The sequence below is a fragment of the Triticum aestivum genome, chromosome 3A, assembly GCF_018294505.1.
Source record: "Triticum aestivum cultivar Chinese Spring chromosome 3A, IWGSC CS RefSeq v2.1, whole genome shotgun sequence".
In the NCBI taxonomy this organism is placed as follows: Eukaryota; Viridiplantae; Streptophyta; class Magnoliopsida; order Poales; family Poaceae; genus Triticum; species Triticum aestivum.
Genome location: NC_057800.1, coordinates 219972287 through 220044375, shown reverse-complemented (window position 1 = coordinate 220044375; position 72089 = coordinate 219972287).

The following is a 72089-nucleotide window of genomic DNA, read 5'->3' as shown; positions in this document are numbered from 1 at the left end:
AGTTTTACTTTCCTCCCACTCACTTCTTTCGAGAGAAACTCCTTCTCTAGAAAGGATCCATTCTGTAACATCTCAAATTTTCAATTTGGAATGTTATACATTAGGACATCATGCATATCATATTTTATTTTGCTTTTGATTTTGATCCTAGAAAATCCTAAGCAACTCAAGGACCCACGGAGAGAGTTGGGGATTTCGTTATTTACATATTTGAGTTTTCTCAAATTTTGTAAACAGGATCATTTGATTTTATTTATTTTATCATCAATTATTTCTATTACAAAAATATGAGAGAGGGAATAAAATGACTTTCCCAAAATATAGAAATATTGAGGATTTAATAAAAAAATCAAATAAGATTTATTTCAGAGTTTTTCGGTATTTTATTTGAATTTAGGAAAATGCGCGTTTTTCAAAGTTGTAGTTTGGGCCCAGGTAAATGTTCAATTTATCGGGCTTGATTTTAGGAACCCGGCAAAATTTATTTCGTGATTTTTGGACCGTTTAGTATTTCTTTTATTTTTCTTCCGAGGGGATTTATTAAAAAAACGCGGAACCGACTTCGGGCTGTACTCGGCCTGGACTCCGCCGGCCGAGCCTTTATAAGGCGCCGCCCCGGCCCGAGGAGAGCCCAGCCGCCAGCGCCCGACCTAACCCTAGCTAGCCGCCGCCGCCCCAGCCGCCGCCGCCGCCGTCCGCCGCCGACTCGCCGGAGTGCGCGCCGCCCGAGGTTCGCCGCCGACTCGCCGGAGTGCGCGCCACCCGAGGTTCGCCGCCGCCTTGTTTTCCGTGCTGTTTAAAAAATAAATTCTGTTCGTCATTTTTCTTTTTCGTCGGATTTTCCGCGGTTATTTTCTGATCGCGATTTCTGATCCGATTTTCGTTTTAGTTTAACTTTTTGCTCGTTTATTGGAATCAGGCGATTCAAGCGCCTGGAGTTTCGTCTCGAAACCCTCTTTCCGAATAATCAACTTAAACAAGTTTTTCTACTGTAAAATTTGCCCTAGATCCAGATTACTAGAACGAAGTTGTTTTCTTTCGCCGTTTGATTTCTTTTGCTTCGTTCGATTTGATTTTTTTGCCAACCGGAGTTCTTAAGTTGAACTTTCTGGTTAGATCTCTTATTTGAGTTTTACCTGTGCATTAGATGAGTACTTATTGTATGCTTGTTTGATTGTCTGCGATAGAATACCCGGAGTGCGCCGCCTGTTACTTTGAATCTCTAGGTTTCGCGGATCATCAGCAAGGCAAGTAACACTTTGATCATACCTTTTTCTACAACCCAGTTTTATTGCATTAGATCAATCCTCACACATTGCATGATTAGGATCTAATTAAATTGTGGGATGGGAAGTAGATGAGGTAGTACCTATTACCTGTTTTCTTATCAAACCTTTGGGAGTTACTTCTACGTTTGCCTATTATGTCATGCTATGCTAGTAGACGTGGATTGGGTGAGTGATATCCATGACAGATGTGAGATTTATAATTAAGGGTTTATCTAAGGTGGCAACCTAACACACATCTGGGTGGATTGAGGCACCTGGGGTTACCAGGACTTGCCTGTTTTTCTTTGGACCGCCACCCAGGCTCAAAGGGATCATGAGATTATTCATACTAGAAACTTCTGTGTGCAGCCACAAGCCATTATGGGCTCTCGCATAGTTGACTAAGTTGTGCGAACTCTTACAGTGGTAGACTAGCAGATGTAGGGGAAAGTAGGTGTACCGGTCTACCCGTCGTAAGGTGCTAGCGCTTCTGAAAGACTGTGTCTCAGTCATCCGTCTTCTCAAACACCTGTAGTGCGAGAAACCAAACGGAGGCGATCGAGTCTTATGGGGAAAAGTGCGCAAACCTCTGCAGAGTGTATAAACTAATCATGGTTAGCAGTGTCCCCGGTTATGGACATCTTGAGTATCTAGTACCTGGATTATCATGTGAATCTCAACATGTTACTCTAAATTAATTTTGATGGGTTTTAATGATGTTACTTAATTGGGATTGAGGATGCTGTCAACCATTCTCAATGTTTCAAAACCACCATGATAGTAATTAAATTTATTCCTTTGAAGTAGGGAAAATTGGCTTTACGCAAAAACTGTAACCATAGAGCTTTCCACCAGCCAAATATGCATATAGTATAGTTGTTGCATTCCATTAGTCTCTATGTGTTATCTTGCCAGCATATTCCATGTGCTGACCCGTTTTCGGGCTGCAACGTTAATGTTGCAGACTTTTCAGACGACGATTAAGGAGTTTTTAGGTCGTGGTTCTATACTCAGTGATGCCGTTGGAGTTGATGGACTCACTTATCTTCCAAGCCTTCCGTTGTTATCGTTATTAGATGGCCTTAAGCCATATTTATTGTAATAAGTTCTCTCTTGAGACACTCGATGTAATAAGTGTGTGATTGCTACTCTGCTATAAATCCTCCGAGTACTGTGTGGTGTCAGCATTACTGATCCAGGGATGACACCGGAGCACAGAGATCAGACTGTTTGAGGTCTGGTCGCTACACATTCTTAGCAACAAATATCTTGCCTTCGGATCTGTAATAGAAAGTGTACCCAACAGTTTCTTTTGGGTATCCTATGAAGACGCACTTCTCCGATTTAGGTTCGAGCTTATCAGGCTGAAGCTTTTTCACATAAGCATAGCAACCCCAAACTTTAAGAAACGACAACTTCGGTTTCTTGCCAAACCAAAGTTCATCTGGTGTCGTCTTAACGGATTTAGATGGTGCCCTATCTAACGTGAATGCAGCTGTCTCTAATTCAGAACCCCAAAATTATAGTGGTAAATCGGTAAGAGACATCATAGATCGCACCATATCTAATAAAGTACGGTTACTATATTCGGACACACCATTACGCTGTGGTGTTCTGGGTGACGTGAGTTGCGAAACTATTCCACATTGTTTTAAATGAAGACCAAACTCGTAACTCAAATATTCGCCTCCGCGATCACATCGTAGAAACTTTATTTTCTTGTTACGATGATTTTCCACTTCACTCTGGAATTCTTTGAACTTTTCAAATGTTTCAGACTTATGTTTCATCAAGTAGATATACCCATATCTTCTCAAATCATCTGTGAAGGTCAGAAAATAACGATACCCGCCGCGAGCCTCAACACTCATCGGACCGCATCCATCAGTATGTATTATTTCCAATAAGTCGGTGGCTCGCTCTATTGTTCCGGAGAACGGAGTCTTAGTCATCTTGCCCATGAGGCATGGTTCGCAAGCATCAAGTGATTCCAAAAGCCCATCTGCATGGAGTTTCTTCATGCGCTTTACACCAATATGACCTAAACGAAAGTGCCACAAATAAGTTGCACTATCATTATTAACTTTGCATCTTTTGGCATCAATATTATGAATATGTATATCACCACAATCAAGATTCAACAAAATAGACCACTCATCAAGGGTGCACGACCATAAAAGATATTACTCATATAAATAGAACAACCATTATTCTCTGATTTAAATGAATAACCATATCATATTAAACAAGATCCAGATATAATGTTCATGCTCAACGCTGGAACCAAATAACAATTATTCAGGTATAAAACTAATCCCGAAGGTAGATGTAGAGGTAGCGTGCCGACGGCGATCACATCGACCTTGGAACCATTTCCGACGCGCATCGTCGCCTTCTCCTTAGCCAATCTTCGTTTAATCCGTAGCCCATGTTTCGAGTTGCAAATATAAGCAACAGAACCAGTATCAAATACCCAGGTGCTACTATGAGCATTAGTAAGGTACACATCAATAACATGTATATCCAATATACCTTTGTTCACTTTGCCATCATTCTTATCCACCAAATACTTGGGGCAGTTCCGCTTCTAGTGTCTAGTCCCTTTGAAGTAGAAGCACTCTGTTTTAGGCTTAGGTCCAGACCTGGGCTTTTACCCGGGAGTAGCAACTTGCTTGACATTCTTCTTGAAATTCCCCTTCTTTCCTTTGCCCTTTTTCTTGAAACTAGTGGTCTTGTTAACCATCAACACTTGATGCTCCTTCTTGATTTCTACCTCCGCAGCTTTGAGCATTGCGAAGAGCTCGGGAATAGTCTTTTCCATCCCTTGCATATTTTAGTTCATCATGAAGCCTTTGTAGCTTGGTGGCAGTGATTGAAGAACTCTGTCAATAACACCATCATACGGAAGATTAACTTCCAGCTGTGTCAAGTGGTTATGGCACCCAGACATTCTGAGTATGTGTTCACTGACAGAACTGTTCTCCTCCATGTTGCAGCTATAGAACTTGTTGGAGACTTCATATCTCTCAACTCGGGCATTTTCTTGAAATATTAACTTCAACTCCTGGAACATCCCATATGGTCCATGATGAAGTCCCAATTCTAAGCCACAAAGCATGGCACACTGAACTATCGAGTAGTCATCAGATCGAGCTTGCCAGGCATTCATAACATCAACAGTTGCTCTTGCAGCAGGCCTTTCACCTAGCGGTGCATCAAGGACATAATTCTTCTGTGCAGCAATGAGGATAATCCTCAAGTTACGGACCCAGTCCGTGTAGTTGCTACCATCATCTTTCAACTTAGCTTTCTCTAGGAACGCATTAAAATTCAAGGGAACGGTAGCACGGGCCATTGATCGACAACATATATATGCAAAAAACTATTAGGACTAAGTTCATGATAAATTTAAGTTCAATTAATCATATTACTTAAGAACTCCCACTTAGATAGACATCCCTCGAGTCATCTAAATGATCACGTGATCCATATCAACTAAACCATGTCCGATCATCACGTGAGATGGAGTAGTTTTCAATGGTGAACATCTCTATGTTGATCATATCTACTATATGATTCACGTTCGACCTTTAGGTCTCAGTGTTCCGAGGCCATGTTTTTACATGCTAGGCTCGTCAAGTTTAACCCGAGTATTCTTCACGTGCAAAACTATCTTGCACCAGTTGTATGTGAATGTAGAGCTTATCACACCCGATCATCACGTGGTGTCTCGGCACGACGAACTGTCGCAACGGTGCATACTCAGGGAGAACACTTATTCCATGAAATTTTAGTGAGGGATCATCTTATAGTGGTACGGCCGTACTAAGCAAAATAAGATGCATAAAAAGACAAACATCACATGCAATCATAATATGTGACATGATATGGCCATCATCATCTTGTGCCTTTGATCTCCATCTCCAAAGCACCGTCATGATGTCCATCGTCACCGACTTGACACCTTGATCTCCATCGTAGCATCGTTGTCGTCTCGCCAACTATTGCTTCTACAACTATCGCTAACACATAGTGATAAAGTAAAGCAATTACATGGCGTTTGCATTTCGTACAATAAAGCGACAACCATAAGGCTCCTGCCAGTTGTCGATAACTTTTACAAAACATGATCATGTCATACAATAACGTATATCACATCATGAATTGACCATATCACATCACAACATGCCCTGCAAAAACAAGTTAGACGTCCTCTACTTTGTTGTTGCAAGTTTTACGTGGCTGCTACGGGCTTCTAGTAAGAACCGTTCTTACCTACGCATCAAAACCACAATGATTTTTCGTCCAGTGTGATGTTTTAACCTTCAACAAGGACTGGCCATAGTCAAATTCGATTCAACTAAAGTTGGAGAAATAGACACCCGCCAGCCACCTTTATGCAAAACAAGTTACATGTCTGTCAGTGGAACCGGTCTCATGAACGTTGTCATGTAAGGTTGGTCCGCGCCGCTTCATCCAACAATACCGCCAAATCAAAATAAGACGCTGGTGGTAAGCAGTATGACTATGATCACCCACAACTCTTTGTGTTCTACTCGTGCATATCATCTACGCATAGACCTGGCTCAGATGCCACTGTTGGGGAGCGTAGCATGCAATTTCAAAAAGTTTCCTACGATCACGCAAGATCTATCTAGGAGATGCATAGCAACGAGAGGGGGAGAGTGTGTCCACGTATCCTCATAGACCGAAAGCGGAAGCGTTAGCTTAACGCGGTTGATGTAGTTGAACGTCTTCATGATCCAACCGATCAAGCACTGAACGTATGACACCTCCAAGTTCTACACACGTTCAGCTCGATGACGTCCCTCGAACTCTTGATCCAGCAAAGTGTCGAGGGAGAGTTTCGTCAGCACGACATCGTGGTGACAGTGATGGTGATGTGATCCGCGCAGGGCTTTGCCTAAGCACTACGACAATATGACCGGAGGAGTAAACTGTGGAGGGGGCACCGCACACGACTAAGAGAACAATTGATGTGCTTTGGGGTGCCCTCCTGCCCCCGTATATAAAGGAGGAGAGAGGAGGAGGCCGGACCTAGGGGCGCGCCAAGTGGGGGGCAGAACCGACTTGGACTCCTAGTCCTAGTCGCCCCCTTCCTTCTTTCGGAGGGGGAAAGGGGGAAGGAGAGGGAGAAGCAAAGGGGGGCCGTGCCCCCTCCCCTTGTCCAATTCAGACTGCCTAGGGGGGAAGCCACCCCTTGTGGGCTGCCCTCTCTCTCCCCTATGGCCCATGTTGGCCCATTACTTTCCCCGGGGGGTTCCGGTAACCCCTCGGTACTCCGATAATATCTGAAACACTCCGAAATCATTCCGGTGTCTGAATACTATCATCCAATATATCAATCTTTACCTCTCAACCATTTCAAGACTACTCGTCATGTCCGTGATCTCATCCTAGACTCCGAACAATCTTCGGTCACCAAAACACATAACTCATAATACAAATTGTCATCGAACGTTAAGCGTGCGGACCCTGCGGGTTCAAGAACTATGTAGACATGGCCGAGACACATCTCTGATCAATAACCAACAGCGGAACCTGGATGCTCATATTGGTTCCTACATATTCTATGAAGATCTTTATCGGTCAAACCGCAATGACATCATACGTCATTCCCTTTGTCATCGGTATGTTACTTGCCCGAGATTCGATCATCGGTATCCTCATACCTAGTTCAATCTCGTTACAGGCAAGTCTCTTTACTCGTTCCGTAATGCATCATCCCGTAACTAACTCATTAGTCACATTGCTTGTAAGGCTTATCATGATGTGCATTACCGAGAGGGCCCAGAGATACCTCTCCGATACTCGGAGTGACAAATCCTAATCTCGATCTATGCCAACCCAACAAACACCTTCGGAGACACCTGTAGAGCATCTTTATAAGCACAAAGTTATGTTGTGACGTTTGATAGCACACAAGGTGTTCCTCCGGTATCCGGGAGTTGCATAATCTCATAGTCAAAGGAATATGTATAAGTCATGAAGAAAGTAATAGCAATAAAACTTAACGATCATTACGCTAAGCTAACGGATGGGTCTTGTCCATCACATCATTCTCCTAATGATGTGACCTCGTTCATCAAATGACAACACATGTCTATGGTCAGGAAACTTAACCATCTTTGATTAACGAGCTAGTCAAGTAGAGGCATACTAGGGACACTTTGTTTTGTCTATGTATTCACACATGTGTCAAGTTTCCGGTTAATACAATTATAGCATGAATAATAAACATTTATCATGATATAAGGAAATATAAATAACAACTTTATTATTGCCTCTAGGGCATATTTCCTTCACTACCAACCAGGTATGACACAGCGTAGCTCCTGTCGGCCATGCATGACTTCACATCTTCACCGAAGCTCTGTGCAAGATGAAGCCGCTCCACCTCCTGCCTTTGTCTTCCAATGCCGCTCCACGAATGATGCTCCCAAGAGAGAAATGACATCGCAGTACCGCCATCGTCCGATCTAGAACACCAGATCCTAGGGTTTCTCCCGGAGCAGCACGAGTGGGTTGACAGTAGTTACACGATGATGCCTCATCAAGATAACGGCACAGAATGCCACCATCGGCTCGGTTTTCACCAGTAATTATGTCTCCCTGACTCGCAGCCGGGACTAGATGACAGATCTCAAGATCCGACCACCCAGCCTCAAGCCGACCACCTCTGACGGAGGAGATGGCCACCACCGCTGTCGGGGGTTTGGTGCGACATATGCCAACGGATGGCTTATCGTGGTGGGGGCGAGTAGAACGTCGCCGGTGCCTGGAAACGGGATGAGGCGAAGACATGCACGCCGGCGAATCTTACCCAGCTTCGGGGCTCTCTGGGGAGATAATACCCCTACTGCTGCTCTGCGGGGTCTCCGCATGATCACTATGGTCAAGTGTTTATACGGTTGCTCCTTGAGCTGTGTCTGGTGGTAGGAGAGGGCAAGGCTAGCTCTCTCCCTCTATCTGGTGTGGTATAGAACTACTGGGATCCAACCCTTTGCATGGGTGCCCTGGGGGTTTATATAGGCCTACCCCCAGGGGTACAACGGTAATTCGACTGGGTGCGGGCCCAGCTGTCAGTGCCTCCGACCTCCGACTTCTCCGCCGACTGCTGGGGCCCGCCGACTGGTGGGCCCCGCCGACTGGTCTGGTATGGAGCCGACAGGCCACGTCCGCCATGGGCGGGTCTTGCCGGCTGCTGATTACTGTAGCCGTGCTCCTGATGACGCAGGCCTGGTCATGGGGTTGTGGCAACAGCCCCGTCGCCTGGCAGGCGATCACTGTGGCCACTCCCCATCTCTTCTTGATTAATGGCGCGTGGGCCCCGGGGGAGGGCTCGGCCGACTCCCCCAGGCCGACTCCCGACGGGTCCAACTAGCGGTTCTCCCGCCGCCTCCCAAAGTCTCGCTGGCTTGTGGGCCCCGCTGCCTCCAGGCCATATAGACAAGCCGTTGTGGGCAAAGGACCAGGTACAGTGGTGCTGATGTCAGGGCCGGCTGGGCAACAGTGCCACGCCGCAGGGAGATCTTCCCAAGTACGACACGCTGTAGCCATGCCTGCCATTGGTAAGGGGCGGGGAGTGGGCTTCATTGTAGCCACGCCCCCGCCCCGTCCCCCTCGATGAGGTCACGGTTTGTTGGAGTCGCCGGCCGACTCCCCAAAGTCGGCTTCTCTGGAAGTCGCCCCTGGGACTCGGCCGTGTGTGGGCAGTCGGCCGCCTTGTCGTAGACTCCCCAGGAGGCGGCTCTTCGCCCTGTGGTCTTGAGGGGCGCGGCCTGCCCCGATGTCTTGAAAGGTTATGGGCCTCGGGTTGGCCTACCAGTGGCCCATTACTCCGACAGTAGTCCCCGAAGCTGGTGAGGTGTCGCGGACGATCGGCCGAGAAGCCTCAGCAGTTTCTCTTTCCGGGTGCTCAACACACGGTCTTGATCGACTTCTGTCGGGCTTACTAGAAGGAGTCGGACTCGCCCAACTCGGTCTCACTCAATTCCGACTTGCTCAGTAGTTCGAACGTCGCGGCGGGATTTCAAGTGGCGTGCTAGCTAAGCTTGCAGGCCGCCGCCCGTTCTTGGCCTGTCACGCAAGGGCATGTGGCCAGGACATCCTACCAGCCCACGCGTGCGATGGGCAGGCCCGTAGGCGGGGCCCGCCACTACCGCGCCTCGGCGCCCGAGCGGATCCGCTGTGGCCCCGGTGGACGGTTAGGATTCCTGTGGAGTTACTGCGCGCAGTAACTTTGCAGGGATCGTGGGGGTCATGGGGTTGTGGGCATAGTAAATCCCCACGTCCGCCCCCTCGGCTTCGCAGCCCCGAGGGCTATAAGTAGGGGGAAGAGGGGAGCACGCGCGCCCCTCCTTCCCACTACCCCTTGCTTTCTTCCTCCTCGCAGCTCCTCGCTCTCCTGCTTCCTCTTCTCCTCTTTGCTGCGCCGCACGCCCAAGCTCCGGCGATCACCGCAGCAACAACTCACGATGAGTTCCTCCTCCGCTGCCGCGCCTCCCCTGGTGCGCTCCGGCACCTGGGACGGTTCCGAAGTCCACGAGGACCATATCGAGTTCCTCCGCCGGACTCGTCGGCTTCCCGGCGAGGACCGCGTGCAGGTGTGCCTCGCGCCGGAGGGGGAGATTTCCCCCGCCCCGCAGGAGGGCGAGCGGGTCATCTTCCGCTCGCACTGCCTGCGCGGGCTGGGGCTGCCGGCGAGCAGCTTCTTCCGGTCTTTCATGGAGTTCTGCGGACTCTAGTCGCACCACCTCACCCCCAGCACAGTGGTGCTGTTGTCCGCCTTTGTGGCTCTCTGCGAAGGCTTCCTCGGAGTCCTCCCCACCCTCGAGCTCTGGGGGGAGTTCTTCTTCTCCAAGCTCGGCACCCAGGCCGCGGGCGTGCCGGCTCAGTGCGGCGCCTTCATCGCCGTGCGAAGGACAGGTGCCGACAATCACTTCCCCTCCATCGCACTGTTGAAGTCGGTGAAGATGTGGCAGCGGTCCTACTTCTACGTCAGGAACGTCGCCACGAGGGGCGACTGGGTCAATCTGCCGGCTGGCAAACTGCCCAACTGGTCGTACCGGGCCAGGTCGCTGACGCCTACGGGAGCCGGCGCCATCACGCGACTCCGAGTGCTGACGCAGTCGAAGGGTGTGACTGGCCCAGACCTGCTGGCCGCCTTCGTCTCGCGTCGGGTTCTCCCACTCCAAGGCCGCCCTCACCTGATATGCCAGATGAGCGGGGGCCGCGACCTGAGTCGGATGTGCACCAAGGACATGCCTCACGAAGAGGTGGCCCTGATGGTGAACTACCTCTCAGACAGCAGGCTCCCGAAGGACTGGCGATTCGGCAAGGAGCCATACTCCCGTGCCAACCCCCCGCCCGTGGTGAGCCGCCTTTCTTTTCTTTCTTTGGATTGTCTTCTTCTTGCCGAGTTTTGTTCTGATCAGTCAGCTTTGGTTAGAATCCCCTTCTTCACCCACCAGCCGGCACCTCGGGGCCGGCCCGTGAGTTCGCCGCCGACCGGGCGGAGAGCGACGTCGACAACCCCGATCTAGGGGCGGCGGCTCTGGAAGACGACGCTGAGGGAGGAGGAGGGACAACAGGTGACTTCAGGCCCTCGGCTACCTTTGCCGACTGGCCTGAAGACGACGTCGAGGGAGGAGTCGCCCCTCGCCATCGGCCAGGAGCCAGCCAGCCGGGCGCGGGCTCTTCCGCTGCGTCGGGCGCTCCAGGCGGCACGAAGAAGTGCCGGGCTGCGCCGACTTTGTTCGGCAGCCGGCCGAAGAAGCCCAAGGGCTCGGCTGCGGCGACCCGGCAGGACGAGGCAGCCGCGAAGGCCATCCGCTTCCGTAAGGAAGTGAAGAAGCCGCCGTTGGTCTCTGCGTAAGTATTCTGACTTCAAAGTTTATTCTTTCTTCGTGTCTTTTCTGAGTCTCTGCTCGCCCCTCTTTCTTCAGGGCTCCCCTCTCTCTTGAGCGGGTCGCCGCCACCTCCGTCATGGGGTCGGCAAAGACGCCCGCCACCACTTGGCAGATAGACTCCGTTGCCGACCTCTGGGAGGCGACGGAGCGGAATGCGCAGGAGAAGCACAATGAAGAAGAAGCCCTCCGCCTGGAGAAAGCGGAAGCCGACAGGGCGGAGGCCTCCGCCAAGAAAAAACTAGCGGAGGCCGAAGCCGCCACTGCGGCGAAGCAGCAGGCTGAGGAAGCCGCATGCCGCCAGGCGGCCTTGTTTGTTACCCCGCTGAACTCTGTGCCGCCGCCGCCGGAGTTCACGGGGCAGACTGGAGGAGCCGGCGGGGAGAACCTCGTCGAGGAGAGGGAAGGCGGCGAGCCCTCTACTTCGGGCGCGAATGTTCCGCCGCCGCCTCCGCCGCCGTTTGAAGGCGTGCAAGGCGAGAAGCCAGCGGACCCTCCGGTGCCGCCAACCGAAGATGAGGCCGTGGCGAGGCTACTCCTCCAGGTCGGCTCGCCAGCGCGCCGTTGTCTGGAGAAGGCGACTTCGGCACCCCACCCTCTGGAAGCCGGCACCGCCAGCTCGGCGGCTCCAGACGCCGAGGCGACGAGCGCCGCACCTGTTGGATGGGTGCGGGGAGGCGGCACAGGGCCGCTGAACCGGGCGCTCCTGGACGTCCATGCGAAGCTCCACGCTGAGGGCGACGCCCTCCAGAGCTGCACCAAGGCGTTGCTGGCGTCGCGGGCGGCCGGCCGAGTATGTCTTTTCTTTGGGCCTTTGTTTTTCTTGTTCCTCTCTGTGGGGGCGCGCCAGCGCACCCACTGGGTGTAGTCCCCGAGTTTCGAGCCGGCTGCTGAGCAGGCGGCCCGGAGCTCCAAGTGGTGAACTTCTGGGCACTAACTTTGTCTGAGATGCTTGTTGCAGGATTACCACAACCTCCGCGTCACTGCCTTCAACCGCAATGTTGAAGAGCTGGGCAAGCGGACCGCCGACTTGGCGGAGAGCCGGAGTAAGTCCTTCCCTCTTTTTTCTTCTCTGTGGGGGCGCGCTAGTGCACCCGCAGGCTGTAGTCCCCGAGATTCGGGCCGACTGCTGAGTAGTCGGGCCGGATCTTCCCGGCGACTTACTTTATTGACGACTATTGTCTTTCTTTCTTTCCTTCAGGAGCCAACACTGCTCTTCAACAGCAGCTGAGCGAAGCCAACTCCGCCCTGCTCGCCAAAGGGGAGGAGTGCAGCAGGCCCTCCACAGAGCGCGATCTCCTGGCCACTCAGTTGGCAGAGCAGAAGGAGCTGCTCGTGAAGTCGCGGAGGGAGGCGGAGGAGACGGAAACCGCCCTCTTGGCCGAGCTCGCGAGCGAGCGCTCCTCCTGGTCTGACAAGGAGGCGCTGCTATCCTCCGGCTTCCACGAGATTGAAGACATCATTGATGGTGAGTCTCTTTATTTTCTTTCTTCGAGCTGCCGACTTAGATCGTGCCGACTCCTGGTTTTTAACTTGCTTTTTCGTTCTTCATGTCTTTTGTAGACTTCTTCCCTGGACAGTCGTAGGCCGCTATCCAAGCCATCGAGGCCGATCGTGAAAGTCGGAGGGCGGAGGGCGCGAAGATCGCCGCCGATGCCCCCCCGAACTCTCGATGAGCACATCTTGAGCATCGAGGCTCGCCTCCGGCCGGCTCACCAGATGCTGCGCCGGCTTCAGTGCGTCGGCGCCCAGGAGATTTCCGCCCTTTGGCTGGATATGTAGGCTCCGCGCACCCCCAGCCTGACGGCCAACTGGTTGGAGGTCGCGGTTGGTCGCCTCGAGGCCTGGAAGGGCTCTTCGGCCCGGGCTGGAGCGCCGGGCCTTGGAGTTCGTCAAGGCGTGGTACCCGGGGCTGGATCTAGACCGGTTGGCCATGCTTCGGTCGGAGGCCCAGCCAGAGCTGGCGGCTGCGGAAGACGCCCTCGTCAAGCGTGCTGCGGCGATCGCCGAGTACACCGACACGAGCATCTTCGTCCCCGAGCGGTCTGAAGACGGCGAGGAGGTACCACCGGAGTGGTTTGGGATGAACCCAGACTACGGCGAAGACTCGGCGGAGGTGATTGGCTCCAGCGTCGAGGAGGAGGACGAGGCAGAGGATGAGGGTGAGGCGGAGGCACCAGAAGACGGAGCAGACGGCCAGCCTCAGCCCGACCGTGCCTCCAGCAACGAGCCATGTGCGACCGACCCGACTGCTGCCGGAGGCGATCAAGCCGAGACTAGCCGGCCGACCGCCCCGACGCCTGACGCTGGCGCCTCCTCCGACCCCCCGAATCCGTCTGCCGCCTCCTAAGCCACCGATGTGTCTTTTGTTTTATCTGCCTCAGTAGTCTTTTGAATAACTTGTTAACTCGCACAATTCCACCCGCGGGGTGTATTTTGAACCTCTATTCGACAATTCGGCCAAGGGCCTATGTTATATGTATATATCTATCTTTTCTTGCTCATTGTTCTTCTGGCTGTTTTTCTTTGCGGCTTTCTCCTAGTTGCCTGCCTTGCCAATCGGACAGCCGCTCTGCGGACTGTTGCTGGATCAAGTGCTAGGCTACTTTGGGAAAGCAAGTACTTAGCCAATTTCAAGATTGTTTGAGCAAGTTGGATAGAAAACGACAATCCGACTGTCCGAGAGTCGGTTTGCGACAAAGGCTGGAAGTCGTCTTGAGCTATATTTTATGCTTTGAGTCCTTAGCTATTTTTTGTGCGAGCACCCATTCTACCTTACCTCTGCCCACCGTACAGTCGCTCTGCGAGCTGCGGCTTCTGGCAGAAGACGGCTTAGGTGCTACTGACTACTTGTCCGGCTGCAGGAAGCATTTCATAGTGCAAGGCGGCAAGTCCCCGGGCCGACTTGTCGAGCCCGGTGCCAAGCGGCATGTCAAAGAGTAACATACTTGTAGGCATAATTTTTATCATACAGACAAAAGAGGGCAGTCCCGAGCTCGTCTCGGGGGCCCCGAAGTCTTGGTACTTTAATACAAAGGGTAGCGTGGTACATACTGCATCAACTGTAAAATCTTCAGAGAAGATTTGCATTCCATGGCCGCTCTGTCTCCTTGCCGGAGTCGTCCCTCTTGCGTGCTCGGGGCTTCTGAGCGTCGATCAGGTAGTAGGAGTCATTGCCTAGTACTTTGCTGATGATAAAAGGGCCTTCCCAAGGCGGCGATAGCTTGTGCTGGCCGGCTGTTCGCTGGATCAGCCGGAGCACAAGGTCGCCTTCTTGGAAAGATCTTGGCCTGACCTTCCTGTTGTGGTATCGGCGCAGGCTCTGCTGGTAGATGCTGGACCGGCTGAGTGCCAACAGCCGGCCCTCTTCCAGCAAATCGACGCCGTCTTGTCATGCTTCTTCTGCCTCCTCCTCGGTGTACATGGTGACTCGTGGGGAGTCGAACTCTATGTTCATTGGGATGATGGCTTTGGCACCGTAGACGAGGAAGAAGGGCGTGAAGCTGGTTGACTTGTTTGGAGTCGTGCGCAGACTCCAGAGGATGGCTGGCAGCTCGTCGAGCCAGCAGCCAGCCGAGCGCTCTAGAGGCTCGGTCAACCGAGGCTTGATGCCGGACAGGATGAGGCCGTTTGCTCGCTCCACTTGGCCGTTTGACTGCGGGTGGGCGACGGACGCTAGGTCCAGTTGGATGCCCTGTGTTGCGCTGAAACGGGCCAAGGCGCCTTTAGAAAAATTTGTGCCGTTGTCGGTGATGATGCTGTATGGTATGCCGTACCGAATTGTGATATCGGTGATGAAGGTCACGGCAGTCGGACCGTTCAGTTTCTTAATTGGCTTTACTTCCACCCACTTGGTGAACTTGTCCACTCCGACAAGTAGGTGAGTTAGGCCACCTCGTGCTGTCTTGAAGGGTCCCACCATGTCTAGACCCCAAACTGCGAAAGGCCAAGCAATGGGGATGGTCTTGAGCGCGGAAGCCGGCTGGTGCGGCTTGGAGCTGAACTTCTGGCACCCTTTGCATTTTTGGACCAACTCCTTGGCCTCTTCCAAGGCAGTCGGCCAAAAGAAACCGTGCCGAAAAGCTTTGGCGACGAGTGCTCTTGAAGCCGCATGGTGGCCGCATTCGCCTTGATGGATGTCTTCGAGGATCGCCTGGCCTTGCTCTGGCTCTACGTAGCGCTGGTAGACACCAGTGACGCTGCGCCTGACCAGCAATCTGTTGATTATGGTATAGGCTGCCGCCCGGTGTTGTACTTGCCGAGCTGAGGTCTCATCAGTTGGTAGCTCTTTGTTCACTAGGAATTTGAGGATGGGCTGGGCCCATGAGGGTGCTGCTATTTCGTCGACTATCAAAACTGCGACTTGGACGAGGGTGGCTGGGCTGGGAGGCGGCGGGCTGGAGTCAACAACCGCTTGCTGGGCTGATGAAGTCCCCAGGCTGACTGGCGCGGCCCTTGGGCCGAGTTCTGGAATCTTCGAGTCCGTTGCCGCAGTCCCCGGGCCAGGCTCGACTGTGGCAGCTTTGGAGTCGCCCGCCAAAGTCCCCGTTCCGACTGCCGGAGCTCTGGAGTCGGATCCGCTGTCTTCGGGAGGAGCCGGTACGAAGATGGAGTCTGATTCTGGTGAAGTCTTGACAGACGGCTTGAGGAGGCGTTGAAGGGCAACGCCAGATGGTATTGCTTGGCGGGTAGAGCCGATTCGTGCCAAGGCGTCTGCTTGGTCGTTGTCGTTTCTGGGCACATGGAGGAACTCGCACCCTTCGAAATACCCGCTGAGTTGCTGCACGAGGAAACGGTAGCTCGTCATGTTTGCGTCTTTTGCGTCCCAGTCGCCAGACGACTGCTGTACCACTAAGTCCGAGTCGCCATAACACAAGATCCGGCGGATGCCAAGTTCTTTGGCAAGCCAGAGCCCGTGAATGAGCGCCTCCTACTCGGCCACGTTGTTGGAGGCGACAAAATGGATTTGCAGTGCATATTTGAGCTTGTCGCCTTTGGGAGAGATGAGGACGACACCGGCTCCCAAGCCGGTGCGCATCTTGGAACCGTCGAAGTGCATCCGCCAATGGGTGGAGTTAGGCGCTGGAGGCAGGTACTGGGTCTCGGCCCAGTCGACGAGGAAGTCGGCCAGTGCTGGTGATTTGATAGCGGTGCGGGGCTGGTAGTAGATGGTGTAAGGAGCCAGCTCTATGGCCCACTTGGCCACTCGACCAGAGGCATCTCGGCTACCGATGATCTCGGCAAGTGGAGCCGTGCAGACCACCGTGATTGGATGTTCTTGAAAGTAAGGCTTCAATTTCTTGGCAGCAAAGTGCATGCCATAGCACATCTTCTGGTAGTGGGGGTAGTTCTGCTTGGAGGTCGATAGTACCTCGCTCAGATAATATACTGGTCTCTGGACAGGTAGTGCCTTGCCTTCCTCCTTGCGGTCTACTACAATGACTGTGCTGACTACTCGGCTGGTGGCGGCGATGTACAGGAGCATAGGTTCCTTGGGAGTCGGAGCCGCCAGGACGGGTGGAGTAGTCAGCATCTTCTTCAACTGGTGGAAAGCTTCGTCCGCCTTATGGTTCCACTTGAAAAAAATGGTCTTCTTCATGAGTTGGTATAAGGGGAGAGCTTTCTCGCCCAACCAACTGATGAATCGGCTGACGGACGCCAAGCACCCGGTGAACTTCTGCACATCCAGCAGTCGGCTAGGTACCTCCATTCTATCGATGGCCTTGATTTTTACTGGGTTGCATTCTATGCCGCGTTCAGAGACCAGGAAACCTAGCAGCTGGCTGGCTGGTACTCCGAAGACACACTTCTCGGGGTTGAGCTTGATCTGGAACCGGCGCAGGTTCTCAAAGGTCTCCTTGAGGTCTTCCAGCAATGTTCCTCGCTTTTCCGTCTTCATCACTACGTCGTCCACGTAAACGTGGGCATTCCTGCTGAGCTGCTTGAGGAGGCACTTCTACATGCAACGCTGAAAGGTGGCGCCGGCATTCCTCAAGCCGAACATCATGGTGAGGTAGCAGAATGCTCCAAACGGCGTGATGAAGGCGGTCTTCAATCTGTCAGCTGGGTTCAGCTTGATCTGGTGATATCCTGAGTACGCATCCAAGAAACTCAACAGCTCACATCCGGCTGTGGAGTCTATCACCTGATCAATTCTCGGCAGAGCAAACGGGTCCTTGGGGCAGGCCTTGTTGAGGCTCGTGTAGTCAATACACATTCACCATTGCTTGTTCTTCTTTAGCACCAGGACCGGATTTGCCAGCCACTCTGGGAAGAAAACTTCCATAATGAAGCCGGCTGCTAGGAGTCGGGCTATCTCTTCTCCGACAACTTTTCTCTTATCTTCTGATAAGCGGCGCAGGGGCTGCCTGACCGGCTTTGCATCAGATCGGACGTGTAACTTGTGCTCAGCAAAATCCATCGGTACACCTGGCATGTCCTTGGGAGACCATGTGAAGATGTCCCGATTCTCACGGAGGAAATCGATGAGCTCGCCTTCCTATTTGCTGTCGAGGTTTGCACCTACGACGGCATACCTCTCTGGGTGCTCTGGATCCAAGGGTATCTTCTTTGTCTCTTTGGCCGGCTTGAACGAACCTTCGGCTTCCGACTCCTTTGGGTCGGGCGATATCTCCGGCTGCTTGCCGGCCATCACCACAACTCACTCAAGGAGTCGCTTCTCGGCTGCAATCACCAGGGACTCGGCCAGCCGACTGCTCTCGGCCGTGCAAGCGGACGACTTCCGGTAGTCGCCGGCCACAGTCAGAATTCCCCTGGAACTGGGCATCTTCATCTTGAGGTAGGCGTAGTGGGGGACCGCCATGAACTTGGCCAAAGCGGGCCGGCCAAGTAGCGCATGGTATGGGCTCTCAAGGTCCACTACCTCAAACCAAACAGACTCTCTTCGGAAGTGATCTTTGTCCCCAAAGAGGACGTCAATCAGGATCTTGCCGATTGGTGAGCAGGAAAGCCCAGGAACAATGCCGTGGAACACAGTCCGGCTGTTCTGAAGCTGTCTCTGCTTGATTCCTAACTTCTCCATGGTGTCCTTGTACAGGATGTTGATGTTGCTGCCCCCATCTATCAGAACTCGCGAGAAACGCGTGGCCCGTTTGTCCGTGGCAAAGGTGGCGTCCAGGACCAAGGCGTAGGAACCCGGACTTGGCATCACTTCTGGGTGGTCAGCCCAGCTCCAGCAGATGGGCCTCTCTGACCAGTGCATGAAGTCTGGCGTCTCTGATGCTACTGCATTCACCTCTTGTCGCTGCAGCCGCCTGCTGCGTCGATCATCAGCCACACTGGTGAACACCACATAGGCTCCATGCTCTTCAGGGTACTCGTCTTGTATCGTGCCGACTGGCCTGACTGCCGGCTGCTGGGGCGGAGGCGGAGGCGGCTGCCCAGCAGGCGGGGGTGGCAGGAGGCCGTCTCCCTTGGCGATCCTGGTGAGCCAGTGGCACTTCCGGGTGGTGTGATTCGACGGCTTTGCGCCGCTGTGGAACTTGCAAGGTCCATCCAAGGTCTGCTCGTAGGAGAAGGCCGGCAACCAGTTCGACTTGCCGCCCTTCTGTCGCTTGGGCGGAGGCTGCTCTTCTGTCTGCTGGGCTTCGATGGTCGCGACCTGCCAGCTACTGGAAGCCGGCTGCGGGCCTTGCGCTTGTTGTCGCCCTGCTGTTGTCGCCGGCCGGCGTCTGCTGCTGGAGTTCTTGGAGCCTGAGGAGCTACTTTGCCAGTCGTGCCAATTTGAATTTCCGTCTTCATGGAGGAGTCGGCCGTAGCGTACTTGTCCGCTATGATCAGCAGCTCGTCGAGGGTTTGTGGCTCGTCGCAGAGGAGCTTGTGCTTGAGGAGGGTGCCTTCTCGACACTCAGCCGTGAAGTACTTGATGGCCTGCACCTCGTGCATGCCCTCGCAGGAGTTTCGGAGCTCAGCCAAAAAACGTGAGGTAGTCGCGCGTCGACTCGTCAGGACCTTGCATGCACAAGGAGAGCTGACGAGGCTTGGGAGGACGCTTTTACGTGCTGGTGAAGTTGCGGACGAACGCTTCGGTGAAGTCGACCCAGCTGTTGATGCTGCAGGGCTTTAGGCTGTTCAGCCATGTCCGGGCCGTGCCCTGGAGCATGAGCGGAACGTACTTTACGGCGACACGCTTGTTGCCGTTTGCTATGCTGACAGCCGTGGAATAGTCGACTAGCCAGTCTTCCGGCTTCACGGAGCCGGTATACTTGGGTGTGTCTCTTGGGAGCATGAACCCTTTGGGAAAGGGCTCGTCCCGAATGCGGGGCCCAAAACAAGGCGGACCCAGCTCGTCTTCTTCTTCCAGCGCCAGGGACCGGTGAAGTCGGTCGATCCGGTGGCGGGCGTCATTCTCTCCAACTCCCTCTCGGCGGCCAAGGCGGTCACCGAGAGTCGGATGGTCAACAGGCGGCAGGGAGACTCGCCTCTCCTTGCGGGGAGGGGGAGGCGTACAGTCGTCCCATCGTTCCACTACTCTCAGGCGACCGTCTCGGTCGTTCTCTATGGTAATCCGAGTCCGACTGTGGCTGACAGCCGGCTCCTTCTCCTTCCTTCCTCGGGCACTGCCAGCCGGCGTCCGAGACGTCGCGCCTTGATCTTGGTGCGGGTCGTCCTTTGGCCGCTGCGGCACCTCCGTGCGGCAGCCGGCCTCGTTCTACGCGGCGGCCGCGTCGAGGAGCCGCTGGACCCGCTCCATCATGAGGCGGTGCTCTTCGCCCTCGAAATTGTCCAGCTCATCCGCCGCTGCCTGGGCGGCTCGGATGTTCTCTGCTGGCGTGGCATACACGGGGCGGCTAGCCCCAAATAGGCTGGTGATGGCTACGCCGCGCTGCTGAATCGCGCCAAGGCGGCTGGGCCCTGCCGGGGCCGGCGAGCCGCCAACAGCGCGATCCATCTCCCGCTGGTAAGCGTCTGACAAGCGTCTCATGCTGGCTAGTTTCTTCGCGCCTTCAACAAGCTAAAGGCGGCGCGCTTCTAGCGTCTCTGCGTCAGCATCTTTCGGAATGGGCGCAGCTAGGTCTTGTAGCGCCGCGTCGAGTGAGTCGGGCGCCCTTCCACCAGGGAACTCGTCATGACTGATGACCAGCACCTCAGTGACGGTGCTCCCGTCGCTCTCCGCATGGGGGAGAGGTTCGTCGTAGACCACCACGTTGGTGGGGAACGCGTCGACCAACGCGGTGTCGGAGTCGACCAGCATCAGGTCGGTGGAGCCTACGGACTCCAAGTCTACGGCCGGCTCGCCGGAAACGTGGAGTTAATCGAGGAGGCCCGCGAGGAGGTTTTTGGGGCCGCCTGCGCCTGCGTCGGACGCAGGTGCGTCGGACGCAGGTGCGTCGGAGAGGCGGACCTCCCCGACAAGTTCGGCCAAGGAGCTGGCTGCGCAGGCGATCTCAACGCCGCGCAGCGCGACGCAAACTTCGTCTGGCGTGCCTGGCTGGCTGCGGTCGCCAGGGAGAAAAAGGGTTCCCGTCCAGAACAGATCTCCGGACGGCGGTGCACCAGGCCCCACGGTGGGCGCCAAATGTCGGGAGTTTGGTGCGACATATGCCAACAGATGGCTTATCGTGGTGGGGGCGAGTAGAACATCGCCGGTGCCTGGAAACGGGATGAGGCGAAGACATGCACGCCGGCGAATCTTACCCAGCTTCGGGGCTCTCCGGGGAGATAATACCCCTACTGCTGCTCTGCGGGGTCTCCGCATGATCACTATGGTCAAGTGTTTACACGGTTGCTCCTTGAGCTGTGTCTGGTGGTAGGAGAGAGCAAGGCTAGCTCTCTCCCTCTATCTGGTGTGGTATAGAACTACTGGGATCCAACCCTTTGCATGGGTGCCTTGGGGCGTTTATATAGGCCTACCCCCAGGGGTACAATCGTAATTCGACTGGGTGCGGGCCCAGCTGTCAGTGCCTCCGACCTCCGACTTCTCCGCCGACTACTGGGGCCCGCCAACTGGTCTGGTACGGAGCCGACATGCCACGTCCACCGTGGGCGGGTCTTGTCGGCTGCTGATTACTGTAGTCGTGCTCCTGATGACGCAGGCCTGGTCATGGGGTCGTGGCAACAGCCCTGCCGCCTGGGCAATCACTGTGGCCATTCCCCATCTCTTCTTGATTAATGGCGCGTGGGCCCCGGGGGAGGGCTCGGCCGACTCCCCCAGGCCGACTCCCGACGGGTACGACTGGCGGTTGTCCCGCCGCCTCCCGAGGTCTCGCTGGCTTGTGGGCCCCGCTGCCTCCAGGCCGTATAGACAAGCCATCGTGGGCGCAGGACCAGGTACAGTGGTGCTGATGTTAGGGCTGGCTGGGCAACAGTGCCACGCCGCAGGGAGATCTTCCCAAGTACGGCGCGCTGTATCCATGCCTGCCCTTGGTAAGGGGCGGGGAGTGGGCTTCATTGTAGCCACGCCCCCGCCCCGTCCCCCTCGATGAGGTCAAGGTTTGTTGGAGTCGTCGGACGACTCCCCACAGTCGGCTTCTCTGGAAGTCGCCCCTGGGACTCGGCCGTGTGCGGGCAGTCGGCCACCTTGTCGTAGACTCCCCAGGAGGTGGCTCTTCGCCCTGTGGTCTTGAGGGGCGCAGCCTGCCCCGATGTCTTGAAAGGTTATGGGCCTCGGGTTGGCCTACCCGTGGCCCATTAGTCCGACAACCGCCATAATCCTCGTGATGCGTGGCAGGCCTAGAGTGCCTCCATGTGCCACCGTCGAGGACGACGAGAGGCAGCAAAAAAGAATGTAATAGCAGCAGCCCTAGATCAAGCCCGCCTACCACGCCACCGCATCCTGCCAATTCCGCCATCTGCAGCAGAGCCCCTCGATGCGTCCCGGCCGCCGCTGCCCACCTACCACGCCACCACCTCCTACCAATCCCGCCGTCTGCATTAGAGCCCCTCGACGCGTCCCAGCCACCGCTGCCCGCCATCCACGTCATAAGGGGTGAATATTTGGCCGCCACTGCCGACTCAGATCCCCGGACGCTAGAGGAGTTCCACCGCCGCCGCGCCACAGGGCCGACGCCCGGCGACGTTGCCAGCGGCGGTGGAGGGAGGGGAGTAAGTAGGGGTCGAGGGGAGGATGGGTGGTAGCCGCCCAGTGCGGCCCAGCGGCGGCCGCATTGGGACGGGTCGAGGGATAGGCCGAAGGATATTTGTCTAGTCGTAAGAGGAAAATGACGCCCCTTTCATGATAGATGGTAGAAATTACATGGTGTTGATCCTCGTATAACATACGCCAGAAGGATGCTTTTGAGCAGAGAGTGATGATGATGGTTAGTCCTCTAGCACCTGCTTTTGCCCAGGTACGAGCTTCCTACTGTATCGTGTGAACTAGGCGGGCATGTGATGGTGTGGCGCCGTCAAGGATGCATGCTTGAGTTGAGATGCTTCTAGATCATTCAAGTGGTCAGAGAAGCAAGCATCCTGAGGCCCTTGCGATGCCTAGACGGGGAGTCGTGCATGCTCGAGGCCCACCAATTGAAGAAACTGACTGCGTCATCAGGCGGTTGGATGGTAAGGCAGCACCAGAAGAGTACATCGTGCCATATAATGCAAGATACGACGCAACTGACAAGAAAGTGATGGATGGTCTCATCCTCTTGGTCGCATAGAACACATTTGAGGTTGTGCGGTAGGCCATGGCAAGCGAGACACACCACCATCCAGCATCTATCAAGGCCGAACAACCAAAGGAATATTTTGACACCCGTAGGTGCTCAATGGTTCCAAGTTAGGCGCCAGTGTGGTGCTCCCGTGTATCCCTGAAAGAGTGTGAGGTAACAAGATTTCACGGTGTAGACGCTTCTATCCATCCAACACCAAATGGTGTCGGGTTACGGACTGGGCGAGATGCCATGAAGACAACACCAGATGTCCACATACTTAACTATGGTTGTCGGGCCAAGGGCGCCACAAATATCCTGGATCCACGCTTGCTGTGGGATGGCATCATAGGCGTCGGCTCCTTCGTCGACTTGGCACAAATACAACTAGGGCTGGCGAGATCTATAAGATCGATTCCCCATCGAGCAGTGGTCCTGGTGACTCTTATCGTCACCTAGATACCATAATGTAGAAGTGTGGAAGACTTGTCGGACCTCGGGCTCACACTGTATCCATAGGTGGCTCTAGGGTCGCTGCAGGTCGGTGGCCTGGAGCCAAAGCTAGTGCACTCGCAGGGTGATACCGATGCACTGGAGGTCATGGATGCCGAGATCCAGGGGTGGCAGACTTGCGGCCAGCTGGCTGGGCAGTTCCCAGCACTAGCCTTCTTCCTCCCGTGACAAAGAAAATCCCGGATCAGGTGAGTAGCAAGCTTGAGGATGGATGGGCATATTGCCATGGTGAGCAGCAGGTGGACCATCATCATGCTTAAGACATGGCGGACAAGCGCCAGGCTCTTGCCGCTGGTAAGAAGGGATGCCCGTGATGAGGAGTGCTTCTTTGTGAGCTTCTCAATGAGCGGCATTAGGGAAGAGGAGTGGGTCTTGCACATGGAAAGTGATGTGCTGAGGTATTTGATTAGGAAGGGGGTCTGATACGTCCATTTCGCATCATGCTCCTATATCGATATTTATTGCATTATGGGCTGTTATTACACATTATGTCACAATACTTATGCCTATTCTCTCTTATTTTACAAGGTTTACATGAAGAGGGGGAATGCCGACAGCTGGAATTCTAGGCTGGAAAAGGAGCAAATATTAGAGACCTATTCTGCACATCTCCAAAAGTCCTGAAACTCCACAGGAGCACTTTCTAGAATATATAAAAATATTGGGCGCAAGAAGTACCAGAGGGGGGCACCCACCAGCCACGAGGGTGGGGGCGCCCTACCCCCTAGGCGCGCCCCCTGCCTCATGGGCCTCCTGGTGGCCCTCTCATGCCCGTTTCTGCTATATGAGGTCTTTCGTCCGAGAAAAAATAATAAGCAAGCTTTTGGGAAGAAACTCCGCCGCCACGAGGCGGAACCTTGGCGGAACCACTCTAGGGCTCCGACAGAGCTGTTATGCTGGGGAAACTTCCCTCCGGGAGGGGGAAATCATTACCATCGTCATAACCAACGATCCTCTCATCGGGAGGGGGTCAATCTCCATCAACATCTTCACCAGCACCATCTCATCTCAAACCCTAGTTCATTTCTTGTATCCAAACCTCAGATTGGTACCTGTGGGTTGCTAGTAGTGTTGATTACTCCTTGTAGTTGATGCTAGTTGGTTTACTTGGTGGAAGATCATATGTTCAGATCCATTATGCATATTAATACCCCTCTGATTATGAACATGAATATGATTTCTGAGTAGTTACATTTGTTCCTGAGGACATGGGAGAAGTCTTGCTATAAGTAGTCATGTGAATTTCATATTCGTTCGATATTTTGATGAGATGTATGTTGTCATCCCTCTAGTGGTGTCATGTGAACGTCGACTACATGACACTTCACCATTGTTTGGGCCTAAAGGGAGGCATTGGGAAGTAATAATTAGATGATGGGTTGCTAGAGTGACAGAAGCTTAAACCCTAGTTTATGCGTTGCTTCATAAGGGGCTGATTTGGATCCATATGTTTCATGCTATGGTTAGGTTTACCTTAATACTTCTGTTGTAGTTGCGGATGCTTGCAATGGGGGTTAATCATAAGTGGGATGCTTGTCCAAGTAAGGACAGTCCCAAGCACCGGTCCACCCAAATATCAAATTATCAAAGTACTAAACGCGAATCATATGAACGTGATGAAAACTAGCTTGACGATAATTCCCATGTGTCCTCGGGAGCGCTTTCCTTCATATAAGAGTTTGTCCAGGCTTGTCCTTTGCTACAAAAAGGATTGGGCCATCTTGCTGCACCTTATTTACTTTTATTACTTGCTACTCGTTAGAAATTACCTTATCACAAAACTATCTGTTACCGACAATTTCAGTGCTTGCAGAGAATACCTTACTGAAAACTGCTTATCATTTCCTTCTGCTCCTCGTTGGGTTCGACACTCTTACTTATCGAAAAGGCCAAGATAGATGCCCTACACTTGTGGGTCATCAAGACTCTTTTCTGGCGCCGTTGCTGGGGGGTGAAGCGCCTTTGGTAGGTGGAAGTTGGTGAGGAAAATTTTTATATAGTGTGCTGAAATTTACTGTCACTTGTTACTATGGAACATAATCCTTTGAGGGTTTTGTTCGGGGTATCTTCACCTCATACAGAACCACAATTAGCTACCCCTCAACCTACTGAACCTACTGAAAATGTTTACTTTGAAATTCCTTCAGGTATGATAGAGAAACTGCTAGCTAATCCTTTTGCAGGAGATGGAACATTGCATCCCGATTTACACTTAATCTATGTGGATGAGGTTTGTGGATTATTTAAGCTTGCAGGTATGCCCGAGGATGTCATCAAGAAGAAGGTCTTCCCTTTATCTTTGAAGGGAGATGCATTGACATGGTATAGGCTATGTGATGATATGGGATCATGGGACTATAAGCGATTGAAATTGGAATTTCACCAGAAGTTTTATCCTATGCATCTTATTCATCATGATCGTAATTATATATGTAATTTTTGGCCTCGCGAAGGAGAAAGCATTGCTCTTGTTTGGGGGAGGCTTAATTCAATGTTATATTCATGCCCCAATCATGAGCTCTCAAGAGAAATGATTATTCAAAAATTTTATGCTCGGCTTTCTCTCAGTGATCGCTCCATGCTCGATACTTCTTGTACTAAATCTTTTATGATGAAGACTATTGAATTCAAATGGGATTTATTGGAAAGAATTAAACGCAACTATGAAGATTGGGACCTCGAAGAAGGTAAGGAGTCAGGTATAACACCTAAGTTTGATTGTGTTAAATCTTTTATGGATACCAATGCATTTCGTGAATTTAGCACTAAATATGGACTTGACTCTGAGATAGTAGCTTCCTTTTGTGAATCCTTTGCTACTCATGTTGATCTCCCTAAGGAGAAGTGGTTTAAATATAATCCTCCCATTGAAGTAAAAGTAGTTGCACCTATTAAAGTTGAAGAAAATACTATCACTTATAATGATCATGTTGTTCCTACTGCTTATGTTGAGAAACCACCTTTCCCTGTTAAAAGAAAGGATCATGCTAAAGTTTCAACTGTAGTCAACAAAAGTAATATTAGGACACACAAACCCCCTGAGCAAGTGAAAGTTGAACCTAACATTGCTATGGTTAAAGATCTCTTGGCCGATAATATTGATGGGCATGTTATTTACTTCTGTGATGAGACTCCTAGAATTGCTAGACCTGATACTAAAAATAAACATAGACCTGTTGTAGGCATGCCTGTTATTTCTGTTAAAATAGGAGATAATTTCTATCATGGCTTATGTGATATGGGTGTTGGTGCAAGTTCGATACCACATTCCTTATACAAAGAAATTATGCATGATATTGCACCTGCTGAGATAGAAGATATCGATGTTACCATTAAGCTTGCCAATAGAGATACTATTTGACTAATTGGGATTGTTAGAGATGTTGAAGTCTTGTGTGGGAAGGTTAAATATCCTGCTGATTTTCTTGTTCTTGGTTCCCACAAGATAGCTTTTGTCCCATTATATTTGGTAGACCCTTCTTCAATACTGTTAATGCTAAGATAGACTGCAATAAGGATATTGTTTCTGTTGGTTTAGGGGATATGTCTCATGAGTTTAATTTTGCTAAGTTTCATAGACAACCCCGTGATGAGGAATTGCCTAGTAAAGATGAAATTATTGGTCTTGCTTCTATTGTTGTGCCTCCTACTGATCATTTAGAATAATATTTGCTAGACCATGAAAATGATATGTTCATGAATGAAAGAAGGGAAACAGATGAGGTATTGAAAGTGTGTTATATCGACTAGAGGGGAGGGGGTGGATAGGTGATTTTTATGAAAGTCTTCAAAACATGGGAGTTTTGAAGACAAACGATAGAAATGAACCTATAACCATGCAGCGGAAGGTAGACTACCCTAGACAAGACACACTCAAGTATTCAATGAAGTGAAAGCACAAAGACTAACAGCAGCTAGGCAGTACGGATCAGGATGAAAGATAATATGAAACCAATCTGAACAAATAGTCACATAGTGAAGACAAATGGACAATGCAAATAGGCACTGACTTCACAAGGGCCAACTGTAAATAAAGAGATGGGAAGGATAGAACCAGTGAGCTTGGTGAAGACAAAGGTTTGGTAGACTAGTTCCAACTGCGGTGACAGTTGTACGTCTGGTCAGGGCGGATAGGTATTTAAACCTGAGGACACACAGTCCCAGACACCCAGTCCTGAACACGCAGCTCAGGACACTTAGTCCTCACCGTATTCCCCTTGAGCTAAGGTCACACAGACCTCTCCCAATCACTTTGGTAAGTCTTCAAGGTAGACTTCCAAACCTTCACAGACTTCGTTCACCGGCGATCCACAATGACTCTTGGATGCTCAGAACGCGACGCCTAACCGGCTGGAGGATTCACAGTCCTTAAGTGTAATAAGTCTTCAGATCACACAGACAGGAAGACTTAAGTGATGCCTGACACTCTATGGCTCTGGGTGTTTAGGGCTTTATCCTCGCATGGAATTCTCTCTCAAAGGCTTCGAGGTGGGTTGCTCTCAAACAACAAAAGCCGTACTCTAACTCTGAGCAGCCCGCCATTTATGGTTGTAGGGGGTGGGCTATTTATAGCCACTAGGCAACCCGACCTGATTTGTCCGAAATGACCCTGGGTCACTAAGGAACTGACATGTGTTCCAACGGTCAGATTTCAAACACACACGGCAACTTTACTTGGGCTACAAGCAAAGCTGACTTATCCAACTCTGGACAAGATTTGCTCTCATAGTCTTCACTCGAAGACATAGGATTTTGGTTAAGCATCACTTCAGTCATTCTGACTGGTTCTCTTGGACCCCACTTAACAGTACGGTGGTTCCTATGACTCAACAAAGAAAAACACAGAACGACGAAACTGCTAAGTCTTCGCGCTCCATAGTCTTCACGCGATGTCTTCTCTTATCATAGTCTTCAATGTGAATGTCTTCACATACCACCTCTGACTTCAATGTCTTCATACATTTTTAGGGGCCATCTCTGGTAGGAAAACCGAATCAATGAGGGACTTCTACCTATGTTATCCTGCAATTCTCACAAACACATTAGTCCCTCAACTAGGTTTGTCGTCAATACTCCAAAACCAACTAGGGGTGGCACTAGATGCACTTACAGGTATTCTTTAAACAGGGACCTATTCTGAAACACAACTTGCCTGTTGAAATCCTAGGGGATCCTCCTCCACCCAAGGGTGATCCCGTGTTTGAGCTTAAACCATTGCCTAATACTCTTAAATATGCTTATCTTGATGAAAAGAAGATATATCCTGTTATTATTAGTGCTATCCTTTCAGAGCATGAAGAAGAGAGATGATTGAAAACTCTGAAGAAGCACCGTGCTGCTATTGGATATACTCTTGATGATCTTAAGGGCATTAGTCCCACTCTATGTCAACATAAAATAAATTTGGAAAAAGATGCCAAACCAGTTATTGATCACCAATGATGGCTAAATTCTAAGATGAAAGAAGTGGTAAGCAAGGAAATATTAAAACTTCTAGAGGCAGGTATAATTTATCCCGTTGCTAATAGTCAGTGGGTAAGTCCTGTCCATTGTGTCCCTAAGAAGGGAGGTATTACTGTCGTTCCTGATGATAAAGATGAATTGATTCCGCAAAGAATTATTACAGGCTATTGGATGGTGATTGATTTCCGCAAATTAAATAAAGCTACTAAAAAAGATCATTACCCTTTGCCTTTGATTGATCAAATGCTAGAAAGATTGTCCAAACATACACATTTTTGCTTTCTAGATGGTTACTCTGGCTTCTCTAAAATACCTATGTCAGCTGATGATCAAGTAAAGACCACTCTTACTTGCCCTTTCGGTACTTTTGCTTATATACGTATGCCTTTTGGTTTATGTAATGCACCTGCTACCTTTCAAAGATGCATGATGGCTATATTCTCTAACTTTAGTGAAAATATTTGTGAAGTTTTCATGGATGATTTCTCTATTTATGGATCCTCTTTTGATGATTGCTTGAGCAACCTTGATTGAATTTTGCAGAGATGTGAATAAACTAACCTTGTTTTGAATTGGGAGAAGTGCCACTTTATGGTTAATGAAGGTATTGTCTTGGGGCATAAAATTTCTGAAAGAGGTATTGAAGTTGACAAAGCTAAAGTTGATGCTATTGAAAAGATGCCATGTCCCAAGGGACATCAAAGGTATAAGAAGTTTCCTTGGTCATGCCAGTTTTTATAGGAGATTCATTAAGGACTTCTCAAAAATTTCTCGGCCTCTGACCAACCTATTACAAAAAGATATTCCTTTTGTCTTTGATGATGATTGTGTAGAAGCATTTGAGTACTTAAAAAAGCTTTGATTTCTGCACCTATTGTTTAGTCACCTGATTGGAATTTACCCTTTGAAATTATGTGTGATGCTAGCGATTATGTTGTAGGTGCTGTTCTAGGATAAAGAGTTGATAAGAAGCTGAATGCTATCCAATATGCTAGTAAAACTCTAGATAGTGCCCAGAGAAATTATGCTACTACTGAAAAAGAATTTTTAGCAGTTGTTTTTGCTTGTGATAAGTTCAGACCTTATATTGTTGATTCTAAAGTAACTATTCACACTGATCATGCTGCTATTAAATACATTATGGAAAAGAAAGATGCTAAACCTAGACTTATTAGATGGGTTCTCTTGCTACAAGAATTTGATTTGCATATTATTGATAGAAAGGGAGCTGAGAACCCCATTGCAGACAACTTGTCTAGGTTAGAGAATGTTCTTGATGACCCACTACCTATTGATGATAGCTGTCATATATGCTTCTCGTACTGCTCCATGGTATCTGATTATGCTAATTACATTGTTGCTAAATTTATACCACCTAGTTTCACATACCAGCAAAAGAAAAGTTCTTTGATGATTTAAGACATTACTTCTGGGATGACTCACATCTTTATAAAGAAGGAGTAGATGGTGTTATTAGATGTTTTGTACCTGAGCATGAACAGGAACAAATCCTACGTAAGTATCACTCTGAGGCTTATGGAGGACACCATGCTGGAGATAGAACTGCACACAAGGTATTGCAATCCGGTTTTTATTGGCCTACTCTCTTCAAGGATGCCCGTAAGTTTGTCTTATCCTGTGATGAATCTCAAAGAATCGGTAATATTAGTAGACGTCAAGAAATGCCTATGAATTATTCACTTGTTATTGAACCATTTGATTTTTGGGGCTTCGATTATATGGGACCTTTCCCTTCCTCTAATGGGTATACACATATTTTAGTTTCTGTTGATTACGTTATTAAGTGGGTAGAAGCTATTCCAACTAGTAGTGCTAATCATAACACCTCTATTAAGATGCTTAAAGAAGTTATTTTTCCAAGGTTTGGAGTCCCTAGATATTTAATGACTGATGGTGGTTCACATTTTATTCATGGTGCCTTTCGTAAAATGCTTGCTAAGTATGATGTTAATCATAGAATTGCATCTCCTTATCACCCGCAGTCTAGTGGTCAAGTAGATTGAGTAACAGAGAACTCAAATTAATTTTGCAAAAGATTGTTAATAGATCTAGAAATAATTGGTCCAAGAAACTTGATGATGCATTATGGGCCTATAGAACTGGATATAAAAACCCTATGGGTATGTCTCCGTATAAAATGGTTTATGGTAAAGCATGTCACTTACCTCTCGAACTAGAACATAAGGCATATTGGGCTATCAAAGAGCTCAACTATGATTTCAAACTTGCCGGTGAAAAGAGGCTATTTGACATTAGCTCACTTGATGAATGGAGAACGCAGGCCTATGAGAATGCCAAATTGTTTAAAGAAAAAGTTAAAGGATGGCGTGACAAAAGCATACAAAAGCGTGATTTTAATATAGGTGATTATGTATTGCTATACAACTCTCGTTTGAGATTTTTTGCAGGCAAACTCCTCTCTAAATGGGAAGGTCCTTACGTCATCGAGGAGGTCTATCGTTCCGGTGCCATAAAAATCAACAACTTTGAAGGCACAAATCCGAGGGTGATGAATGGTCAAAGAATCAACATTATATCTCAGGTAATCCTATAAATGTTGAAACTAATGTTATTGAAACCGTAATCCCGGAGGAATAAATAAAGGACACTTTCCAGAACATTTCAGACTCCGAAAAGGAATAGGTATGTGGTACAGTAAGTAAACCGACTCCAAAACAGTTCTAATGGCAATTTTTCTCCATTTTGGAATATTTAAGAAAATAGGGAAATAAGAAGCAGACCGGAAAGGACACAAGGCTTCCACGAGGCAGGGGGCGCCCCCCTGGGTGCGCCCCTGCCTCGTGGGCACCTCGTGCGCTCTCCGGACTTCGTTTTCTCGCACAATAATTCTTTTGGTCGGTAAAAATTCATTAGATAATCTCCCGAAGGTTTTTACCACCGTATCACGCAAATATCCTTTGTCTTTGTTTCAAGCTGTTCCTGCTGCAGATTAGAGCAATATGTCGTCCCAGGATTCGGAAGGTGAAAGCTATGTGGCTGATTACCTTGCATCTCCTAAGTTCTATGGGGACGTGGAGCATTGTGGTTGGAATACAAAAGAAGAAGAGGACTATGAACCCAAGGGAAAAGAGGAGACGAGCTCAGATGAAGATGAAGTCCCATTACCTCAACCTGGGGACATGCATGTGGAGTTAAAAAGTCAAGCCTCCCTGATAGAGCAAAGAAACCTAAGATCGAGTTTATCCATTTTCGCCTCTTGCAGGAAAACAAACAGGAATTATGCAAGAAGATATTAAGCCTTGAGCAGGAGATCGATGATCTAAGGGATCAAAATTCTGTCCTTAAGCGCAAATTAAGGAAGAAGCCTACGCCATCAACAAAACCAACAGCTTCTTTACCGACAAAGAAGAACTGAGCATCGGGTATGGGCACTCCCCTTGGCAACTACCAAGCTTGGGGGAGTGCCCCCATATCGTATCACCATCACTTTTATCTTTACCGTTTTTCTTAGTTCGATCCTTTTGATAATATATTGATCTAGTAGAATAAAGTTGTAGTATGATCTAGTTGTGAGTTTTGCTTTATGATCTTTCTATGTAATCGAGTCCGTGAGATACATATAATAAAGATTAGTGTTGAGTCAAGGGCTTGATTATTTTGCTATGATCTTGAGGGAATAAAATAAAAGAGAAGAAATAAAAAGAAATAAAGAGATCATATGGCTCTTATGGAGAGTAATGATCTCACATATAAAGAGTATGATGAATAAAAGTTGTTGAGAGTTGACAAACATAGTTTTGGTCATCATTGCAATTAATAGGAAGTAATAAAGAAAGAGAGGTTCACATATAAATATTCTATCTTGGACATCTTTTATAATTGTGAGCACTCATTAAAGTATGATATGCTAAAGAGTTGACGTTGGACAAGGAAGACAAAGTAATGGGTTATGTTTTCTTACATCTGAGATAAATTATATTGTCATGGATCATCCAACATGTTGAGCTTGCCTTTCCCTCTCTTGCTAGCCAATTCTTTGCACTAAGTAGAGATACTACTTGTGCTTCCAAATATCCCTAAACCCGTTTTTGCCATGAGAGTCCACCATATCTACCTATGGATTGAGTAAGATCCATCAAGTAAGTTGTCATTAGTGCAAGCAATAAAAATTGCTCTCTAAATATGTATGAATTATTAGTGTGGAGAAAATAAGCTTTATACGATCTTGTGATATGGAAGAAATAAAAGCGACATACTGCATAATAAAGGTCCATATCACAAGTGGCAATATAAACTTACATTCTTTTGTATTAAGATTTCGTGCATCCGACCATAAAAGCGCATGACAACCTCTGCTTCCCTCTGTGAAGGGCCTATCTTTTACTTTTATCTTCTACCTTACATAAGAGTCATGGTGATCTTCACCTTTCCTTTTTACATTTTATCCTTTAGCAAGCACAATGTGTTGGAAAGATCCAGATACATATAACTAATTGGATGTGAGCCTGCATGAGCTATTATTGTTGACATTACCCTTGAGGTAAAACGTTGGGAGGCAAAACTATAAGCCCCTATCTTTCTGTGTGTCCGATTAAAACTCCATACCCATAAATATTGCGTGAGTGTTAGCAATTGTGAAAGACTAAATGATAGTTGAGTATGTGGACTTGCTGAAAAGCTCTTATATTGACTCTTTCCTATGTTATGATAAATTGCAATTGCCTCAATGACTGAGATTAGAGTTTGTTAGTTTTCAATGAAGTTTATGATTCATACTTGAAATTGTGATTGAATTGTTGCTTTAGCATAAGAGATCATATGACAATATATATATATATGTTGCTGTTCTAAGAATGATCATGATGCCCTCATGTCCGTATTTTATTTTTATCAACACCTCTATCTCTAAACATGTGGGCATATTTTTCAATTTCGGCTTTAGCTTGAGGAAAAGCGAGGTCTAAACTTGGGGGAGTTGATACGTCCATTTTGCATCATGCTCTTACATTGATATTTATTGCATTATGGGTTGTTATTACACACTATGTCACAATACTTACGCCTATACTCTCTTATTTTACAAGGTTTACATGAAGAGGGGGAATGCGGGCAGCTGGAATTCTGAGCTGGAAAGGAGAAAATATTAGAGACCTATTCTACACATCTCCAAAAGTCCCAAAACTCCACGGGAGCACTTTTCAGAATATATAAAAAATATTGGGCGCAAGAAGTACCAGAGGGGGGCCACCACACCAGCCACGAGGGTAGGGGCGCGCCCTACCCCCTGGGCGCGCCCCCTGCCATGTGGGCCCCCTGGTGGCCCTCCGATGCCCATCTTTTGCTATATGAGGTCTTTCGTCTGAGAAAAAATAATAAGCAAGCTTTCGGGAAGAAACTCCGCCGTCACGAGGCGGAACCTTGGCGGAACCACTCTAGGGCTCTGGCGGAGCTGTTCTACCGGGGAGACTTTCCCCCCGGGAGGGGGAAATCCTCACCATCGTAATCACCAACGATCCTCTCATCGGGAGGGGGTCAATATCCATCAACATCTTCACTAGCACCATCTCATCTCAAACCCTAGTTCATCTTTTGTATCCAATCTTTGTATCCAAACCTCAGATTGGTACCCGTGGGTTGCTAGTAGTGTTGTTTACTCCTTGTAGTTGATGCTAGTTGGTTTACTTGGTGGAAGATCATATGTTCAGATCCATTATGCATATTAATACCCCTCTGATTATGAACATGAATATGATTTGTGAGTAGTTACGCTTGTTCCTGAGGACATGGGAGTAGTCTTGCTATAAGTAGTCATGTGAATTTGGTATTCGTTCGATATTTTGATGAGATTTATGTTGTCATCCCTCTAGTGGTGTCATGTGAACGTCGACTACATGACACTTCACCATTGTTTGGGCCTAAAGGGAGGCATTGTGAAGTAATAATTAGATGATGGGTTGCCAGAGTGATAGAAGCTTAAACCCTAGTTTACGTGTTGCTTTGTAAGGGGCTGATTTGGATCCATATGTTTCATGCTATGGTTAGGTTTACCTTAATACTTCTGTTGTAGTTGCGGATGCTTGCAATGGGGGTTAATTATAAGTGGGATGCTTGTCCATGTAAGGACAATGCCCAAGCACCAGTCCACACACATATCAAATTATCAAAGTACCGAACGCGAATCATATGAACATGATGGAAACTAGCTTGACGAGAATTCCCATGTGTCCTCGGGAGCGCTTTCCTTCATATAAGAGTTTGTCCAGGCTTGTCCTTTGCTACAAAAAGGATTGGGCCATCTTGCTGCACCTTATTTACTTTTATTACTTGCTACTCGTTAAAATTACCTTATCACAAAACTATATATTACCGATAATTTCACGGTTTGCAGAGAATACCTTAATGAAATCTGCTTATCATTTCCTTCTGCTCCTCGTTGTGTTCGACACTCTTACTTATTGAAAAGGCTACGATAGATCCCCTACACTTGTGGGTCATCAGGGTCGCCGAACAGGAGAGTGTGGTGCCCAAGGTGCTCACGACGTCTTAGTGCACTAGATAGACGTGACTGAGCAATTGGCAAAGTTTGTATGCACAACAAAAAAAAGACACATCCGTGACATTTTGGGATGAACGAAATTTTTTTCTGTCATACTTATGACACTTCTATGACGATAATTGTGACAAAACCCGGTATCATCATAGATGTGGAGGGGTCCTACTTCTATGACAAAAAACCATGACAGAAAATGGGCTTTTCGTCCTGGGCGGGCTGGAGACGCAGCTGCATGACATTCTTTGGGCCGTCCTTAACGGAAAAAACCGTGGTAGAAGGGAGGGCGAGGAAAATATCGCGGTGTTCCCGGTTACGGTGGGTGGTCGGGGCCGAGCGATGCGCATTTCTCTTGTAGACGCACGCGCGTGGGTATGAGGCGTTGGGCTCTAACTGAACCCGAGCGATTGCACTGTAGGCTACGCGTTACTGAACCCAAGCGATCGATCGATGGTTGTTAACTGAACCCGATCGAGCGATTCCTTCGCTACTGCTGCTAACTGAAGCCGATCGATGCTGCCTCTGGATGAACAGTGAGTGTTGTGTGTGGGGGGGTGGATGAACAGGACCCCGTGGTGTTGCCTCTGGATGAACAGTACCCCGATCGATGGAGCCGGTTGGGGTTGGATGAATAGGACCCTGTGGAGGGCAAGATGAACAGGACCACCCCATGGAGGGCAGGATGAACATTAGACGGTGGAGGGCTAAATGAACAGTATCCTGTGGAGGGGTGGTTGAACAGGAGCCCATGGAGAAGGCTGGTTGAACAGTAGCCGATGGAGTAGCGCGCGGTGGAGGCTGGATGAACAGGAGCCCGTGGATGAACAGTTGCAGGTGGAGGTTGGAGGAGGTCGACGGTGGATGAACAGTAACCCGTGGAGGCTGGAGGGGGTCGACGGTCGAGATGAACAGGACCCCTGTTTCGACCGTAGCGCTCCCACACAAGTCCATTTCCTCCGTTTTGCGGTACGCCACACCCCTCCCGATCAACAGGACCCCCGTTTCGACCGTAGGAGGTCCGTTTCCTCCGTTTTGCGGTATGTCAGACCCCTCCCAATGAACAGGATCCCGTTTCAAACGTGGCCGGTCGAACATAAGGCCGTTTCCTACGTTCTGCGGTACACCATGCCTCGTTTCCATCGGCTGTTCCGTCCAATCCCTCCCGATGAACACGACGACGCATTCCGTTCCAACCCAGCCGGCTGGCTCCCCATGAACACGACGACAACGTTGTTTCTCCGTTCTGACCCAGTCATGTACACGAGCCCTGGCCGTACTTATGCGCGAGTAGGCGTTCGAGACCCTGCCCGTATGTATGTACGTGGCCGTATTTTGTTTCTTGCACACTGGCCACTGTACGTACGTGTACATGCTACATGCGCGCCTCTACTACTACACGTGCGCGCCTCTACATCGATCAGTATGTACGTACATGTTCGCGGACAGAATGACAACGTTACGTACACTTCGACCAGGTGGGTCCCGACTGTCAGGCACTTCCTTGCATGCGAAGATGTAGCCGGTGAGTCCCAGCAGTCAGGGGGCGAATCGTTTTTTGCCCGGACGCACTTCCTTGCATGTGAAGATGTAGCTGGTGGGTCCCAGCAGTTAGGGGGAACGTTTTTTCGCGAAATATGGTGGCCCGTCCGGTGGGTCCCTGCTGTCAGGTGGAGGAATAATTATTTTGCACGTAATAAGGAGGCACTTTCTTATTGCGGTCGTGGACCCAGCTGTCAGCCTCTCCATGCACAGTCCACGTACGATGGAAGCCGTTCCTTGACTACATTGACCACGCCGCGCCGAGAGCACCAGGGCGGTGGACGACGGCGAGGCCTAGGAAGGGGACGACACGGAGCCGGGGAAGACGCGACAGTGGAAGCCCGCGCGGAGAGGAGTGCGAGGGTTCACTGGTTCGGCTGCGGTGTGAGGTTGCCATCGCCGCACGGCCTGGCTAGCGGTGGGAATAGTAGGGGGTGGTGAGGCCTCGGCGGCAGCACAGCCGACCAAGGGAGGCAGGAGCGTGCGGCACGATCGACGCTGCTTTGGGCGGCTGGAGCAAGAAGACCAGAGGTTGAAAAAGCACTACGGCCGTTGGATGGACATCGTACGGTCACTGGAGCTAGAATCGTTCATATTGACTAAGTTGACAAAGCACTCCATCCCCGTCAACTTAGTAGGCCCACAAGTCAGCCTCCCACCAAGGTGGGTCCCAACTAGCAGAGGGAGTATTCATTTTTTTGTGCATAATAAGGAGGCACCTCCGGTGGGTCCGGGCTGACAGCGGGGGAACGTTTTTTCATGAAATACGTTGGCCCGTCCGGTGGGTCCCAGCAGTTAGGGGGAAACATTTTTTTCGCCAAATACGGTGGCCCATCCGGTGGGTCCCCGCTGTCAGGTGGAGGAATAATTATTTTCCGTGTAATAAGGAGGTACTTCCTTGCGGCTGCCGTGGACCCAGCTGTCAGCCTTTCCACGTACAGTACTCTTTCGATGGAAGTCGTTCCTTGACCACGTTGACCACGCCGCGCCGAGAGCACCATGGCGGTGGACGACGGCGAGGCCTAGGAAGGGGACGACGCGGAGCCGGGGAAGACGTGGCAGTGGATGCCCACATGGAGAGGAGTACGAGGGTTCACTGGTTCGGCTGCGGTGTGAGGCTGCCGTCGCCGCAGAATAACAGGGGGTGTGGGTGAGTGGAGGGATGCCCTGGCTAGCGGTGGGAGTAGTAGGGGGCGGTGAGGCCTGTGCGGCAGCACAACCGGCCATGGGAGGCAGGAGCAGGCGGCATGACCGGCGCTGCTTTGGGTGGCTGGAGCAATAACACAAGAGGTTGAAGAAGCACGACGGCCGTTGGATGGACATCATACGGTCACTGCAGCTAGAATCGTTTATATTGACTAAGTTGACAAAGCCCTTGGTACGCGTCAACTTAGTAGGCCCATAGGCCAGCTTCCGAAACGGTGCGCCCCAGATGTCAGGGGGAGGAATCATTTTTGGGCAGGTGAAGCTAGAATATCCGAGATTGAAGAAGAAGCACGACATCCGTTGGATGGACATCCAACGACCACTGCTGTTAGAAGCGTGTGTTGACTATAAGTTGACAAAGCCTTACATACGCGTCAACTCTTTTTTGAGGGGACGCGTCAACTTAGTAAGGCCACAAGTGTGTGGCAGAGAACTTATAGCCCATTTGAGATTTGTAAGAATGTGCAGCCAATTATTGAATTCTAATGGACTTTACTACAACCCATTTACAGTTTGTTAAAAGTACAACCGATTTCAACCAACCGTTCAAAACAGAATTCAATAAAATTTCCCCCATTTTGATGAGATCCGAAATATTTTTATCCCCAAATTTCTAGTCAGATTAAATACAATTTCAATATAAATTTATATTACGTAAAAATCCAACAAAACATTGCGCTCGCAACAATTAATGAAATTAAAATTTTCAATATCCAAAAACAATATTTTATAAAGTAATTACGTGTTTGGTGCATTTTTTATAGTTACTACCCAGTTTTTATAATTACATCCCATTTATTGTTTCTTAAAACCCATTTTCTTGTTAAGCCTAATGCATCCCTGCTAGGAAAGATTTGCAGCCCAGCGGGGCGGAGAATAACAACTTGACCTTGCCTGGGTATTCCTAGAAAAAGTATAGCCGGGCTAGCCATTTTTAGCTTGAAAAAAATTTAATATCTGGGCTGGATATATGGCCTGGGTTAGACGGGCCACAACCCGCCCAGTTAATAGCTGCAGCGATGTTTTCGTTGTCGTTTAGAGGAGAAAAATTAATATCTGGGCTAAACATCGCTCAAGAAAAACTATGCAGTGCTCACACCTCAAAAACACAAATACTACTCGAGCTGCTTGGTCCCAGCTATCGGCCGCTTCTTGTGCAATTCTCTCATTTATTGACTACATAGGTTGACAATGGTGTGGGACCCTGATGTCACAAAACCAGGAGGAAGCAAAAAAAATATTGTTTTATATACTAATAAGGAGGCACTTGTGTACGTGCGGCTATGGCCCTGGTGGGTCCCCACTGTCATCCTCTCCAAGTAAAGTCATCTCCTCATCCTCATGTCCGTTGACCATGTTGACAATGCGAGACGGCGGCACCACGGCGAGCACAACAACTCGAAGGACGACGGAGAGGGCCTCGCGGGCCCTACGGATGGTCTGATACAGCGCCCGCTGCTCATTCGGGAAGCCAGGATCATAGGGCCACATGTCCGCGACGGCATTGTCGTTCGCTTGTTCACCGGTGCTCGTTGAGGAGACGGAGGTTGCAGCACAGGTTCTCCTGCGCTGGTAGCTCTTTCGCCATTAGGGCGTCGAGGCGCCGCCCGCCGGCAACGAGACAGAGGACATTGCCGGCTCCGTCGAGGCCCCACCCCGCTACCAGCGAGGCCACGCCACACAGAAAACGAGCAAGAGTAGAACACGGTAGGTCGCCACCGCTCGGTTCCAAGTAAGGCCACCGCTACTACCCTCGGTTGAAGCCAAGCTAAGCGGGTTGACCACTGACGGCTGGTTAGCTTCTTGGTGGCGGCGTGTAGTCGGAGAGCTATGTTGGAGAAGGACGCTGCTTCTACTTAACTGATGGTGCAGTTGGCTGACTGACACGTGGGCCCAACAGGCATCTGGGCCACATGTCAGTTATGCAACTGCACCTGCAGTTAAGTCACTGAAGGTTCTATTCGGCTCAGCAGGACAGAGGTGGGTAGCTTCGGTTAATTAACTATACCTCTAGCACACCCCTTTTTAGTTGAAGAATGTATGAAATGTAATGAAATCCGGCATGTTTATATGAAATCCGGCCGTGTATGAATGAATTTATTTCGATTAGTTCGAATTCTTGTATCACTGGCATTGGATGAACATGCAAAACAATACGTACTAGCATTATTCCTAGGGTGATCACCTCGTTTGCAGCAGTTTCACATGTACTCCCTTCGGTCCTTTCTAGTCTGCATATAAGTTTTGTCTGCAGTCAAAGTATCTCTAGTTTGACCAATCTTATACAAAAAAGTATGCACTTTCACAATGTGCGAAGTAAAAAAGGAACAGAAGGAGTACAAAGAGTTTGAGCAGCTTTTTAGCGTTCCTTTACATTGCAACCAAACACATAGGCCTGGCAATTCATAGAGAACATTTAAAACAATCGATGATTATGCATCTCAGCGATTCACATGTCAGAGCCAATATTTACTTCACAACTAAAGAATAAAGAAAAAATGGATCGACGCTGCTGACAGCATAGGGCATCCCATTCGAAAATAACAAACGCATGTCTTCTTTCTAAAATCAATGAGCAAAATTTGACAAGGTTTTCCCATTCCAAAATATCAAATGCCTACGATTGTGGAATGGGCAGGGTTTGCCATCATTTCGGACATTGACATGGCACCTCGTGCTAAATAAACTAGCTGTTCTTTTTGTGCAGTTCCACCAAAATCAACCAAATTCACGCATAGCTTGTATGATTTCACCCTTATACGTTGCAACACCTTGAACTTATCGGCACCTCCTTTCTTGTGGTGGAAATGAATGATTCGATGTATTCATGAACATTTTGTGCAGTTCCCATTGAAATCAAGCTGAGCACCCTGTTTGCACAAATACAAAAAAGTGATTAGTATAAAGCAAACTGTACTATGAATTGACAGTTTAAACAGGCACCGACATGGTCCATGTAGAGCACACTTTTTGAAAAATGGAACTCACCGGAAAGAATCCTAGAACAACATTGTACTCGCGCATCACAACAAGAAAATGGAAATTTGTCAGTCCTTCTGAGCTGAAGTTAGTTTGGTCTTGTGGGGGGTAATGTAACCATCCTTCAATTGCTCCTTCTGATGAGAAGATAGACATGGCTTCTTCATCCTGGCATAATCGGAACAAGTCACTTCACGTACTCCATATTCTTCTTCAGAGGAGGATGATCCTATTGTGCAAAGACAAGAGGATAACTAAATGCTAGCATCCCTGTTTGCTCGAAAAAAGGAAAGGAAATATTTAAAACAACACAGATGAAGCACTTCTCAAGGACAATACCACTTTTTGATGACAGTATCTAAACAGTAGCACAACACCAATAGAGATAACAAAGCTCAATCATATGGATGAAATCAGTGGGCGAGTACCAACCTTTGTTAGGAGGCTTATTGTGTAGAGCATACAGATGAAGCACTTCTCCGGAACCATCTGTTGCTATCTACTATGGTGGCCATGCTTACTATATACTCCTTGATTAGATTAATGTTTCCAACATCTTCTTGTGCAGTTCCACTAAAATATATGGTATCTTCAAAGAAGACCCCTGTTTGCACAAGTAGAGATAATTATGTATTACATTAAGAGTGGCTTCAAATCAGTGGCAAAACAATTGGTCGTTCCAGCCATATCAATAAATTAAGATGCAAAACTATATTATTACTTGTGTCATCATAGTTCCAGTGCATCATTACAGCACCAGGAGTTGATTTTTGTTTTTCTTCCGCTTGTTCTTCCCCTTCATCACTTTGTTCAATAACAGACAAGCTTCCCCTTCAATGTAAGATTTGGCATGTCAATTAGGTTGCACAAGTATAGCACTAAACAATGACATTAATTTTCTGATGAAAGTGGCAAAGTACAGGCCAACGGTTGTGAAATATCCTTCTTGAAAGGATTGATATAGTTGACTAGAGGGGGGTGAATATGCAACTAACAATTTTTAGTTTTTCTTTAACAATTTAAACTTTGCATCAAAGTAGGTTGTCTAGATATGCAACTAAGTGAGCAACCTATATGATGCAACAACGATAAGTACACAAGCAAGCAAGAGATATATCACAAATAAGCTTGCACAAGTAAAGGCATGAGATAACCAAGAGTAGAGCCGATGGAGACGATGATGTGTTACCGAAGTTCCTTCCTTTTGAGGGGAAGTACGTCTTCGTTGGAGCGGTGTGGAGGCACAATGCTCCCCAAGAAGCCACTAGGGCCACCATATTCTCCTCACACCCTCACACAATGCGAGATTTCGTGATTCCACTATTGGTGCCCTTGGAGGCGGCGACCGAACCTTTACAAACAAGGTTGGGGCAATCTCCACAACTCAATTGGAGGCTCCCAACGACACCACGAAGCTTCACCCCAATGTACTATGGCTCCGCGGTGACCTCAACCGTCTAGGGTGCTCAAACACCCAAGAGTAACAAGATCCGCAAGGGATTAGTGGGGGGAATCAAATTTCTCTTGGTGGAAGTGTAGATCGGGGCCTTCTCAACCACTCCCGAGCAAATCAACAAGTTTGATTGGCTAGGGAGTGAGATCGGGCAAAAATGGAGCTTAGGGTTGGAAGAGGTAGTCAACTAGAGGAAGAAGACACCCTTTTTATAGCTTAGGACAAAAATCCAACCGTTATCCACCTACCAGCCCGCGACCAGCGGTACTACTGCCCCAGACCAGCGGTACTACCGTAGGGCCACGTGGTACTTCCGCTTGCTGACAAGCAGTACTACGGCAAGGCCACGCGGTACTATCGTGTGGGCCCACGGTACTACCACATCAGCAGCAGCAGCTAGGGCAGACCAGCAGTACTACCGCGGGCCCGGTACTACCGCTCCCCCTTGCGGTACTACCGCAAGGCAGGAAACCCCTAGCCTGGAAAGAGTGCGGATAAAGATACATCCGTGCCTACTTCCGCTGGTAAATGGAAGAAGCAAAAATTCAACACAGTACTACCGCAGAGGAGTGATACTACCGCCTGGCAGCTGAGCCAGGTCGCGCACGGTACTACCGCGCAAGGGATGTGGTACTACCGCGGTGGCGCGGATGTAAAAAATTACATCCGCCCCTACTACCGCGATGGAGCGGTACTTGGCATGGGGGCCATGGTACTACGGCTCCAGAGGAGCGGTACTACCGTGGGCACCTGCGGTACTACTGCACCATAGTATGGTAGTGCTGCTCTCCAGGGAGCAGTACTACCGCAAGCCCATCAACAGCAGCCAGGACAAGGCAAAGAGGATAAATGGAGGATGCTCCAAAGTGCAAGGGAAAGGAGGGGACAAGGAAGAAAACGTGTATGTGATGATTCCACCCGAACCTTTCCAACGCGGACCCCCTCTTAATAGTACGACTTTCCTATGACTCAAATCCGCCAAAAAGAAATGTAGAAAAACACCGTCTTCAATAGTCTTCGAGGGACACCAAACCGTCTTGTGCCTAGCGACGAAATGTCTGGGAAACTCAAGACACACGATTAGTCCGCAAAAGCATTGTCATCAATCACCAAAACACCTTAGGGATAAATATGCCCTTACAATCTCCCCCTTTTTGGTGGATTGATGACAATATGGGATTTGCAAAGGGAAATAATATTAAGCAAACGCAAACCCCTCCTCTCTAGAATATAGACGGGCTCCCCCTAGATGTGTGCCAACTAGATGGGTGCTTTGGACTGCACGGCACACATACTAGGATCAAAGCTCCCCCTATATTATAGAGACAAGGCATATCTTGCAATAGTAAGGCTAACACTAGACAAGATAGCAAATACGAGCATAGAATAAGTAGCACAATCATAAGCTCACTAAGATAGAATAGAGTGCATATGTCTTACACCATATGAAGGATAAGTCTCAAAGGCGCAAACCAAACCAAAGCAAACGAGGTCCAAATGACAAAGCAAGCATACCAAACACAACACACGACTCGCAAGCATGCAAATCCCTACACTCTCTCCCCCTTTGGCATCGAGATGCCAAAAAGGCAGAGAGGACACCTACACACAAGAGGTGGCTCAGGTAGAGAAATCATCCCAATGCTCCTCGTGCTCCTTGTCAGACTCGGCGGCGGGGACGGTCTCCTCGATGTCCTCCTCAGAACTAGTCCACTTGAAGCCTTGCTTCGCCATCCATGCAGCCTCTGGCGTGATGGCATCCTCAGAACCGCCAGAGACGTCCTCTCCAAAGAGCCTCATAACCTTCTTGTCGCGGCGGCGACTCTCCTTGGATGCCACGTGAGTCCTGTACTGCCCCTTTGCTTGCATGCAGAAAAGCGTCTTCATCTTGTCCTTCAACTTCTTGGCCCACGACGGCTCGGAGGAAGGTTGGTAAGACCTAGCAGCACGGTCCTCAGCAACATCCTCTGCACCAGCCTCCTCCTCACCAACAGCCCTCCTAGCAGCAGATGCCTCAGCACGAGTAGCAGTGTTGGCCCAGTTGTGCTTGACGCGGAGACTGATGGACTCATGCCGAATCCAATCTGGAGCAAGGAACTCATCACCAGGGTACAACTTCTCCCAAGTTGTGGAGATCAACAGAAACATGTATGGTCCATAGATAGGTACCTTGCGGGTGTACACCGCAAACCGAAGCTCACACCACATGATGTGTGAGACATCAAGTGGCTGAGTCTGAGACGTATGTGCCTCCGTGCACAGGAGCATCATGTCCACCAGATAGGCATGAACCTTGTCCTTGTCGCTAATGCGAGGGAACAGAGTGTTGTGGAAGATGCGATGCATGATATCCAGAAAAGAGTTCAGCACCCAAGTCGACTTGCCACTGGGAAGCACCTTCTCTACATAGAACGGTTGTAGCTTGTTCTTGTTAGCATACTCGGAATTGGCATGCGGGCGAACACCAACGGGTGTGTGGAGCCCATCATCAGGAACATGGAGCAGGTCCATGAACTCCTTCCAGGTAGTAGTCAACTGACGACCATTGGTCATCCAGGTCATCCTCCGCTCATCCCCGGGGTGAAAGTGAACGGAGGCAAAGACTGACAGATAAGCTCAGGGTCATAGTCAAGGTGGTAAGAGATCACATGTCCAATACCGAACTGCTCCACCAAATCCAGAGCTTCTCCAAAGTAGTCACGAAACTTGTCCTTCCTCAAGTGATTCATGTCTATCCACTTGACATCCACGTAGGTGTTTTGCTTGTTCTTGATGACATCCAGATAAATGAGAGCCTGCTGCATGGTCCAAACCAACTCATTGCCTCTGAGGATAGCACGAGCATTCACATAAGGGTTGATCTTCCGGCGTTCGGTGTACTCAGTCAGGGGAATCTCGTCCATGCCCTTAGCAGGTTCCTTTTGCTTGCTGGCAGTGGTCTTGACATTGCGCTTGGGGGCACGGGAGCCCTCTGGTGCTTCATCTTGAGGATTGCGCAGTCGCTTGGAGCCAGTGTCACGACTGGGATTGGGACGGCGAGAGCCACCACCTAAGAACCACGAGAAAACACACACAAAAGCGAGAAGAATCAATGCACAGACCACGGAGCAAGGGAAACAGGTAGAAAGCATACGGGATAAATGCCACGAGGAAGATGGGACAAGAACGGTAGTGCCACTAGGTTAGGCACTAAAATTTTAGTACCGCTCTGAGGCGCGGTAGTACCGCGTGCGAACACGGTAGTACCGGGGCTCGGAGCGGGAGTAGAGTTTTAGTGCCGCAGCACATGCGGTAGTACCGTCCTGAACGGGCGGTAGTACCGGACAAGCGGTAGTACCGCCCAGACGGGCGGTAGTATCACAAGGCGTCAGATCTGAACATTTAAATCTGAGAAAAATCACGAAAACGCGGCGGCACTACGGTTGATCAAATCTACCACGAGGCAATGTATCAAGTACAACACTACTCTCCTACAACCTTCTCTTGCAAAGATTTGGCCTAAAATCTCAAGAACACATGCATTTCGCCAAAAACCTAGAGACAAGAGAACCAACTAGAAAGAGAGGGATTTGGAGGAAAATCTTGGTCCATGGCAAGAGGAAGTGGTGGGGAACGATCCCACCGGTCGGAATCCAAGGAAAGCAGCCGGAGATCCGGTGAGGGACTCCGGCCCCGTTCTTGAGCGAGAGAGAGAGAGAGAGAGAGAGAGAGAGAGAGAGAGAGACGAAGTGGGGAAAACTAATGAATGGGTATGGGAAAGTTAGAACACCCCTTTTCCCGTTCTTATCCCCCACGTGCCTCCGACAGCGCGGTAGTACCGCGTATCATCGTGGTAGTACCGCTTGGGCGGAAGAACCGCACCAAAGTGGTAGTACCGCTCTCCCAGGCGGTAGTACCGCGCTGGGCCGGTAGTACCGTACTCTCCACGCACGGTAGTACCATGGCAGGCCGCGGTAGTACCGTGAGCTCAAGAAGAAGCATTTTCCAAACACAAGAAAAGAGAGGTCTTCGCAAGGAAACTTCAAACGAACAAGACACCACACAACAAGCTCAAACACGAAGAGAAGAAGGGCAAAAAGACAATAAGATACGACCACGAGACACTATGTCGGAGTAATTGGACACGGATACCCCGAAGACGACGAGACAAGAATTCAAGACATCTAGGCTAGCAAAGCCCCTCAGTCCAACTACCTGGCCGACGGCTGGCTGCTGGCTGCTGACTGCTCCACCAGGCCGACTGCCGGCTGCTGACTGCTCCACCAGGCTGACTCCTGGCTGCTGACTGCTCCACCAGGCCGACTGTCTGGCCCCCAGGCCGACTTCTAGCTGCCGACTGCCCGGCCACCCTTGCCGGCTGCTGGTTGCGGACTTCCCGGCCGCTCCTGCCGGCTGCTGGCTGCCGACTGCTCCACCAGGCCGACTGCTGGCTGTCGACTGCTTCACCAGGCCGGCTGCTGGCTGCCGACTGCTCCTCCAGGCCGGCTGCCCGAAGTCAACTGTAGCCTGACGCGACCCCGACGTGACGGCCGTCCCCGGCACTGTTCACTTGTCACCCCAGCCATCATGTACAGTGTCCCTTGTCCGTGGGCACTATTTATGAAGTGACCCGGGGGACAAGGATGACACCCCACCATACCCCTTGCTCCCATACCACCACATAGCTTAGATAGTAAGCTAGCTACACACTATATATAGCAACCATCCATCCATCCACCACACACTCTCACGGGCACTCACGCATGAGCACACACTTGCTCATGTCCAGCCACATACCATTCGACCACTAGAGCTTGCATGCTCATCCGGCCACCTGCATATATACGAGATCAGATATACTTGGCACTGATCTCAGATACAGCTCCAGGAGCACTCTGTACCAGATATACATACAGATATACTCAGACATGCAGGAGTAGGGGTGTTATCTCTCCGGAGAGCCCCGAACCCGGGTAAACTACCACGTGCTATTCGCATACCCGCTCCCGGGCCTATCAGCAGCAGTCTTGCCCTCACACGAAGCCACCTTGTGGCATATGTCGTCCTACAACCCCCGTGAGAATACCACGACATTTGGCGCCCACCGTAGGGCGGTACTATGCTACCGCGCTGCTGCTGATTTCGCAATCCGGGCGGGACCATGTTCGCCATCACCATCGCGACGTCGCGCCGTCTCTCCGATAGCGCTCGGGGCTCGACTTCGACCCGCCCCCGGAGCGGCCGTGCGGGACGGCGCGTCCTCGCCCCCGTCGGCTTCGCCATCTTCGTCATCACCAACGCAGCGCCGGCCGCCCGTTCGTGCACGCGCCGCGCGTGGTGCCTCACCTCGGTCGGTTGTGTCCATCCACGCGCCGCTCGCGTCGGCTCCCCTCTGCGCTACGCCTTGCTCTGGCCGGAACGCGCATTCGCTCCTCCACATGCCATCTTTGCGAGCTAGCTAGATGCAAGTCAAAGTATGGTCAAACCATAGCCATACATGCCTCGTACACTTCCCAAACTCATAGCCCAGATAATGGCCATGCTCTATCCAAAAAACTTGTCAGATGCAAGTCGGGCATTGCCCCGTACACTAGCCATACTTTGCCTCGCTCCCCTCCACCACAGCCATCCGGCGTACGCCCGCCTCCGCACGCTGCTCCGGGCGCTGTTCCCTTCCCGCGGTGTTGCTGCAGCCCCCTGCGCGCTGGGCTGCTGCTCCATGCTGCTCCAGCTCCGCTGCTCCCCTGCCCAAGCCTGGAGGTCTACATCGCCCGTTGGGAGCTGGCCGGTTCCTCCGCCTCGCGCCTCCCAGCCGGCGTCCGCCCCCTGCTCCGTCGTCCGCCACTCATGCAAGCGCGCGCATGCTCGCGGACGAGGGTCTGCCCCTCTGGATCTCCTCCGCGCCCCCGAGCGTCCGGTCGCCTCCCCGGACGGGATCCGCTCGCTCCCCCGGGCCGCCTCCCCGGGACCCCCGCGCGCGACTCCGTCCTCCCGCGCGCCCCCGCGTGGCGGCTCCACCCGCTCTGACTGCGGCCGCGTCCTGGCCCGGCCGCCTGCCGGCTTCGGCCTGCCGTCTGCGCTGGCTCGCTGCCGCTTCCTGTGCTGGCTTCAGCCTGCTCCACTCCCTCACCACCGCGCCTGCCGGCTCCCGCGCTGGCCAGCCCTGCTCGCCCCGCGGCCGGCTCTCCGCCATACAGCCCCGCCAGTGTGCGCCGGCTGCGTCCCGCTCGAGCCGCCTACTATGGCCGGCACCTAAAAAAAAAGAAGAGAGAGAGAGATAGAGGTTCGGCTGCCTACGTGGAGTCGGACAGAAAAAGAAACAAGAAGAAGAGAAAAAAAAAGAGAGGTCGTCTGCCCGCTGCGGCCGACTGCTCGTGCAAAGAAAAAAAGGTCCGACTGACCAAGTCAACAGCCGGCCGCAAGAAAAAAAAAGATGAATGAAGTGATATGCTGGCTGGAAAAAAGCAAAAGTCCGACTACCTTGCTAGAAGAAAAAGAAATGTGCGCCTGGCTGTCCACAACCGAACAAAGAGAAGAAGAAAAAGCACAAACTTCAACAAGACAAGACAGTAGTTCCCGGGAGATCCGGCCCGACTGCTCAGTAGTCGGCCCGAATCTCAGAAGCTACACCCAGCGGGTGCGCTGATGCGCCCCCGCGAAGGAGAAGACAAAGTAGTTGCCGGGAGATCCGGCCCGACTGCTCAGCAGTCGGCCCGAATCTCAGGGGCTACACCCAGCGGGTGCGCTGGCGCGCCCCGCAAGGATTGCAGACAAAAGAAGAGTTTTGTCCGACTGTCATCGGTTGGCAGAAGAGAAAAAGAAGAAAATGGGCGCTGCAAGACGCCTCGCCACCTGGCCGGTCGAGCCTGACCGGCCGGGACTCCCCTTCGAGCACCCAGAGGCTCGAAGGCTGCACCCAGCGGGTGCGCCGGCTGTTTTCAGCAAACCCCATCTCGGCTACACGAAAACCAATGTGAGCTCCTCACCCGCATATTTTTGCACCATGCAAGCACGGATAACCCTGAGCGATGCTCGGGGAACTATCTCCACATTTCATTATAGTTGCATCATTGTTCGCCCCGGCGCCAGCCAAAGTTGGCTTGGGGGCTGGCCGCTTGGCCTGAGACGTTAGTTCCCACAGACGGCTTAGTAACGTGCGTGGTACCAAAGGCCCACTCTTAGTCACAGACCGCAGAGCGGCTGTCCGACTAGCAAGAGTGAACGCTGGAGGCCACCCACGCGAAAAACATCCGGGAAGAAAAATGAATCGGGCGACCCGACCGTTTCCTTTACAAGTATCTACTCGGTTTAATCTGCTCCCAGACTCTGAGTACTGTACACTCCACTTCGCGGCCCACTCTCAGCCACAGACCGCAGAGCGGCTATCCGGCAAGCAAGAGCACAAGACAAAAAGCGGAGGGAACGCAAAAAAGATTAAGGGGGCTCGGGCGAAACCGAGTCGGCACCCCCCGCATAAAACTTGCAATACTAAAAGCAAACATTTGATATATCTGCATGGACTAACTTTGTCTTTCTCATGATCATTTCCATGAACACTCGCCAAAAAACCTCCGCCCAAGTTTGCCAAGTTGCTCGGAGGCTTGGGGGCTACTGTCGGAGTAATTGGACACGGATACCACGAAGATGGCGAGACAAGAATTCAAGACATCGGGGCTAGCAAAGCCCCTCAGTCCAACTACCTGGCCGGCGGCTGGCTGCGGGCTGCTGACTGCTCCACCAGGCCGACTGCTGGCTGCTGACTGCTCCACCAGGCCGACTGCTGGCTGTTGACTGCTCCACCAGGTAGACTGCCCGCCCCTAGGCCGACTGCTGGCTGCCGACTGCCCGGCCACCCCTGCTAGCTGCTGGCTGCCGACTTCCCGGTCGCTCCTGCCGGCTACTGGCTGCTGACTGCTCCACCAGGTCGACTGCTGGCTGTTGACTGCTCCACCAGGCCGGCTGCTGGCTGTCGACTACTCCTCCAGGCCGGCTGCCCGAAGTCAACTGCAGCCTGACACGACCCCGATGTGACGGCCATCCCCGGCACTGTTCACGTGTCACCCCAGCCATCATGTACAGTGTCCCTTGTCCCTGGGCACTATTTATGAAGTGACCCAGGGGACAAGGATGATGATACGTCTCCAATGTATCTATAATTTTTTATTGCTCCATGCTATATTATCTACTGTTTTGGGAAATATTGGGCTTTATTATCCACTTTTATATTATTTTTGGGACTAACCTATTAACCGGAGGCCCAGCCTAGATTTGCTGTTTTATGCCTATTTCGGTGTTTTGAAGAAAAGGAATATCACACGGAGTCGAAACGGAACGAAATCAACTGGAGAAGTTATTTTTGGAAGGAAACACACCTGATGGACTTGGACCCCACATCAGAAGATACATGAGCTGCCCACGAGGGTGGGGGGCGCCCCCTGCCTCGAGGGGCCCCCGTGGCTCCCCTGGCGTGCTTCTTCTGCCTATATAACTCCATATACCCTAAAACTTCCAGAACGCAGAATAGATCAGGAGTTCCGCCGTCAGAAGCCTCCGTAGCCACCAAAAGTCAATCGGGACCCTGTTCCGGTACCCTGCCGGAGGGGGATCCTTCTCCGGTGGCCATCTTCATCATCCCGGTGCTCTCCATGATGAGGAGGGAGTAGTTCTCCCTCGGGGCTGAGGGTATGTACCAGTAGCTATGTGTTTGATCTCTCTCTCTCTCTCGTGTTCTTGAGATGATACAATCTTGATGTATCGCGAGCTTTTCTATTATATTTGGATCCTATGATGTTTCTTCCCCCCCTCTTCTCTCTTGTAATGAATCGAGTTTCCCCTTTGAAGTAATCTTATCGGATTGAGTCTTTAAAGACTTGAGAACACTTGATGTATGTCTTGCCGTGGATATTTGTGGTGACAATGGGATACCGCGTGCCACTTAATGTATGTTAAGGTGACCAACTTGCGGGTTCATGAACCTATGCATAGGGGTTGGCACACGTTTTTGTCGTGATTCTCCGGTAGATCTTTGGGGCACTCTTTGAGGTCCTTTGTGTTGGTTGAATAGATGAATTGAGATTGTGTGATGCATATCGTATAATCATGCCCACGGATACTTGAGGTGACATTGGAGTATCTAGGTGACATTAGGGTTTTGGTTGATTTGTATCTTAAGGTGTTATTCTAGTACGAACTCTAGGGCTGTTTGTGACACTTATAGAAATAGCCCAACGGATTGATTGGAAAAAATAACTTTGAGGTGGTTTCGTACCCTACCATAATCTCTTCGTTCGTTCTCCGCTATTAGTGACTTTGGAGTGACTCTTTGTTGCATGTTCAGGGATAGTTTTATGATCCAATTATGTTAGTATTGTTGAGAGGACTTACACTAGCGAAAGTATGAACCCTAGGCCTTATTTCATATCATTGCAATACAGTTTACGCTCACTTTTATCACTTGTTACCTTTCTGTTTTTATAATTTCAGATTACAAAAACTATTATCTACTATCCATATTGCACTTGTATCACCATCTCTTTGCCGAACTAGTGCACCTATACAATTTACCATTGTATTGGGTGTGTTGGGGACACAAGAGACTCTTTGTTATTTGGTTGCAGGGTTGCTTGAGAGAGACCATCTTCATCCTACGCCTCCTACGGATTGATAAACCTTAGGTCATCCACTTGAGGGAAATTTGCTGCTGTCCTACAAACCTCTGCACTTGGAGGCCCAACAACGTCTACAAGAAGAAGGTTGTGTAGTAGACAACAAGCTCTTTTCTGGCGCCGTTGCCAGGGAGGCCAGGAAAGCGGCACTAACACACCCCGTCAATCAAGCTCTTTTATGGCGCCGTTGCCGGGGAGGTGAGTGCTTGAAGGTATATCTTTAGATCTTGCAATCGAGTCTTTTAGTTTCTTGTTTTATCACTAGTTTAGTTTATAAAAGAAAACTATAAAAAAATGGAATTGAGTTTGTCTCATACGCTTCACCTTTTTAATATCTTTCACGAGTATGATGGAAAGGATAATTGTGCTCAAGTGCTAGAAGAAGAAATCTATAAAATGTTTGGCACTAAGTATTTGAATGATGAGCATGCTTGCAATGTTGTTAGTATGAATTCCTTGAATATCCATGTTGCTAATGATATGCAAAGCCACAAGCTTGGGGAAGCTATGTTTGATGAAGATGATATTTTTTGTCCCCCAAGTTTTGATGAGCAAATTTATTATGATGAAAGCATGCCTCCTATCTATGATGATTATTGTGATGACATGTATGCTTTAAAGTATAATGATAACCATGAAACTTGTCATCTTGATCTTAATTTTCAATCACATGATAGTTATTTTGTTGAGTTTGCTCCCACTATTATTCATGAGAAGAATTTTGCTTGTGTGGAGAGTAGTAAATTTTCTATGCTTGTAGATCATGAAAAGAATACTTTAGGTGCTGGTTATATTGTTGAATTCATTCATGATGCTACTGAAAATTATTATGAGGGAGGAACATATGCTTGTAGGAATTGCAATAATATCAAGTTTCCTCTCTATGTGCTTAAAGTTTTGAAGTTATGCTTGTTTTACCCTTGTATGCAAGTTGATTCTTGTTCCCACAAGTTGTTTGCTCACAAAATCCCTATGCATAGGAAGCATGTTAGACTTAAATGTGCTAGTCATATTCTTCATGATGCTCTGTTTATGTTTCAATTCTTATCCTTTATGTGAGCATCATTGAAATCATCATGCCTAGCTAGGGGCATTAAATGATAGCGCTTGTTGGGAGGCAACCCAACTTTATTTTTGTTTCTTGCTTTTTGTTCCTGTTTAGTAATAAATAATTCATCTAGCCTCTGTTTACATGTTTTTTAATGCTTTTAATTAGTGTTTGTGCCAAGTAGAACCTTTGGGAAGACTTGGGGAAAGTCTTGTTGATCATGCTGTAAAAAACAGAAACTTTAGCGCTCATGAGAATTGCTGCCATTTTTATTTGGAGAGTGATATTTAGTTAATTATTGTTGCAGATGATTAATAGATAAATTCCTCATGTCCAGAAATTTATTTGAGAATTTTATGAGTTCCAGAAGTATACGTTTGATTCAGATTACTACATACTGTTCTGTTTTTGACAGATTCTGTTTTTTGTGTGTTGTTTGCTTATTTTGATGAATCTATGGCTAGTAAAAGAGTTTATAAACCATAGAGAAGTTGGAATACAGTAGGTTTAACACCAATATAAATAAAGAATGATTTCATTACAGTACCTTGAAGATGTGATTTATTTTCTTATACTAACGGAGCTTACGAGTTTTCTACTTTAAGTTTTGTGTTGTGAAGTTTTCAAGTTTTGGGTAAGGATTCGATGGACTACAGAATAAGGAGTGGCAAGAGCCTAAGATTGGGGATGCCCAAGGCACCCCAAGGTAATATTCAAGGACAACCAAGAGCCTAAGCTTGGGGATGCCCCGGAAGGCATCCCCTCTTTCGTCTTTGTTCATCGGTAACTTTACTTGGAGCTATATTTTTATTTACCACATGATATGTGTTTTGCTTGGAGCGTCAATTTATTTTGTTAGGATTTGCTTGCTGTTATTTAGAACAATGTTTTGCATCTTTTATTTCAATAAAAGTGGCATTGATAGCCTTTACTATGCCTATGTTACAAGTATACATGTCGCTGTTTGAAAACAGAAAGTTTACCGTTGTTGCAATAATTCCCTAGAAAAGTCAGAATGTGATAAAATGTTGAAACCTTTTGCATATTGAGCTCTGATAAATTTACTACAGTGGGAATTTTCTTTCATAATTTTTGGAGCTAGGGAAGTATGGATGTTGTAGCATTCTTTACAGACTATCCTGTTTAGGCAGATTGCTGTTATGTTTGCATTGTTTGCATATGTTTGCTTCTTTAATGATTCTATTTGAGGATAGGACTATTAAATATGCAGAGGAATTTAGTATGCAATGTTGAATAGTAATTTTAGTGATTTTCTACAGTAGAGTATGATAAGGTTTTTGCAATGGTTTATACTAACTTATCTCACGAGTCCTTGTTGAGTTTTGTGTGGATGAAGTTTTTGAGATTTAGGGAGACCGTGATATGAGAGGAATTAAGGAGACACAAAAGCTCAAGCTTGGGGATGCCCAAGGCACCCCAATATAATATTTCAAGAAGTCTCAAGCGTCTAATCTTGGGGATGCCCCGGTTGGCATCCCACCTTTCTTCTTCAACAACTATCGGTTAGTATCGGTTGATCCTAAGTTTTTGCTTCTTCACATGATGTTTGTTATTCTTAGATGTCATTTTATTTTGCTTTTCTTGCTGTTTGAATAGAATACCAAGATCTGAAATTATTAAATGCTAGAGAGTCTTCACATAGTTGCATAATTATTGGACTACTCATTGATCTTCACTTATATCTTTTAGAGCATGTTTTGAAGAAATAGATGAACTCTCATGCTTCACTTATATTATTTTGAGAGTCTTAAATAGCATGGTAATTTGCTTAAAATCCTAATATTCTAGGTATTCAAGAATAATAAAATTCTCTTATGAGTGTGTTGAAAACTATGAGAAGTTTGATACTTGATAATTGTTTTGAGATATGGAGATGGTGATATTAGAGTCATGCTAGTTGAGTAGTTGTGAATTTGAGAGATACTTGTGTTGAAGTTTGTGATTCCCGTAGCATGCACGTATGGTGAACTGTTATGTGATGAAGTCGGAGCATGATTTATTTATTGATTGTCTTCCTTATGAGTGGCGGTCGGGGACGAGCGATGGTCTTTTCCTACCAATCTATCCCCCTAGGAGCATGCGCGTAGTACTTTGTTTCGGTAACTAATAGATTTTTGCAATAAGTATGTGAGTTCTTTATGACTAATGTTGAGTCCATGGATTATACACACTCTCACCCTTCCACCTTTGCTAGCCTCTCTAGTATCGCGCAACTTTCGCCGGTACCATAAAGCCACCATATACCTTCCTCAAAACAGCCACCATACCTAGCTATTATGGCATTTCCATAGTCATTCCGAGATATATTGCCATGCAACTTTCCACCGTTCCGTTTATTATGACACACTCCATCATTATCATATTGCTTAGCATGATCATGTAGTTGACATAGTATTTGTGGCAAAGCCACCGTTCATAATTCTTTCATACATGTCACTCATGCATCATTGCACATCCCGGTACACCGCCGGAGGCATTCATATAGAGTCATACTTTGTTCTAGTAGCGAGTTGTAATCATTGAGTTGTAAATAGATAGAAGTGTGATGATCATCATTAATAGAGCATTGTCCCGAAAAAGAAAAAGAAAAGAAAAAGGCCAAAAAAAGGAAGGCCAAATAAAAATAAAAAAATAAAAATAAAAAATAAAAGGGGCAATGCTACTATTCCTTTTTTTCCACACTTGTGCTTCAAATTAGCACCATGATCTTCATGATAGAGAGTCTCCTATGTTGTCACTTTCATATACTAGTGGGAATCTTTCATTATAGAACTTGGCTTGTATATTCCAATGATGGGCTTCCTCAAAATGCCCTAGGTCTTCGTGAGAAAGCAAGTTGGATGCACACCCACTAGTTTCTTTTGTTGAGCTTTCATATACTTACATCTCTAGTGCATCCGTTGCATGGCAATCCCTACTCACTCACATTGATATCTATTGATGGGCATCTCCATAGCCCGTTGATACGCCTAGTCGATGTGAGACTATCTTCTCCCTTTTTGTCTTCTCCACAACCACCATTCTATTCCACCTATAGTGCTATGTCCATGGCTCATGCTCATGTATTGCGTGAAGATTGAAAAAGTTTGGGAACATCAAAAGTATGAAACAATTGCTTGGCTTGTCATCGGGGTTGTGCATGATTTAAATATTTTGTGTGGTGAAGATGGAGCATAGCCAGACTATATGATTTTGTAGGGATAACTTTCTTTGGCCATGTTATTTTGAGAAGACATAATTGCTTTGTTAGTATGCTTGAAGTATTATTATTTCTATGTCAATATGAACTTTTGTCTTGAATCTTATGGATCTGAATATTCATGCCACAATTAAGAAGAATTACATTGAAATTATGCCAACTAGCATTCCACATCAAAAATTATCTTTTTATCATTTACCTACTCGAGGACGAGCAGGAATTAAGCTTGGGGATGCTTGATACGTCTCCAACGTATCTATAATTTTTGATTGCTCCATGCTATATTATCTACTATTTTGGGCAATATTGGGATTTATTATCCACTTTTATATTATTTTTGGGACTAACCTATTAACCAGAGGCCCAACCCAGATTTGCTGTTTTATGCCTATTTCAGTGTTTTGAAGAAAAGGAATATCAGACGGAGTTGAAACGGAACGAAATCAACTAGAGAAGTTATTTTTGGAAGGAAACACACCTGATGGACTTGGACCCCACGTCAGAAGATACGGGAGCTGCCCACAAGGGTGGGGGGCGCGCCCCCCTGCCTCGTGGGGGCCCCGTGGCTCCCCTGACTTGCTTCTTCTGCCTATATAACTCCATATACCCTAAAACTTCCAGAACGCAGAATAGATCGGGAGTTCCGCCGCCAGAAGCCTCCTGCATATATACGAGATCAGATACACTTGGCACTGATCTCAGATACAGCTCCAAGAGCACTCTGTACCAGATATACATACAGATATACTCAAACATGCAGGAGTAGGGGTGTTATCTCTCCGGAGAGCCCCGAACCTGGGTAAACTACCGCGTGCTATTCGCATACCCGCTCCTGGGCCTATCGGCAGCAGTCTTGCCCTCACACGAAGCCACCTTGTGGCATATGTCGCCCTACACCCCCCATGAGAATACCATGACATTTGGGGCCCACCGTAGGGCGGTACTATGCTACCGCGTTGCTGCTGATTTCGCAGTCCGGGCAGGACCATCTTCGCCATCACCGCCGCGGCGTCGCGCCGTCTCTCCGATAGCACTCGGGGCTCGACTTCGACCCGCCCCCGGAGCGGCCGTGCGGGACGGCGCGTCCTCTCCGCCGTCGGCTTCGCCATCTTCGTCATCACCAACGCAGCGCCGGCCGCCCGTCCGTGCGCGCGCCGCGCGTGGTGCCTCACCTCGGTCGGTTGTGTCCATCCACGCGCCGCTCGCGTCGGCTCCCCTCTGCGCTACGCCTTGGTCTGGCCGGAACGCGCATTCTCTCCTCCACATGCCATCTTTGCGAGCTAGCTAGATGCAAGTCAAAGTATGGTCAAACATAGCCATACATGCCTCGTACACTTCCCAAACTCATAGCACAAACTTCAACAAGAGAAGACAGTAGTTGCCGGGAGATCCGGCCCGACTGCTCAGCAGTCGGCCCGAATCTCAGGGGCTACACCCAGCGGGTGCGCTGACGCGCCCCCGCGAAGGAGAAGACAAAGTAGTTGCCGGGAGATCCGGCCCGACTGCTCAGTAGTCGGCCCGAATCTCAGGGGCTACACCCAGCGGGTGCGCTGGCGCGCCCCGCAAGAATTGCAGACAAAAGAAGAGTTTTGTCCGGCTGTCAGCGATCGGCAGAAGAGAAAAAGAAGAAAATGGGCGCTGCAAGACGCCTCGCCACCTGGCCGGTCGAGCCTGACCAGCCGAGACTCCCCTTCGAGCACCCGGAGGCTCGAAGGCTGCACCCAGCGGGTGCGCCGGCTGTTTTCAGCAAACCCCGTCTCGGCTACACGAAAACCAATGTGAGCTCTTCACCCGCATATTTTTGCACCACGCAAGTACGGATAACCCCGAGCGATGCTCGGGGAACTATCTCCACATTTCATTACAGTTGCATCACTGTTCGCCCCGGCGCCAGCCAGAGTTGGCCAGGGGGCTGGCCGCTTGGCCTGAGACGTTAGTTCCCACAGACGGCTTAGTAACGTGCGTGGTAGCAAAGGCCCACTCTTAGTCACATACCGCAGAGCGGTTGTCCGTCTAGCAAGAGTGAAAGCTGGAGGCCACCCACGCGAAAAACATCCGGGAAGAAAAACGAATCGGGCGACCCGACCATTTCCTTTACAAGTATCTACTCGGTTTAATCTGCTCCCAGACTCTGAGTACTGTACACTCCACTTCGCGGCCCACTCTCAGCCACAGACCGCAGAGCGGCTGTCCAGCAAGCAAGAGCACAAGACAAAAAGCGGAGGGAACGCAAAAAAGATTAAGGGGGCTCGGACGAAACCGAGTCGGCACCCCCCGCATAAAACTTGCAATACTAAAAGAAAACATTTGATATATCTGCATGGACTAACTTTGTCTTTCTCATGATCATTTCCATGAACACTCGCCAAAAAACCTCCGCCCAACTTTGCCAAGTTGCTCGGAGGCTTGGGGGCTACTGTCGGAGTAATTGGACACGGATACCACGAAGATGGCGAGACAAGAATTCAAGACATCGGGGCTAGCAAAGCCCCTCAGTCCAACTACCTAGCCGGCGGCTGGCTGCGGGCTGCTGACTACTCCACCAGGCCGACTGCTGGCTGCTGACTGCTCCACCAGGCCGACTGCTGGCTGTTGACTGCTCCACCAGGCAGACTGCCCGCCCCCAGGCCGACTGCTGGCTGCCGACTGCCCGGCCACCCCTGCTAGCTGCTGGCTGCCGACTTCCCGGCCGCTCCTGCCGGCTGCTGGCTGCTGACTGCTCCACCAGGCCGACTGCTGGCTGCTGACTGCTCCACCAGGCCGGCTGCTGGCTGTTGACTGCTCCTCCAGGCCGGCTGCCCGAAGTCAACTGCAACCTGACGCGACCCCGACGTGACGGCCATCCCCGGCACTATTCACGTGTCACCCTAGCCATCATGTACAGTGTCCCTTGTCCCTGGGCACTATTTATGAAGTGACCCAGGGGACAAGGATGATGATACGTCTCCAACGTATCTATAATTTTTGATTGCTCCATGCTATATTATCTACTGTTTTGGGCAATATTGGGCTTTATTATCCACTTTTATATTATTTTTGGGACTAACCTATTAACCGGAGGCCCAGCCCAGATTTGCTGTTTTATGCCTATTTCGATGTTTTGAAGAAAAGGAATATCAGACGGAGTCGAAACGGAACGAAATCAACTGAAGAAGTTATTTTTGGAAGGAAACACACCTGATGGACTTGGACCCCACGTCAGAAGATACGGGAGCTGCCCACGAGGGTGGGGGCGCGCCCCCTGCCTCGTGGGGCCCCCGTGGCTCCCCTGGCGTGCTTCTTCTGCCTATATAACTCCATATACCCTAAAACTTCCAGAACGCAGAGTAGATCGGGAGTTCCGCCGCCAGAAGCCTCCGTAGCCACCAAAAGTCAATCGGGGCCCTGTTCCGGTACCCTGCCGGAGGGGGATCCTTCTCCGGTGGCCATCTTCATCATCCCGGTGCTCTCCATGACGAGGAGGGAGTAGTTCTCCCTCGGGGCTGAGGGTATGTACCAGTAGCTATGTGTTTGATCTCTATCTCTCTCGTGTTCTTGAGATGATACAATCTTGATGTATCGCGAGCTTTGCTAATATATTTGGATCCTATGATGTTTCTTCCCCCCTCTTCTCTCTTGTAATGAATCGAGTTTCCCCTTTGAAGTAATCTTATCAGATTGAGTCTTTAAAGACTTGAGAACACTTGATGTATGTCTTGCCGTGGATATCTGTGGTGACAATGGGATACCGCGTGCCACTTAATGTATGTTAAGGTGACCAACTTGCGGGTTCATGAACCTATGCATAGGGGTTGGCACACATTTTCGTCGTGATTCTCCGGTAGATCTTTGGGGCACTCTCTGAGGTCCTTTGTGTTGGTTGAATAGATGAATTGAGATTGTGTGATGCATATCGTATAATCATGCCTACGGATACTTGAGGTGACATTGGAGTATCTAGGTGACATTAGGGTTTTGGTTGATTTGTATCTTAAGGTGTTATTCTAGTACGAACTCTAGGGCTGTTTGTGACACTTATAGGAATAGCCCAACGGATTGATTGGAAAGAATAACTTTGAGATGGTTTCGTACCCTACCATAATCTCTTCGTTCGTTCTCCGCTATTAGTGACTTTGGAGTGACTCTTTGTTGCATGTTGAGGGATAGTATTATGATCCAATTATGTTAGTATTGTTGAGAGGACTTACACTAGCGAAAGTATGAACCCTAGGCCTTATTTCCTATCATTGCAATACAGTTTACGCTCACTTTTATCACTTGTTACCTTGCTGTTTTTATAATTTCAGATTACAAAAACTATTATCTACTATCCATATTGCACTTGTATCACCATCTCTTCGCCGAACTAGTGCACCTATACAATTTACCATTGTATTGGGTGTGTTGGGGACACAAGAGACTCTTTGTTATTTGGTTGCAGGGTTGCTTGAGAGAGACCATCTTCATCCTACGCCTCCTACGGATTGATAAACCTTAGGTCATCCACTTGAGGGAAATTTGCTGCTGTCCTACAAACCTCTGCACTTGGAGGCCCAACAACGTCTACAAGAAGAAGGTTGTGTAGTAGACATCAGATGACACCCCACCATACCCCCTTGCTCCCATACCACCACATAGCTTAGATAGTAAGCTAGCAACACACTATATATAGAAACCATCCATCCATCCACCACACACTCTCACATGCACTCACGCATGAGCACACACTTGCTCATGTCCAGCCACATACCATTCGGCCACTAGAGCTTGCATGCTCATCCGGCCACCCGCATATATACAAGATCAGATACACTTGGCACTGATCTCAGATACAGCTCCAGGAGCACTCTGTACCAGATATACATACAGATATACTCAGACATGCAGGAGTAGGGGTGTTATCTCTCCGGAGAGCCCCGAACCTGGGTAAACTACCGCGCGCTATTCTCATACCCACTCCCGGGCCTATCAGCAGCAGTCTTGCCCTCACACGAAGCCACCTTGTGGCATATGTCGTCCTACACCCCCCGTGAGAATACCACGACACACTACCTCTCCAAAGAGAGGGCGGTGGCCGGAGCCACCTATGTTTGAGTCAATTGGTATGGCACCGCGAAGAATTATCCTCGGGCCCATGACCAAAACTCGTCTTTGAAGCACAAGTACCATCAAAAATGGCTAATGTGAAAGATTTGATCAATTTATGCATAATGGGGGAGGGAGAGTTCATTGAGAGAACAACACTCCCCCTATGTCCATGCCTACAACTAAACAAGACAACAAGTTGAGTATGGTGGGGTGTGCAAGGGTTCAAGCAACATTGCTCGAATCAATGGTATTTAGCTCATGCCTTAACTCGCGAAATCTTGCTTCATCCAACGGCTTCGTGAAAATATCTGCAAGGTTATCATGAGTGCTGACGTAGTTGAGCTCGATCTCCCCTCGCCTAATGTGATCCTGGATGAAGTGATACCGAATCTCAATATGCTTCGTCTTGAAGTGTTGTACCGGGTTGAGAGAAATCTTGACGGCACTTTCATTGTCACACCAAAGAGGCACTTTGTCACAAATGACACCATAATCCTTTAAACTTTGCCTCATCCATAAGAGTTATGCACAACAACTACCGGCCGCTACATACTCCGCTTTGGTGGACGAGAGAGACACACAACTTTGCTTTTTCGAAGACCAACTTACCAAAGAGCAACCAAGGAATTGGCACCCTTCGGAAGTGGACTTCCTATCCACTTTGTCTCTCGCCCAATCGGAGTCCGAATACCCTATAAGCTTGAAGTTTGCTCCTCTTGTTTACCATAAGCCAAAGTTTGAGGTATGAGCCAAATATCGAAAGATTCACTTAACCGCTATGTAGTGAATTTCCTTAGGTGCGGCTTGAAACCGTGCACAAATTCCCACACTCAACATGATATCCGGTCTAGATGCACAAAGGTAAAGCAAGGATCCAATCATGGAGCGATATACCTTTTGATCCACCGCTTTACCATTGGGATCTATGTCAAGTTGGCACTTGGTGGGCATTGGAGTAGAAGTCGGCTTGACATCACTTAGCTTGAATCTTTTGAGCATGTCTTGAGTGTATTTTGCTTGGTTGATGAAGGTTCCTTCTCTTCTTTGCTTCACTTAGAACCCTAGAAAGAACTTCAACTCTCCCATGGAAGACATCTTGAACTTTGAGGTCATGAGAGCGGGGTATTCCTCATTGAAAGCTTTGTTAGGGGAACCAAAGATAATGTCATCAACATATAGTTGGCATACAAACAACTCCCCTTTGACCTTCTTAGTAAAAAGAGTGGGGTCGATTAGCCCAACTTCAAACCCAGGATCTTGTAACAACTCGGTAAGGTGGTCATACCACGCACGTGGGGCTTGGTTAAGCCCATAGAGTGCCTTATCAAGTTGATACACATGATCGGGAAAGTAGGGATCCTCGAACCCGGGGGGTTGCTTGACATAGACCAACTCATTAATAGGACCATTAAGAAAAGCACTCTTCACATCCATTTGTTGCAACTTAAAGTTGTGATGAGAAGCATAAGCAATCAACAAACGAATGGATTCAAGGCGAGCAACGGGAGCAAAGGTTTCACCATAGTCGATACCCTTGACTTGGGAGTAGCCTTGTGCCACCAATCTTGCCTTGTTGCGAATGATGGTCCCATGAGCATCTTGCTTGTTCTTAAATATCCACTTGGTTCCAATGACGTTGTGGTTCCCCGTTGGTCTTGGCACCAATCTCCACACCTTGTTGTACTCGAAGTTGTTGAGTTCTTCATGCATGGCATTAAGCCAATCTGGATCTTCGAGTGCTTCATATACCTTTTGGGGTTCAACACAAGAGACAAACGCGTGATGTTGACAATAGTTTGGCAATTGTCTACGAGTGCTTACCCCCTTTTGAATGCTTCCAAGTACATTCTTCATGAGATGACCCTTGGTGGAGAGCTTGGAAGCAATCTTGGTGACACGATGCTCCAATTCCTCCTCGGTGGTGAGTTGAGGAGCGGTCACTTGATCATCTTGAGCGACGTCTTGAGCTTGTTCTTGATCTTGAACTTGCTCGGAGGACAAAACTTGACCTTGGGCATCACCTGGTGTGTCAACACCGTCTTGAGCATGATCTTGCCCTTGGTCTTGTTCATGAGGATGAGGGCCTTCACTTTGTTCTTCGAAAGCATGTGGGCCTTGGGTTGGTGATGGCTCCACTTGAGTGGAGCATTGTCCTTCTCCTTCGGCCACAAGGGGTTCCTCAATGGGTAGGATAAAACCAACACCCATTCTTCTTATGGCTTGAGGAGGTATTTCATCACCTACATCACAAGTGCCAATTTGCTCCACTTGGGAGCCGTTATTCTCATCAAACTCCATGTTACACGTCTCCTCAATAAGTCCCGTGGATTTATTGAGGACACGATAAGCATGAGAGTTTGTAGCATAACCAACAATATGCCCTCATAATCTCTAGCCTCAAATTTAGACAACCGAACACCTTTCTTGAGAATGAAACACTTACACCCGAAAGTACTTAAGGTTGGGCTTGTTGCCGGTGAGTATCTCATATGGAGTCTTGTTCAAGCCCTTACGGAGGTAGAGCCGATTGGATGCATGACACACGATGTTGATGGCTTCGGCCCAAAAGTTGTATGGAGACTTGAACTCCGCCATCATGGTCCTTGCCGCATCCATCAACGTCCGGTTCTTCCTCTCCGCAACACCATTTTGTTGAGGGGTGTAAGGTGCGGAATATTGATGCTTGATCCCCTCATCACTAAGAAACTCATCCAAGGTGTAGTTCTTGAACTCGGTGCCGTTGTCACTTCTTATTGTCAAGATCTTTGCATTGTGTTGACGTTGTGCTTCACTTGCAAAGTCAATGATGGTTTGTTGGGTCTCGCTCTTCCTCTTGAAGAAATACACCCAAGTATATCTTGAGTAGCCATCCACAATCACCAAGCAATACTTCCTACCCCCAAGACTATCAAAGGATGGAGGCCCAAAGAGATCCAAGTGAAGGAGCTCCAAAGGTCTCTTTGAGTAAATGATAGTCGTGGGAGGGTGAGCCTTCTCATGAAGCTTTCCTTCAATACAAGCACTACAAGCACGATCTTTAGCAAAACTAACATTTGTTAGTCCACGGACATGGTCCCCCTTGAGAAGACTTTGCAAAGATCTCATATTGACATGGGCTAAATAGCGATGCCAAAGCCATCCCACATCAACTTTAGCCATTAGGCATGTCGCAGTCTTACTGGGTCGCTCCGAAAAGTTAATCACATATAGACTGTTCTCGACATGCCCAACAAAGGCTACTTTAAGAGTCTTACTCCACAAGAGGGCCACGGTATCAATATCAAAGAAAGTGGCAAAGCCCATGATTGCAAGTTGACGAACGGAAAGTAAATTGTATGCAAGGGACTCAACAAGCATGACCTTATCGATCGTGAGATCATGAGAGATGACAACCTTGCCAAGTCCCAATACCTTAGAAGATGAGGCATCACCCCACTCGACATTGGTGGGCATAGATGGAATCTTGTGCATGTCCACCACCAAGTCCTTGCTTCCGGTCATATGATTTGTAGCTCCACTATCGAGCAACCATGGTCCCCCACCGGAAGCAAACACCTACAAGAGATCAATGCTTGGTTTTAGGTACCCATTTTGTAATGGGTCCTTTGATGTTAGTAACAAGGGTCTTGGGAACCCAAATAGACCATTCAATGTACTCATGAGGAGAACCAACAAATTTGGCATAGACATGCCCATCACTAGCACGACATAACACATAAGAAGGATTAAAGTCGCCGGCTTTGTTGGGAGGGGTGGCATTGCCCTTTTTGACACCGCCACCCTTTGCATTGTTCTTCTTCTCCTTGGAAGCACTCTCTCCCTCCTTCACAAATGTTTGCTTGAGAGGAGGAGGTCGTTTGGTCTTGTTATCCTTCCTCTTGTTCTTGGGGTTGGGTGCGAACCCAATCCCCTCCTTGGCCACAACTCCCTTTTGATTTCTCAAAAGGTCGTTTAGGTTCTTCTCACCTTGTATGCATGACACAAGTCCTTTCTCAAGTTGCTCCTTCAACTTAACATTCTCTTCAATAAGATGCACATGCTCACAACAAGGGTTAGTAGCATTTGCATTATCCATTAACACCATACGAGGAAAAGTGGCTTTCTCCTTGGTTAGCTTCACTTGGAGTTGATCATGAGACTCCTTGAGGGTAGCATGAACACCCTTCAAGACTTTGTGAGCCTTGTTGAGAATGTCAAACTCCTCTTTAAGTCTAGCAAGATCAACCCCAAGCTTTGCCTTCTTCGGAGTTTAGCACAGAGAAACAACAAGCGCATGATCAAGATCTTTCTTTAATTTAGCATGATCATCATTGTGAGACTCCTCAAGAGCCAAACGAATACCACGCTCTTCCTCAAGAGCATTGGAAAGATCCGAAATCTCATCGGCATAGTCACGACTATGCCCCTCCATCTTAGAGATGGTATCTTCATGAGCCTCGATCATGTCATTGGCTTCACCAAGTTGTTCCAAGAGAGCAACAAAGTGCTTCTTGGATTTACCCTTGAGTTTACCCATAAAGGCCTCAAACTCATTCACCTCCACATTAGTTCCCTCATGTTCACCAATGCTATCCATCGAAGAAGGATGATTAATGATGGTAGTTTTGATGTTGGGGGTTACCTTGTTGGTGGCTTTAGCCATGAGGCACTTGGCGGTGATGCTCTCATTGGGTGAGTCGAAGAGAGACACCCGTGGAGTCGTCGCAATGGCAACAGAGGCCATGGCAACCGACTCACCATCTTCATCATCTTCATCATCCTCATTGTACTCTTCTTGGACCACCAATGCCTTGGGAGGAGTCTTCTTGGTGAAATTGCTCTTGTTGGGGAACGACTTGGCCTTGTCCTTTCGGATGAGCTTGCCACCATTGTCTTCCCTCTTCTCATAAGGGCGCTCCGCAACAAAGTGGCTTACATTGCCACAATTGAAACAAGTTCTCACTCGTTTCTTGCCCTTTGTGCCACTTGAATTGTTCTTGTTGAAGTTGGGCCTTGAGTTCTTCTTGCTCCAAAATTGCCTTGAAGCAAGGGCCATGTGTTCATGATAGGCATACTTCGTATCTTCGAGGTTTCTCTCCTCTTCTTCCTCTTCATCCTCTTCCTCCATACTAACCTTGGTCTTTAGAGCAAGGTTGAGTTTCTTTACTCTTTGAGAGCAAAGTACCGCATTGCTGGCGGTATTGTCCAAGATGCTCATAGCAACGAACTCATCCAACACATCACTTGAGGACAAGGTGTGGAAGTCCGGCCTTTGATGAATGACGGAGGACATGACTTTGTGGTAGGGCATCATTGCCTTGAGGAATTTGCGCTTGATCCAATTGTCATCCATGTCCTTGCTTCCATGATCTCGGAGCGATACCACGAGTTTGGTTACCCTCCGATAGAGCTCACGAGATTCTTCATCTTCTTTCATTGCAAACTCATCGGCTTCATCTTGCACCACTTCATAGTTGGAGTGTTGAATGCTTGCGCTTCCCCGGTAGAGGGAAACCACTTGGCGCCAAGCATCTTTTGCCAAGGAGTAAGGCCGGAGATGAGGAAGGTCTCCGGGTGGGATAGCTTCTTGAATGATGAAGAGAGCATTCTCATTGAATTGATTATCCACGGCTTCTCTAGGAGTGAAGTTGCTTCGGTCATGCGGATAGAAACCTTATTCAATGATTCTCCAAAGGTAAGTGTTCACATGATTTAAATGACGCTTAAAATGATAGACCCAAGAGTCAAATTCAACATTCTTCTCAATCTTAAGGGCCGGCCCGGCATGATTCAAATGAGTGGAAGGGAGAGGTCCACCATAGACAAGTGGAGGTTCCACATGGGCAAAGATGCCGGTGCCACCCTTACCACTAGTAGGAAGGGCTTTCTCGCTAGTAGCTTCCCCCTTGTCGGAGGTAGCATTCGTCACCTTGTTGGCGGGATCACCCACTTTCAACGGTGCGGTGGAAAGTTTAAGCTCTTCTAAGAAATCTTTAAACATGCTTTTGACCTCGGTCGCCATGGAGGTTTTCAATGTGTCCAACGCCACATTGAACTCCTCACGAGAGACCGCGGTTCCCCATCTCCCGTAGAAGATACCGGATTTGCACCGAAGTGCTCCTCCTCACCTTCTACGACGTCAACCATACTCTTCGGACGGTAAAGTCCTTCATAAAGAGACGAGGCTCTGATACCAATTGAAAGGATCGATATAGTTGAGTAGAGGGGGGTGAATAGGCAACTAACAATTTTTAGCTTTTCTTTAATAATTTAAACTTTGCATCAAAGTAGGTTGTCTAGATATGCAACTAAGTGAGCAACCTATATGATGCAACAACGATAAGTACACAAGCAAGCAAGATATATATCACAAATAAGCTTGCACAAGTAAAGGCATGAGATAACCAAGAGTGGAGCCGGTGGAGATGAGGATGTGTTACCGAAGTTCCTTCCTTTTGAGGGGAAGTACGTCTCCGTTGGAGCGGTGTGGAGGCACAATGCTCCCCAAGAAGCCACTAGGGCCACCGTATTCTCCTCACGCCCTCACACAATGCGAGATGTCGTGATTCCACTATTGGTGCCCTTGGAGGAGGCGACCGAACCTTTGCAAACAAGGTTGGGGCAAACTCCACAACTCAATTGGAGGCTCCCAATGACACCACGAAGCTTCACCACAATGGACTATGGCTCCGCGGTGACCTCAACTGTCTAGGGTGCTCAAACATCCAAGAGTAACAACATCCACAAGGGATTAGTGGGGGAAATCAAATTTCTCTTGGTGGAAGTGTAGATTGGGGCCTTCTCAACCACTCCCGAGCAAATCAACAAGTTTGATTGGCTAGGGAGTGAGATCGGGCGAAAATGGAGCTTGGAGCAACAATGGAGCTTAGGGTTGGAAGAGGTAGTCCACTAGAGGAAGAAGACTCCCCTTTTATAGCTGAGGACAGAAATCCAACTGTTATCTACCTACCAGCCCACGACCAGCGGTACTACCGCCCCAGACCAGCGGTACTACCGCAAGGCCATGTGGTACTTCTGCTCCTGACAAGCAGTACTACCGCAAGGCCATGCAGTACTACCGTGAGGAACCGCGGTACTACCGCAGCAGCAACAGTAGCTAGGGTAGACCTGTAGCACAAGGGCTAAGGACGGTACTGCCGCATGCGCGGTACTACCGCAAGGCAGGAAACCCCTAGCCTGGGAAGAGCATGGATAAAAATACATCCGTGCCTACTTCCGCTGGAAAACGAACGAAGCAAAAATTCGACACAGTACTACCGCAGAGGAGCGGTACTACCGCCTGGCAGCTGAGCCAGGTCGCGCACGGTACTACCGCGCAAGGGATGCGGTACTACCACGGTGGCGCGGATGTAAAAAATTACATCCGCCCCTACTACCGCGATGGAGCGGTACTTGGCCTGGGGGCCACGGTACTACGGCTCCAGAGGAGCGGTACTACCATGGGCACCTGCGGTACTACCGCACCGTAGTACGGTAGTACCGCTCTCTAGGGAGCAGTACTACCGCAAGCCCATCAACAGCAGCCAGGACAAGGCAAAGAGGATAAACGGAGGATGCTCCAAAGTGCAGGGGAAAGGAGGGGACAAGTAAGAAAACATGTACGTGATGATTCTACCCGAACCTTTCCGACTCGGACCCCCTCTTAATAGTACGGCTTTCCTATGACTCAAATCCACCAAAAAGAAACATAGAAAAACGCCGTCTTCAATAGTCTTAGAGGGACACCAAACCGTCTTGTGCCTAGCGATGAAACGTCTGGGAAACTCAAGACACACTATTAGTCCGCAAAAGCATTGTCATCAATCACCAAAACACCTTAGGGATAAATATGCCCTTACACTTATCTTACCTCAATGGGATATTGCGGTGCACATACGGATTGGAAGTCTTGTCTCCATTTGTGCAGTTCACTAAAATCAAGCAACATTACCGTACAAGTGGCACAACATATGAAAGCACACTGCAAAATCATGTGAAAGAAGGCTAGTACTGACCTCTGATGATGCGGAATTCAAACAACTCACAAGAAGAAGATCTGAACCAAATTTGCCAACACGGATAGGAAGTAAGATCTCCTCTTGTGCAGTTCCACTAAGATCAAGGAATAAACCAACGTTGTCGGTGTGACATTTTGGTTGAACTGCACAAAACACTCTTAAAACAATAGTGTTTTGTGCAGTGCAACAAAAGGTCACAATGGCAGCGAGGTGAAGTAGATAACCCTGTTTACACAGAGGTGCAAAGGAAACAACTAGTGGTCAATAACGATGGATGACACAAAAGCCAACAAAAAGAAGCATCTACCTTACCTAATGGGAAATAAAGCAAGACAGTAGCATTTCTCAAATGGTGGCATTGATTAATATTAATAGAGAGATTATATTAACAACAAAATTTGTTAAACATGTAATTTTATTTTAACTATGGATTGCATCAATTTTCCAGTGGCATTATTAGAGGGTGCTTGTTTACAGGGACATTTTGGTGGAGGGACTAAAAGAACTCAGTGTCAGTCCCATCTAAACCAAACAGGAGGGACTTTTAGGGACTAAAAGTGGGCATTTGGGACTAAAGAAAGAAGACCCTGAGGGAGAGTCTTTTTGGGACTTTTTCCAACAGCTGCCCCTGCCACGCATCGCACCTTGTCTCTATTAGTTCATTACTAGGGGTAACATGGTCTTTTAGCATGTCATTTAATAACCTCTAGTCCATGTTTAGTCCCTGGAACCAAGCAGGTAGGGACTAGGGAGTTTTTAACCAAACAGGGCCTTAGATTAACAACAGCTAAAGAGTTGCACGGGACAGTGGACGCACCAGCACCATGTGCATCTACCGATGTACTAGGGTGATGCATAGTCTATTGCAATAAAGAACAAACAACCAAGGAGCATATTTGTGTTGGTCCCAGTTTTGTTATCTTTAGACACCTTTCCCTATGTGAGCGCAGCAAATCTAGTCCTGCTCAAACTCTACAGCCTTGTCCCCCAAAACAAAAGATCAGTTCATTACAGATGTGCGTACTGCGTTTGTCATTGTTTTCCCTTTTCGACCAACGTAGGTGCTGGATAGCTAGTCTTTACTAGTACTTTCCCCACTTTCTTTCCTCTATGAACCACATCCTAGATTTATGCTATACAACTTTCCCCACTACTATCCCCCATTCCTGTCCTCTTTGAACCACATCTTAGATTCATGCGATACAACTTTCCCCACTACTTTCCCCCTCCCTTTCCTTTTTGAACCATGCCCTAGATTCATGCTATACAACTTTTCCCACTACTTTCCCCCATTCCTTTCCTCTTTGAACCACGTCCTAGATTCATGGTATACAACTTTCCCCACAACTTTCCTGTTTGATCCAACACCAAGATTCGAGTGTAGAAGCGAAAAAAGCCCACATGCAGCTAGAGCAATGCATGTGGAATAAGTAAACTATACCTTAAGGTTCTTGGGGTGTGGTTTAGTGGGCGACCGGAGGCCGTTCGACCCACATTATGTACGGCGGCGAAGAAGAAGGGGTCGGAGGCCCTCCCACGCCGCCGCTGGGTGAAAGTGAACAGCTACGCTAGTAGTGGATTCCCTCCTCGCTCGCCGACGGCGACAACGTTAAACCTCCTTCCCTTCACAGCGAACGGATCCGGCCGACTCTTTGACCAGCAGTGAGGGGAGAGAGAGAGGTCAACAAAGTCTTGTTTAGATCTGGAGAGGGTGAGAGAGTGTGAAGAGAGAAACTACAAGCAGACCAGCAGTGAGGGGAGAGAGAGAGAGGCCAACAAAGTCTTGTTTAGATCTGGAGAGGGTGAGAGAGTGTGAAGAGAGCAACTACAAGCGCTAGGGCTCCAGCGTGTATATATATACTGGAGAGAGTGTGAAGAGTGCAAACCCTAGAAAACAAGCGCCGAGGCTGCAGCTTATACGTGATGAGGTGATTATACGGTCACTACGAGATCTTATAGCTCCGTATCCATCCATTTTGACCAGTAGTATGTTACCTCTCTCCATGTAGTACGTTGGGTCCCACCAGTCAGAGGGTGAAACAAACAAATTAATAAGAAAAATTAAAAGCGCCAGCGTGTATCTTACCTCACACATCTCGCTACAGCTCGGGAACACTGTCCAATTGATGCCTCTGTTCGCTCACGTACTATTTTAAGTGAATCCTTATTATAACATGCACACAATTTTGGGCACTTGTATTCGACCTAAGTCAGTGTGCCACCGTATCTCGTATGACTCCCTCCGTCTAGGTGTAATAAGTCACGTTAGAAGGTGCAGCGGGACCAAGGTGCAAGCAGATTGGAGGAGAAGGAGAAACTTGACCAGTCATTCCTCCAATCAAAGCCCTGATTTCTGTCTCTAAATGCAACAATTAATCCAAACAACTAAGAGATGCCGTTTTAGCTACCATGTAGGGCCACGTATTAACTCGCATGCAAACCGACTTTGATTTCTTGACTGATCAACGCATAGTTGCGCTCCATGCATTGGGTTTCCGGGGGAGATAACAAGGCAGAGTAAGGAGCGTTCTGTTACATTGCTTAGGCTGGTCATAGTGGTGAGTAACTTGGACTAGTACAACATGCATATGTTACTAGTCTATGTTTTTTGGAAGCCTACTA